This window comes from Apteryx mantelli, chromosome 27, assembly GCF_036417845.1.
Source record: "Apteryx mantelli isolate bAptMan1 chromosome 27, bAptMan1.hap1, whole genome shotgun sequence".
In the NCBI taxonomy this organism is placed as follows: Eukaryota; Metazoa; Chordata; class Aves; order Apterygiformes; family Apterygidae; genus Apteryx; species Apteryx mantelli.
The window spans coordinates 8,395,490-8,462,582 of record NC_090004.1 but is presented as its reverse complement, the minus strand read 5'-3'; the positions used below and the strand labels follow the sequence as shown (position 1 = coordinate 8,462,582).

Genomic DNA, 67,093 nt, shown 5'->3' with positions numbered 1-67,093 from the left:
GGAGGAGAGGCAGGGTGGGAGGAAGGCAGGCGGGGCGGGTGCGGGGGGAGCCTGCACCCAGCGAGGGTGAGCGCTGAGCGACCCGGCAGCGCTGGCCGAGCCGGGAGCCTTTCTCCTTCCCCGGAGAAGGCTGCTCTGACGAGGCCACGCTCTGTTACAAATTTTAGCAATTTCCCATGGGGAAATAATTTGCAAAAGGGGAAAAAAACCCTCTCATTTTGGAGACTTTCTCATTTCAGCATTTCATATCTCCTTTCATGTTGACATTATGTTTTTCTTACGTATGATGAGCCAGCTGTAATTCTGCACAGTGTACCATGACCTGGCATGATATGACATAATGCGAGAGCTGAGACAGCCTCTTATTTCTGTTTCAGTTTGGAGGATATTTTAAACTTTATGTTATCCAGGAAATTGCTAAAATACTTGTCTCCATTCCAAGCCAGAATGAAAACAATTTTTGAAGTGTCAAAAGTTCCCGTGAAACAAGTAGCGAGCTGCTCCAGCTCCGCCACCGAGTGTGGCCGTCAGGGAGCCCCGGCGCAGCGGGAGGGCGGCAGCCGGCTGCGCTCCGCTCCGCTCCGCTCCGCTCCCTGTGCCCGCAGCAGCCGGACACACGCTGCTTTGCAGCAGCAGGGCCGCAAGAGTGTCGTTAGTGTGCAGGTTGGCACAGCGTGGTGGTGCACTGCGATGCATGGGGCGAGAGCACCGCGCGGGGTGGTGCACTGCGATGCATGAGGTGAGAGCCCCATGCAGGGTGGCACATTGCAATGCACAGGGTGATAGCACTGCGCAGGATGGCACATTGCGATGCACGGGGTGAGAGCCCCATGCAGGGTGGCACATTGCGATGCATGGGGTGATAGCACTGCGCAGGGTGGCACATTGAGACGCACGGGGCGAGCGTGCCGCGCCGGGTAGGGCACTGAAATGCATGGGGTGAGAGCGCCATGTGCATCCCGTGCTGAGCAGGCGGCAGAGGCGGGTGGCGGAAGTTCCCCTAGCATCGTCCGTGCTAGGTGCACTCCTGGGCCTATCTGAAGGTTTTGGCAGGGATTTCCCTCTAACTCCAGCCCACGGGGACACTGGAGTATTGCTGGCGCCTTTCGGGGCTCTCGGGGCTGCGAGCAGTGATCTGTGCAGGTCGGCAGCACAGACTTTATTTGGAGACTGAACCAAAAACTGTGGTGCAGGATGGACCTGCTCTCTGCAAGAAGTGAGGGTCCTGGTGGCTGTACGTCCTGGTGGCAAACACTGTAGTTTCCCCAAAGTGTCTGTTGTTGCCTCTGTGCTGAGACTCTCGGCGCCTCCGAGCTTCGCTTTGCTGCTCTGCGACCTGGCAATGTGTAAAGACAGGCTGCGGGGATGATCCTGCACCGCTCCCGGAGCCCCGGCCAGCCGGATCCGGCAGCTCCTTCCCGCCTGCCCTCCGGGTCTGCACGGCGGCGAGCGTCCCCGCGTGCCTCCAGCTCGCAGGGTTGCGCCGAAGCTCGACGGCGCCGCGCTCCCACGGGCAGGGGGCCCCGGGGCAATAAAGCAATAAAATTAGGCTGTGGAAAGAGAGACAGGAAATCGCGTTCTCTGCACAGAGCGTTTATTGGGGACCGGCGCTGGGGTCGCCTGTGCCGCTGCTGCTGCGAGGCCTCGCGGCACGGTTGCAGCGGGCTCCGGCCGCGGGAGGCTGCACAGCGTCGCGTCGGGGAGCCTGGGACGCCCCGGCACCTTGGGCGCCTCCTTGCTGAACCCGCTTCGTGCACAAAGGGTCTGCGGGTTTTAACAAAACCCATTTTGAAGCTGACTGGGGTCTGTTGGAGCAAATGAGTTGCAGTTTCCGATAGCCACTCGTTTCTGGTTTAACCCTGGGAAAGCAACTGGGCTGCAAATGTTTACCTTATGAGGTAAACCATCAATATCCTTGGAGCTTTGATTAAAAAAAATACTGGACTAGAGCATCTTGTGTTTTCTGTCTTTTTTCCCCCCCTGATTTGTTTCACAATATGCCAGAAGCATGGCTTGAGTTAGGGCTTTGGCAGGGGCTTTTATCGTGATGGATATAGTGGAGGATAGAAAAGAAATTTGGTTATCAGAGGATGCCAGAACTCAGCTTCCTGACACATACATTTAATAATGCAAAAGTTCGCCTTTAAAGGTCTCCTTAGAACAAATCCTAGTCATCACAAAATCCATGGAGATAAATTAAATTGCATTTTAATAGTGGAGAACTCATTCCTGGGCCGGGCACAACAGTGAAAGCATGTTCTCTCTGAGACAAAAGTAGCCTCATCTCCCATCGAAACGCTGAACGCTACCATATGAAAAACTTAATTGGAAACGAAGCCTGGAGCTGCACGGGCAGAGGCGCCGCGCGAGGCTGTCGTGTTTGTGGTAGCGCTCTCGCCGGCGTTACGATCACTGCAGCGTCGTCCTCCCTCCTCGTAAGAGAAAAGGCGTCTCCGAGGAGCAGCGCCCGACGCCTTCGCTGGATCGGTCCCCGGCAGCCGCCGACCACCGAGGGTTTTTTTCGGCACAGCCCGCGCGCTCCGGCTCGGCCCTTCCGCCGGGAGCTGCCGTGCCCCCGAGCGGAGCCGGTGCCCTTCCCGCCCCGGCCCCATGCGTTGCGGGATCCGGCGGCACGTGCTGGCAAGCTGCGCTTCTCCTGAAGTACCGCAGGAAATCGTAAAAGCTGCAGAATAGCAAATAGCTATTCATTTCCTATCGACTTTCCGTAGGATCCGGCTCCGACCTGCCCTTCGCCCCTCTGGCAATGCCCGGCCCAGAGCGGACACCCTCCCGCCCCGCCGGCGGCTCGGCCCCGACAGGCTCCCCGGGCTCCTCCGAGCGCCAAAGCTCGGCGCTGCGCTCGCACGCGGCCCAGGGTTACTTCAATCCTATTTTTCGCACTCCGCTTCTTTTGAATCTTGCGGAGTTCTCGCAGCGGGAGGAAACGGAGGGACGCCGGAGCGGAGCTGTGCCGGGCGGGCGCCGGCGGGGAGGGTGGCGGGAGGCTTCGCCTTGTGGCGTGTTCCACTCGGGATAAGAAGAATCGCTCCGTTGTTCCCTGCGCGCCCTGGAGGCTGCGCTGCTTTTTCCCAGAGAACGCCGAATCCGAGCTTGCGCTGACGGTCCGGGGGCGCCGAGCCTGCGCCGGCCTTCCCCAGCATCTGCGTGCCGCCCGCCTGGCTGCCGGCGCAGGCTTGGCCGCGGCGCTGCTCTTTCCCGGCCCCGGATCATTGTTTGCTCCCTGCCATCTTCCAGAGCCGCGCGCGGCTCCGTTCTCTTGTTCGCACTGTCAGCCTGAAGATATTTAAAATATGCTCAAATACTTTCCGTACAGACGCAGAGACTTAAAGCGGACGGCGTGTGCAGTAAGCGGCGCGGCGCGAGGAGCGAGGTGCAGCCCCGGCCGCGCCGGCTCCTCTGCTCCGGGACGGGCTCAGCGCGCGGCCACCGGCACGGCCTGCCCGGGAGCCCCCGGCTGCGCCTCGACCTTGAGCGCCTGCGGCAACGGAGAGAGGAAGGGAGAAGAAGCGGCGCGCAAAGGGAGCGAGCGGGACCGGCTCAGCTCCGGACCCCGCGCGAGGGGAGCCGCGGCCGAACCCCCCGCCCGCCCCTTCCTCATCCTCCCCTGCGCGCGCAGCCCGGACCGCGTGCCCTCGGCACATTCCCAGCGCACGGTCCTTAATCGCACATCTCCGTCCCGGGCACGGTCCCGCTGCCGACGCGAGAGGCCGGGACGCCCGGCCGAGGTCCCGGCAGCGGGTCCCACGCGGGGACGGGGGCTGCGGCCCCCACGGGGCTCCGGCGTGTCCGTCCTCCGGCGGCTTGTCACACGACGCCTCACATCTGGGATCGACCGGCTGGCGGGGAGGGCAGTGCTGTTCCCATGCCAGGCTGCAGCTTTTTTACCCCCAGCCATTTCAGGGTTTACAGCTATTGTGTTTTTTTCTTTTTTTTTTATGTTGCAAGAATTTATATTGGGAAAAAAGTACTTTTTTTTTTCTTTTTTTCCTTTTCTCAATGCCCTGGGAAATGTCATCCAGAAGGAATGTTCCCAAGAGCTGTTCGTGGCGGAGAGGAGAATGGGCTGGAGCGGCGGCCTTGGCCCCGGCCCTCCGCGGGAGCCGGCTCTTGGCGGGCCACAGCTCCGGAGGCGCCCGGCCCCCCGGCCTGCGTGGCGGGGACACGCGCCGCCCGCCCCAGCCCGGCAGCACGGCGGCACGGTGGTGGCCCGCGGCTCCCGCCTGGCTGCGGCGGGATGCAGGAGAGCGGCGGGCGCGCGGAGCCCTGCTGCTCCATGCCCTCGCGGCTGTGCCGTCGGCTTCTCCGGCTTCCAGCTCCGGGCAGCGTTAGCAGAACCGTGGGCAGTCCCAGCCCCGTGGCCCGTCATCACTTGAACTTGTCTTTTGTAGCGTCCCAGAGTGATTCACTCCCCAGAGCATCAAGCCCCCGGAGCGAGCGGGGCCGGCGGGGTTCCGGCCTCCTGATGGGGAGCAAGGTGCCCCTCTGGCCGTGGGCTGCATTTGGGGCTGGTTTTCTGGCCTGTAGACCAGACCCTGCTCCGTCCTGAGTGAAAAGACTTGGCAGTGGGTGAATACTGCACAGGACGTGTGGGCTTCTGCTTGGTTTGTTGGACAGCTTAAACTTGACCTTGGAGAGCCCAGCACATCCCAAACAGGGTCGTGGGAGCAGGGTGGGAGACAGCCAGCAGAGGGCAATGTGCAGGGAGATGCACAGAGCGATGCACAGGGCAAGCGCAGGGCAATGCAGAGGGCAATGCACAGTGATGCAGAGGGCAATGCGCAGGGTAATGTGCAGGGCAATGCTCAGGGCAAGCATGGGGACACGGGGCAGGCGCCTGGCTGTGGCTGTCGCCAGCAGTGGTGGCAACAACACCCTGTAAAAATCCAGCTCCAGGAACAGGTACAGTGTGAGAAAAATAACACGGAGAAGGTGTCACCGCCAGTCTGTGCCTCCGTCGCCTCTGCGGGCACCTGGAGTGTCCCCGTCCCCAGGGGATGCTGGCGAGGCACAGGTGAAACAGTCCCTGGCTTCGGCCGCTCGCCCTCCCTCCTCCCCAGCGTCCCAAATTCTGTAGAAAAAAGTCTGCAGGGAGAATCGCAGAGGCTCCCGCCTGCACGAGGACGCCGCGCTGCCGCCCTGCCAGGCTCGCTGCCGGCTCGCCTCGAGGAGCCTGTGAGATCCGTCCCGCTGTGATCTGCAACAATATTGGGATTAAATTAGCTCCCCCGAGTTGCAGAGGGGTCAGTGTGTGAGGCCCCCTGGTTAATCCAGCTGGCCAAAGAGCACAGAAGCCTCCCTGCTCCGGGAAAGGAAAACAACGGGGTCTGTTTGCAATCCGCGGAGCTAATTCAAACAGCATTCCTCAAACAACGGGGAAGAGGGGTCGGAGCCGGCGAGCGGGAGAGGAGCGCTTCCCGACGTGCGGAGCATCCTTCCTTGGGAAGAGGCACAGGCCCAGCCTGCGCGGCACGTGGCGCCGGGAAGCCCAGGGGCGCAGCGGCGGGGTCGAGCCGTGGCACCGGTGCCATCGCACCCGAGGCTTCGGGCGGATGGAGCCAGCTCTGCCTTCTCCCCAGAACAGCTTTATGCGGGAGCAGTTTTTGCTGCTGTGCAACTCGCTGCCCCAGCAGCGTTACTGCACCGGGAGAGGGAAACTCCCTCGCCAGCCCACGAGCCAAACGCTCCCCGACGGCCGCCCGAGTGCCGCGGATGCGCTGCAGCGCGCAGCCCGTCCCATGAGGAATGCCATCCGGCACGAGAGCCAGCCTTACCTCCCCGGCACCGAGCGCCACGCGCCGGGAAGGCCTCCTTCGCCCTTCCCGGTGCTGGCTGGAGACGGGAACGCCGGCTCCGCGCCGTGCCGGGTGCGAGACTGGCTGCGGGTCCGGTGCGGAAGCTTTTTATCTTGCTTTATTAAAGCGAGCAAAGGTAGTTACGGTGCAAAACGGATCATTAATCCTCGTGACGGCTGCAGCCGGCGCTTGACTCCCGCTGCGGCCGGCGGGGAGACAACCTGGTGCTTTGCTGCGGCCGGTCCACTTGCTGCTGCAAGCGTAAATCTTGCGAGTGCTTCCTCAAGCGACCCAGTTTAGCATTTTAGCGGCTGGAAAACAAGAGGAAAAGCTGCCGGGGCGACGCACCCCATGGCTGCGGCCCGCCGCGGCGGGAGGGAGCCGGGAAAGTCGAGGTCCCCGGGACCCCGCGCAGGCTTGGCCCTGGCCCCGGCACCTGCCCGGCCGCGGCGGCACGGGCTGCAGCGGGAGGCTCCTGTCGGCAGCTCTGCTTCCGATGCGGAGCTGCCTGGCGCTTGCACCCTGCGGAAACCGTGGAATTCCTTGTCCTCTCGTACGAGAGGGAAACAGGCTGTTTAGGATTAATTTAGGATCAGCCTCGACAGCCATTAGCCGGAGGAAAACAAAACGGTAAATTAGCTGCCTGTCAGAAGGGGAAGAAATGTGGGGTTTGATGCTGGATTTATTGCGGAGGGTGTTAAGGCAGGATTTAGCGTGATTTACTGTCCTCTGCAGCGGCACCTTCCAGCCGCAGGGAGCTGGCTGGCCCCTCTCCCTCGCTCGCCGCCGATGTGCCGGCAGCCCCGTTCGCGCGGCGGCGGCCGGCAGCCTCTCCGGGCTGCAGGGGCTTATTGCTCCCTCATAAACATTCGCTCCAGACTGAAACTCGAGCTACAGCTGTCAGCTGGCACTGCAGTGCTCCGAGCAAGACTAGGGAGAAGAAGGTCTGGCTAGTCAGTGCGAGCATAAAGGCATAAGGTCTTCGTGTTTGTGAGATTTACAGTGTTACAATCAATTAAGGGATTTTGTCCCAGAGCAACGTTTGATGAATTCCCTGTAACAGAAAGTAAAAAATCCCAAATACAAATGGAAAGGATCTTTGATATGGAGAAGAACAACAGCGACCGCTTAGCATCTGTCTGATATTCCAAACATATTCACTAATGCTCTTGCGAGATAGCAGTGATCTCAGAAGGTATCATTTACAAGTAGGAAACTGGGGACATTTAACAAGGTGCCAAAGAAAACGCAGGATGAATAAAACTTGTGTGGACATGTGCATTAACACCAGTACAGCGCAAAGGAAAAGTTGCATAAAGTGTGAGTTTTCCTTCTGGTCTGTTTTGGGTTATTTTGCATGTTTGCGTTCGCACCTGCCCGCACAGGAGCGCCGTGCGAGGCGGCGACGGCTGCGGCGGCGAGGGGAGCAGCGACGTGCAGGACCGTCCCCGAGCCCCGCGTGCGGCGCCGGATGCTCAAACGTTTCTGGCCGAAACGGGGCGCGTTTTTGGCCGGGACGTGAGGCCCCGGCAGGCAGAGGGCTGCGTCTGCCGCGGGGCGGCGTTTGCGGGGGGCGACGCTCCGCACGTCGGAGATGCCCCCATCCCGGGCTCCCGCCGGGGGGAATCTGCGCTGGCCGCCGTGCGGGAGCCTGGGAGGGTCCAGGAGCCCGAGCATCCCCCACCCCTGCCCATGGGCGTCCGGCTGGAGGCTGCCGGCAGCCTGGGCACGGGCGGGCGGAGGCGGCGCTGCTCAGTGCTGCACCGGGAGTCACCCCAGCCGGCGACGGCGGCATGTCCGCACGCTGTCCCGCTGCGTCCCGGGAAAACCGGGAAGCGAGGACGGAGCCTGACGCGTTGCAGAGGAATGGTGGCATCTGCTCGAGGGGATCTCGCACCTCTAATAATCGCTGCAGCGTGTTCGGATGCTTGGAGGAGCTGACGGCTTCCCGGGAGGAGCGGAGCCATCCGGAAGCAGCCAGCAGCGCAGCTGGCAGCGGAGGCCCCGCTCGTGCGAGGGCTGCGCGGGCGGCTCGGAGCGCGGAGCCCGAGCGCCGGCGGCACCGGGGACACCCGGGACGCCCGGGACGGCGGCGGCCCCAGCGCCGAGCCCCTCTCCTCGCCCGGCCGCGCGGGCGCAGGGCCGACGGCGCAGGCGGCGCAGCAAAGCGGGGTCGGGGTGGTCGGGGATGGCCGCGCCGAGGCCCCTTGCGGGTACTTCTCCTGCCCCATCCCCACGCAGCCAGCGAGCAGGTACCAGCCCGCGGCCTCGCCACCGCGGTCCCGTCTTCCTTAGCGTGAGCGTTTCCTCCTGCTGCACAGCCAGAGGCTGAAAAACAACCAGGCTTTAGGGCTCGTCGCCTTAGTGTCTTCCCCCCTCCAGAGGATAATGAGCTGCTTTTAATATCTGACATGTTTATTAGCAGATGCAGTTGTGACAGCTGATGACTTCATATGCCAGTTACCGCTGAAATGTTACTAATAACTTGGAATTAACAGCCATAAATAAAAGAGACTGCAAAGAAAACTAGATGTTGTGTCACTCTGCAGTAATTTACTGAGACCCTGTTGGCTCTGGATGCAACAGTGGAAGGTCCTTTGTGGAGCTCCAGTCCGGGTTTTGCAACAGCCACAATATTTTGGCTGGATATTGTCTTAGGAGGTGGTACTAGTGGGGTGGAATTCCCTCATGCAGGAGTTTGCACTGGATGCCTTTACAAAGCTGTATACTCTGGTAATAATAATAATGAAAACCCCTACTCGCTGAATGGGGATGGAGTCTACGGCATTGAAACCAGGATTTATTAATGTGCAAATTGCTCTGATATGATCACATACTTTCTGCTTTGCATACACAGGGAGCAGCGTGGGCTGATGGAGCGTGAACTAGCCCGGGCGATCTTTACGAGCTGAAACCCTGCACATCGCAGAAGGGTTCGTTTCTCTGCGCGAAGCCCGGGGAGCTCTTAGAAACCTGCCTTAGGAGACAAGTGAACGAAATCTCCAGACCCAAATGCGCCAGACTTCTCCATGAACTCGCCATGAATGTGGTTTTTATTTTTTTTGACAGAAACGCGCACGTAACTTTCTCTGGAGGAACCGCGGATTTTTGTAGTTGGTCTTGTAGTATTTTAAAACCGAGAAACCCGTAGAGTCTTTTCCGCAGGGATGCGCGAGTGACGAGGCAGAGGTAAGGGTTTCCGAACGCGCGCTCGTTCGGATGGGGCGCTTGCACCGCGGGCTGCCAGCGAGGCGGGCGAGCGGCGGCTCGGCGCGCGGCGTGGGGCCGGTGTTCGGAGCGGGAGCGCCGCGCGCGTCTGCCCCGTCCCGTGCCCAGGGCGGCGCCGGCAGCTGCTCCGCGGCAGGTTTCCCCCGTGGGAGCCGGTTCCCGGCGCGGGACACCGAGCCCGGCGCAGCCCCGGTGGCACCGTGCCGCCTTCCCCCGCGCCCGGAGCCAGGGCAGGGCGCCCGGCCGGGCCGGCGGGCAGAGCCGGCGGCTGCAGCCGATGCGCCGCGGTGCAGCCTGCTCCGGACGAGGGCACCGCGGGGGAGCGCGGCGAGCGCGTGCCCCGGCAGGGTCCGGGGGGGACGGCGAGCGGCGGTCGCGGCCGCAGCCAGACCTCCTCGGCGCGTGGGGCAGCGCTGCCGCGGCTCACGCGGGGGCTCGGGGGCCGCTCCGGGGAGGCACGGGGCTCCGGGGAGGTCTGGAGCGTGGCGAAGGTTCGGATTAGCTCCTGCGGGAGCCCGAACCGCCCTCCCCGTCCTCCGCGCTGGCCGGGCTGGGGCTGCAGCCTGACCCAAAACGCGGGCATTTGGGGAATTCTCTTCCCTGGATTCCCATGGTTTCGCACGGGCTCAGGCTCCTGCGTGCCTTTGCGCTGACTCTGGAGAGGAGTGATGGGTGTTCAGGTGATGCAGCCCCGGCTGGAAGCAGTGTCTTACGATAGGGTAATGCTGGCAGAAGCACACGTTGCGTGGCATGGCAGCGTGGAGCCGTGACTGTCCTGTGCACAGCCAGCGGACACCAGCGCAAGAAGTCCTCCAGCCTGAAGGTCCGCGCGCTAGGGACACTGCTGGGCAGCGCTCTTTGTGGTGGCCCGGTTCGTGCTGGGCTCTCCGGGGTTCGGTGCTGGGTCCCTCTCTACCATCCTGCCTCAGCAGCATCCTCTGTGCTGGCGGCAGGAGCTGCTGCGAGCCCCCTCCAAGAGGCAGGACACAAATTCGCATGCAGCTCGACTCGCACCCATGCCTGCTCTGGAGAGGACTCAGCCCGTCCCTGCCCACCGCTTTCCACTGAGCAGCCTCCCTGTCCTGCCCAAAGCTGAGGTTTATTTTTCCCAGTTGTGTTTTTCCTTCTGCTCCTGAAAACAGCACTGTTCTCTGGCGCTCCACAAGGCTGGGGTTTCTGAGGCGGTGGCATTTCGGGGGGAGAACCAGCGCACCGGGAATCCCTGTAGGAAGCTCGCACTTGGCAGATGCTTCCTTTGCACGTGACCACGATGCTGTGCGGAAAGTCCTAGGTGCTGTTTGGGGTCTAGCCCCAGGCTTCGTCTCTGCTTTTGGCTGGGGAAGCTGGTTAGCACAGTGGCTTGTGGCTCGCAGGGCTCCTGTGAGCCCTGGCGATTTGCTTTTAAAAAGCATGCATTCAAAGCCAATGGTATGACATTGCTGTAGGCCCTTGTTTGGACGCATTTATGCCGAAATGAGAGGGGAACCGCGTATTGCACAGAGCAGGTGCATGCCCGTGTGGGGAGATGAGCACTGCAGCAGCGCGCTCTGGTTTTGCTTCCGATTGCGCGCTTGACCGCTGCGGTCCCCGTGCTCTCAGGCGCCAGCGAGTGGGGCCTGCACCCCTGCACGGCGCGCATCAGCTCTGCATCTCTCCCCCGAAGTCTGCTGGGCACCTCGCTGCGTGGCAATGCGGCTTTTAAGGGTGGTTTAGAAGCTCTTTTGATGAAGAGCTACGTTCTCCGTCCCACCTGCTCCTGCTTTGGTCTGAAACTTGGTCTGGTGTGAAATTCCTGGTCTGAAATCTGACTTGCTTGCTGCTGTTGTAGCGCATTTCCTCGCTGGCTGGCATTCGGTAAGTGTGCTACTGAACTTCAGGAAGGTTTAAAACGACGCAAAGCTGCATCTAGTAAGAACAGGCTTGATTGCTCAGTGAGCCTGGCTAAACCTGGCTGCGCAGCCTCGGTGCTCCCGCTTCCATCCGGACCAACGGCACCGCCTGTGCTAGAGGAACCAACGGCTAATGAAAATCTCCCGGTACAAGTCCCCCTGATGCTTTACAAGGCGGAAGCACGAACACTCCTGGGGAGATGGCGGCGACGCTGCCGGCCCCGGGCGCACTGCATTTGGGAGCAGCGTGGCGGGCGCCCGGCCAGGACGCGCTCCCCGCTAGCAGGATCGCGGCAGACCCAGGGAGCAGCCGCGCAGAAGCCAGTGGAAGGAGTCAGACCTCAACAACGCTGCGGAGAGCTCTGCTGCCAGATTGCTTTTTATTATTTTATTTTTTCAGTGAAGTTTATGGGTTAGGGATTTTGCAGAACTTGGCACTTGGATATCATATCAAATGAAGACCTTCTGGTTCGGAAATTTGACTTAATGCAGCCTTCTTTTATTGCTTCAAGGATTAAGCAGAACAAAGTGGCTCTGCGTGTGCGTGCCGGGAGATGCTTGCTGGCCGGCGGCGCGAGACACCCCGTGGCAGCGGCGACGACCAAGCCGTGCACGCGCGGGACGTTCTTCCGCGAGGGCGTTCGACGTGCTCCTCACGTGACACGGCGGCGCTCTCTCTGCTTTGCCGGCAGAGGAAACACCCCTCAGAAAGAGAGGAAGAGGGAGACGTTCCCAACGAGCGCTGGAAACTCGGCAGCAGCTTCTGCCCAGGACCGGGGCCACCTCGTGCCTCCCCGGTCTCTCCCTCCCCGTCCCAACCTGAAGCACGATGGACCCGTGCGTGGGCTCCTGCTTTTCCGAAAGGTCCCTCCTCCATCCGAAAGGATGCTGAGCCATGCTGGGGGAGCCGCTCGGGCCCTGTCCGGGGCAGGGCCGCCCGGGAGGTATAAAATGAGATGCCGAAAGCGACCCCTGCCCGGGAATGCAGGGCTGGAGGCGCGTCCCGTCTAGGTGCTACGCGGGGAGCGACACGGCATGGGATGGGCATCGGGCTCTGGCAGAGAGCGGTGCGGGAGACCTCCTGCCTGGAGATTTTCCCCAAGAATAAGGAACTACTGGCCCTTGCCGCTATGCTGTTTTTATGTTGCTGCAGCTCCAGCAGCATCCATACGTGCACCACGCTCGGGGCTCCGAAACCGCTGCTGTGACCCGACGTCCGCCCGAGACACCCTGTGCTCACGGCTGGCCACTTCTCATTAGTGACCCTTCCCCGTTGCCTCCTCCTCCTCCTCCTCCTCCTCCTGCCCCCTCCAGCCGCCTCGGATCACCGGAGCGCCGCTGCCCTTAAGTGGTGGGCTCGAGGGAAGGGTATACCAAGCTTGGGGAATCTGAAAAACCTTGTCTTGTCTTCGTTCCTGCCTGCAAACATCTTCACGGATATCAGTGGGAGTTCTCACTAGACTCGTAAATTTTAAACAAACATTGCAAAAATTAATGGCAAGCAAATTCTGACTGTGGTGTTGTGGGAGCTGACGCTGTGCAGCCACTCTAAATGCTGTGCTTGCACCGGCAGCGATGTGGGACTGTGCAGCAAATCATCTGCATGCCAAGATCAGAGCAGCCTAAGCTTGAAATATGCTGTAGCAAGGAGACGTGAGAAATTGAAAACAAAATTGGAAAAATGAATAAATTTATGGAATCTGTTCTCCTTGCATAAAAACAGGCTGCCAAGGTGAAATTCATCAGATGGAGGGATGCAACTCAACTTATTTCTCTAGCCCTAGGTCCTGGAGATTCACATTCCCCAACATTCACAGCTGATGGCTATGGGCAGCCAACCTGGATTGCCAAGTGCCCTTCACGGGGTTCGCTATTGCTGCTGCTGCGGTCGGACTTTGTCCTGCCTCCAGTCCTCACCCAAGCATCTGTTCCTTCTCTCCTGGCTTCAGTAAACCTTTGGAGAGCCCGTTTACATTACTGATAGGCCGATACATTGGGCAAGAGGCAATATATCAGCAATTTAGTTATTGTGGATTAGGTCTCAAATATCCCAGAGATATTATGTTGGTCTGTCTCACCTTGTGTGTAGGAGGACTAATGGTAAATTATCTGGATGGTTTACATTTTCTGGTTTGCATTGGAGCTCCCAAGGACCAATTTATCCTGATTGAATTGCAAACAAGGCTTACTGTCATCTTGGATGCAGGGGCCAGGTCTCTCTATAAATGAATTCAGAGCAATTTGGGTTACCCCAAATTCTTCCTGTCGATGGGATAATGGCATAAATCCTGCTAATGTTTAGACTGGAAATTGTTTGCAGCAACCTGAGCTTGACTGATGGCCCCAATAGCATAAAGAACCATAATCTGTGTCCGAGGTGAGGGTAGGAAGAGCTGGAAACCCGACTCCCGCTGCAGCCTCTGCCGTGGGCACGGCGTGGACACAGGCGCTGCGCGGGCGAGCTGCAGGGGAGGTTTTGAAACACGGGAAATTTGCTAGTGACCAATCTTGGCACCAGCTTTTCATCGCCCAGGATGCCGGTAGCTTTGCTGTGCGAGCGGGCAGCTGTTGCTGGAGGACCAGGCTCTCTTTGGGCTGGGATGCAAGGAAATGATGGGGGAAAAGTATTTGTTCACATGGTCTGTGTTCGTGGGATCTGGTTTTCCCAGCGCACTCCCCTGCCCCTTGCACTGAACAAGCCCTAAGGGACGGGGATACGTAGCCGAGGCACAAGCTTCATGCTGGCTCTTGGCACGCCGGGGAAGTGTTTGCTCCCTCAGACGATTCCTGCTGCTGTCCCTACAAAAACAAAGTTTGCCTCAACTGTGAGTGTTGTGTAAATACCGAAGAACCGGAGCAGGTTCAGCGTGTACTTCCTGAGAGCGCGCGCTTTACCGGGAAGCCTGCTGCAATTAAAGCACGAAGCTCCCTCCAGCTCAGCTAGCTCTAAGCACTAATTTGGGGGGAAATGGGCCATGCCGCGCCGCACCGCTGTGGGCAGAGGCTGCGGCTGCCCAGGTCCCATCTTGAGCACTTGGCCGCATTTACGGAGCAGCTTGCAGCAAACAGGCTTGGAAGTGCAGGGCACGTTGGTGTTTGCACAAGCGACTGGTTATTTGTTTGAAAACCCTGCGGATGATGCTGCGGGACGTAACGGCAAGCACGTGGGGGCTCTCAGGGGAGCTGCAGAGGGGACGCAGTGAAACGCGCAAAGCTGCCGGGTGGGAGGGGGACGGCGGCGCGTGGCCGAGCCTCGCCGGCGTGCCCAGACCCCGGCACCCACGGGAGGCTCAACCTCGGAGCCACGTGCCGTTGCAAAGCGCCGGCAACACGCGGGCCACATCTTCCTCCAGCAGCGGCTTCGAGGAGCCACCAACCTGCCGCTGCTGTTAGGAATTGCCCTTTCCCTGAGGGTATTTTGCTGCTGGTTGCAACCTCCCCGCAGCCTCTGCTGGGGCAGAGACAGCTTCTCCTGGCCCCTCGCCGGACGCCCTCGTGCCCGTGGTGCCCTGATGCCTCTGTGGGAGATGATGGCCCCCTGCAAGGGACTTGTATCATATTGTGGGCTCCTTGCAGCCTCAGGGAACAGCTGGTTTGCAACAAGCAGCTGCATTTAAAGAGCTTTTTTAATGCACGCATGGCTGCAACGGCTCTCGGAGCTGCAGGAGGTGCCGCAGCCGGCGGCAGAGGTGCAGCCCCGGGCTGCATTAGTGCAAGCACAGCTGGGACCATCACACCCCAAGGCAGGCGGCTGCATGGGGCTGTGGTGCGTTACACCTCCTGCAGGAGCCGGGCGCTTTCCCCTTGGCGGGCATGAGAACCCTCGTGGGAGCAGGGTCTGTGCACCCGCCCTGCGGGAGCACCCGACTCCTCGCGCCCTGCAGCCGGGCACGGGGCCGCCAGCATCGTTCCAGCACCGTCTGCACCGACCATTTGGGGCATCGGCGACTGCGTAGTTGTTATAAAGGGATTAAAACCATTTTCTGTTTCATTTGACCTCCCAGAGTGAATGTTGTCACCTTTATTCCTGCACCACGGCAGCAGTTGGCCGGGCTTTGCTTCGCCAGCTGCATAAAGAAGCGCCTGCCCCCGGCTCGCTGTGTCAGAGCTTTCTGCTTCGCCTGGAAGTCTCGCTTCCTCCGCTCCCCGCCGCACAACACGCAGAAAAATCACCTCCGCAGTCATTTCCCAAAGGGAAGCAGGACGCTGCTCCTGCGGCTGCGCCGGCTGCAGTCGAGCGCGTGCCCGGATTCGAGCGAGGCGGCCGGCTCCGCAGCCTCCTCCTCGCGGGAGCCGCACTGGCTCTGCCCGGGACCCAGCCGGGTCCGAGTGCATTTTATAACGGGCAACACGTTCTCCTTTTGCAGCGCTTTTTCCCCGTGGAACTCGCTGCTGCAGGATCAGATAGAGACAGAAAACTTGGGGGAACCGCAGGGAAATGGCCATTCCCATGGGCGACGGCAATGCTCGGGGTCACCCTAACTCACTCTGCGCCGGAAGGGCTGCGAAGCCTCCCGCTCCCCGGCTCGAGCCGCCCCGTAGCGAGGGTCTGCCGCGGGCACGGGAGGGGAGTCGCACCGTCCCAGGCAGCACTCAAGCAGAGGGGGAGGACAGGGCTCCGCAGGGAGCTTTGACCCTTCCCAGCCGTTTCGAGGGAACGGGAGTTCAGCAGCTTGGAATTTCCCTCGGAGCAGCAAGGCGGCGTTTCAGCCAGCTCCCAGGACGAGCCCGCCCCGGCCCCGGGCGGCTCCGTGTCCCGCTGGGGACGGCAGGATCACTTTGTGCCCAGCCTGGCCGCGGCCCCAGAGCTGCCCCACGATGGGAAACGGCTCGTGGGCTTGGCAGTCCGCAGAGGCCATCTGCTAGTCGACGAGCGGTGGCCGAGGAGGACTGCCGCTATTTTAAGCAAGTTACAGCTATAACTGTACGCAGCATCGGCAGATGGCAAAACTGCATTACACATTTCTACAGGAAAATCGTGTGCTAATTGCTGTTGAGCGGAGCAGTGACTTGCAGACGAGCGTGGTGGGCGACCTCCTCCACGCGGCTCCGTGTGCTGCTGCTCCAGATTCGTTCTAGGGCTCCTGCGCTCCCTCGCTGCAGCGCCCAGCCAAGCGCTTGCAGGAATGATGCAAAGCAGCGTTTATTATCTGGTAAAGTTAATCTGTTCTCCTTTTCCTTTCCAGTTCCTGCGCGCGCCCGTGGATGCTACCCGCAGCTAACGCTTGCAGCCCGAGCCCCCAGATGGGACTAGACCCACGCTCCTGCGCTCCTTATGGGGTTGACGGCAGAATCATGTTACCCGCTACCTAAGCTGTCTGCGGCCGATGCTACCGTTTGTGGATATGGTCCTGCACCAGGCTTCACGCACAAACACTCAATCCTGATCCAGCCCAAGACTTACTAGCAGAAGCAGACCGAGATCCCCAGCTGCGGACCAGACCCCCACCACCCTGCAACATAGGGGCTGCAGCGCTGGGGAGTTACTATGCGGCTTGGACTCTTTGTGGCGGTGGTTTTTCTAAGCTCCATGGATCTAACAGGCAGCAGCAAAGTGCTGAAGGGCAAGAGACAAAGACGAAGTATGTATGAAACGCTTTTCTCCTCTATTTCCTGCTGTACTATTGATGCAGATTGTGAATTTACCTAATGCACAGAGCTGGCCAGAGCCACGCGGGGCCCGGCAAGGCCAGTGTCCTCCCTTTCCCTGCTCCCACGTTAATGACATGCACTAACTTATCCCACAGGCAATAACCCCATGGGCACCTCCAGGCATGGATGGGAAGGAGCCATGCCAAAGGCTGGGGTGCTCAGCTGGGAATAGCCAGCACTCCCTGGCGCTCGGGGCGAGCTGGGAATTGCAGCCGAGCAGTTCACTCCTCGAGCAGAGCCGGGGTCGGCTTCTCCCCTTCCCGCAGGGCTGGGGCTCACCCTGACCCTCCCTCCGTCCCACCGCCCTGCGGACACGGGTCTGGCCGTGCATGTGGCTGCCCAGCCTTCCCCGCCGCTGCAGCAGGGAGCCCGAGCAGCGAGAGCCCGGCTGCTCCTCGGCCCTGTTGCAGCACTGCTCAGCGCTGGCTCGCACAGCACAACCATCATCACTCGTGCACCCCCAAAAAGAGAGAAAGAAAGAGATAGATAGAAAGAGAGAAAGCAAGCTTGCAAGCAGGAGCACGCACATGTCTCTGGGCACTGCTCGCTGGGGAGCAGGCAGCCGCCCAGCAGCACTCCCAGCCCTTCCTCCCGCGCTCATCATCAGCCAGCCCTGCACCCCCGCTGCTGCTTTTATAGCCTCAGTGGGGCCAGCTGGGCGCCCGCCCCGGGCTCTCGCTCCGGCTTCGGCTCTCGCCCCGGCCTCGTGCTGGAGCCACTCCAGGGACAGCGCTTGCCCTGCGGCCACCCGAGGGTGAGACCAGCCCCAGCTCAGCTGCTGGGGCGGGAGGCAGTGCCGAGGCCATCAGATGCAGCGCAGCTAAAGGCGCCTGCTTTTAGGGGGGCTGAGGGTGCAGAAAGGGCAGTTTTCAATCCTCCCCGGCAGCTGGGGTGTTCCCTGGCCACTTGCACTCGGTGACTAACGCGGGCAACCTGTGCTAATTGGCTCAAGTGCCGCCACATGGGTTTGCCTTCATTTATGCAAGCTGGTTTGAACCCTGGTTTACATTAAAGCCCGTTTAAACTAAGTTTTATAAAAATCATCTTATATTAAAACTGTGAGTGTTGAGCTCGGTGAGAAGAGGGGAAACTTGGTGTCGTGGCCCCGAGGTGTCAGCGGCGTGCGATGAGGGTGCACCGTGCACGGGGATGCGCCAGGGCTCCCGGCTCCGGGATGCCGGCACGCCGCGGGGGCCACAGTCCGGATGTGGCAAACGGCCCCCCAGCCAACACGGAGCAACTGCTCCATGCGGGCAGGGACCAGCTCCGCTTTCTGTTTCATTTTCTGAGGCTGGAGCCGCCCCCGTGCCCCCAGCAGGACCCCGCGGAGCCCCAGCCACGTCACCGCCGAGCGAGCGTGGGTCCTGCTGGGATTTTGGATCGCCGCGGGAGGGAGAGGGAAGTTTTCTTAGCTCTCAGTCTGGCACGTGAATGCTCTGGTGCTCCATGCTTGCTTTTGAAGGCTAGTAAACACAGCATTTAAACTAATACCTTTGTAAATACACAACCCTTCTATAAACAAGGATGCTGCTTGCATAATAAACTAATAAAAATAACCTGCATTCTAGCCTGCAAAGAATGCTATTGCTTTCAAAACAAGCAGCGTTTTGCATGATAATTAAAAGCAGAAAATTCTCAAGACACGGGATCAAGTATTTTTCTTGGACTGAACCTAGATGCTAAGAACACATCTCTATTTTGGGAGCAGTGAAATCTCTGATGTTGCCAGGCTCAGTTATTGTAAGAGGGGAGGCAGCGCAATCCATCTCGGGGCTCTCGCTCCAGTCTCGCGTGGGTCCCTGCTCGGGAGCCTGGTGCAGCGCCGTCCCGGCGTGTCCCGGCGCACGCCTGCAGCTCGGCCGGTTGCAGGACCCGCCGCGTGGGACACGGCGCTTTGGGATCCCGGCGCTCATCGCCGCCGTGGTCCCGCTGCCGGTGCAGGCGCCGGGAGGCCGCAGGGCGCGCGGCGGCTTGTCGTCCTGCCGGGGAGCCTGGCGCCTGGCACGGCAGCGCTCCGGCCCCGCGCGGCGCTGACCGCCCGGGCTCTCTCTTGCCGTTCCAGTTAGCACCGAGCTCAGTCAGGGCTGCGCGAGAGGCTGCGACCTGTGCTCCGAGTTCAACGGGTGCCTGAGATGCTCCCCCAAGCTCTTCATCCTTCTGGAGAGGAACGACATCCGACAGATCGGGATTTGCCTGCCGTCTTGTCCGCTGGGATACTTTGGCCTTCGCAATACAGACATGAACAAGTGCATCAGTGAGTACCGGGGCCGGGAGGGAAGGGACAAGGCTTGCGGGGGTGTAACGCCTTGCAGCAGACCATGTCGCCCCGGGTCAGGCAGGGAGAAATGCCGTCACGGTGTCCAAGGGGAGGAGATGGCGCTGAGCGAGACGGGGATCTACCCAGGGAATAATCCCCATAAAACGACTCCTTTACAGGGAAGTTTCCTAAGGCACCCTGGTAGGCGGCGTTCCCGCTCACGCTGCAGTCGGCATGGCTGTGCCGGGGCTGGGATGAGCCTCTCCGCACGGCCGCTCTGCCGGAGGCACGGGCCGCTTCCCAGGGCACCGCCTGGGAGACGGAGAAGGAGGATGCTCCAAGGAGCCTCCATCTCCCCCATCTCCCGCTGATAGCTCCTGCCAAGCCAGGGTCAAGAAAAGCAGTAAAATTAATTCATCTGGGCTTGGAAAAGCCCATATAAATTGCCAACAGGGAGGGACAGATTGCAGGATATTGGCCTATCAATGACATGAAAAGCCTATTGAGCACCCACCACCTGTACATCAGCCCTTCCGGGCAGCTTCTGCCTTGAATGTTGGCCTCTCCATCTTTCTCGGTCTCGGAGAGCCTCTGCGGATGCCTGTGCTGTTGGCACGGCCGGTCATCCCGCAGAGCGGTGCCAACGGCAGAGTCTCCAGGGCTGGGTTTCCCTCCAGCAACACGCTCCGCACCATGCAGGTCCACTGTGCACGTGACCGTCTTGCAGGACATTTGGGTAGCTCTGTTACCAGACTGCCAGGGCGGCATCCTCTTTCTTCGGGAGGAAGCAGAAGGAGGGAAATCTTTTCAGCATTTAAGGAATTACTCGCACGAGTACCTTTCTTCTGTCTTCTGCCCGTTCCCCATAAATAAGCAGCTGTCTGAAAGAGATCCTCGGCCTGGAGCTGCCTCTTTCAGCCAGAGCACTGGAAAGGAAGCCAGACGTGGAAAAATGCGCTCATTTCCCTGGCAGCTTCCTGCAAACCACCTCATGGCCAGCTTTCCGTCTAACTCAGTTTCTTTGCAGCCTATACTGAAGCTGCAGCTGGAGCAGCTGATACCGGACTTTATTCTTTGCGCTTTTCCACGTTGGCCGACTGATGCTCAGGCTGAACAGCAGCCCCAGCCTTTTCCACGCTGTCTGATTTCGATCTGGCGGTGGCTGCTGTTGGCTCTGAGAGCTGTAGCACAGTGGCTCTGTCCCACACCAAGGAGCAGTGCAAAGAAAACCGGCTTCCAGGTGGCACAAGGCAGAGCCGGCAGGACGTTCGGAGACTCGCCCGGCTGTTTGCAGACCCCTTGGAGCCAGGAACGAGCTCGAGCTGGCTGTCGAGTCCAGTACGCCCTGAGCCTTTCGGGGTGCGCTATGCTGTGGCCCAAGCCTGCTCCTCGTCTGCCGGACGCGGGCTGCTGGCCCCGCTGACACGGCTGCATTGCGCCGTCGCTCCCGGCAGCTGCCCGGCACGTGGTGCCCGGTCTCGGCTCGGCGCACCGGCCGTACCCGGGTGCCGGGCGCAGCTCCCCTATGCCGCACGCAGTCGCCTGGCCACCAGCTGGTTCGCTCACATCAGACTACATGATGGCTTTGTGTTTTCTCCCCAGAATGCAAAATTGAGAACTGTGAGTCCTGTTTCAGTCGAAACTTTTGCACAAAATGTAAGGAAGGTTTGTATTTGCACAAAGGGAGATGCTACGTCACGTGCCCCGAAGGCTACTCTGCTGCCAACGGGACCATGGAGTGCAGCAGTCCTGGTAAGCAACGCCTGGGCAGCTTTCGCTCACCTTCCTATGCATTTATCAGGCCCCGCAGCATCTATAGGCCCCCACCTGTTTCGTCCGTAAGGAGGCGATCACTTGTTTGCGTTTTTCTGCTTTCGCTCGTAGTCTTTTCCCCTGGCAAGCGTGGAGCGTACACATGACCTCTGCGGTGTGAGCTCCAGCCTGGCCCAACAGCAACATGTCTGAACCCCTTGTCCAGCCCCTGCTGTGCAAAGCAGTGGAAAAAGGAAGCGAGCGTTAGTTTGCTTTTCAGTGGCTGAATATTCGCACATACAAAACCCTTCAGAAACTCTCCACCACGTGGCACTTACATTTACAGTTGCGGTGTAAGAGGTAGTTTCCCTGTTGCTGTTTTAAAGGCCAGTTGTGGTTTGGAGGACACCAACATACCCTTCAGAGACCACGTCTCTCTGGTGGGTGATGGCACGGGCAGACCCAGGCCTCCGGAGCGCAGAGCCCTCCGGAAAACCACCCTGCTCGAGGAGCAGCATCGCACCGTTACCGCTGCTTACTTGCAAAGTGCGACTCAGAGTCTTTGCTATATGTTAAGAAAGAGGGTGTCCTGGGAACTTAAGAAGCCGCTGGGGAAAGGCACATACCCTTTAAACCTGACCCGGGGAGGGATGTGGGAGAGGTGTGATGGTGCGGAAGGGCTCCTGGAAGCACTGAGGCGGCAGCGGAGAAGCGGGAATGACGCCCGGCCTCTCTTGTGATCCGGCAGCACAATGTGAAATGAGCGAGTGGGGTCCCTGGGGCCCCTGCTCCAAGAAGAGGAAGCTGTGCGGCTTCAAGAAGGGCAACGAGGACCGGACGCGGAGGATCCTGCAGGCTCCCTCCGGGGACGCGTCCCTGTGCCCCGCCACCACGGAGGTGCGCAGATGCACCGTGCAGAAGAGCCAGTGCCCCGAAGGTGAGCGAGCCTCCGAAGCGCGCGCGGGCGCGTGCCGCTGCTCCTGGGCGGCGCGGTGGCCGTCGGGGCCCAGGCGAAGCTCCGCGGGAGCCCGGCGCGAGGCAGCAGCTAGGGAGCCCCCGGGGAAGCGGCACAGACCTCTGCGGGGGGCATCCTCAGCACGGCTCACGCGCTTGCTGTGCGCTTTCAGATACTTTAGCTTCTTCACTGGACGAAGAGCAAATAAGGCAGGTGAGGCAGGCAGCTGAGGGTGTGAGCCCACGGGTGATGTGGCGATGGGAGTCACCTGCTCCAGCCCCTTTCAGGAACGCTAAGGCCTGCGCTTCTCCCGGGAATTACAGCGTCCTGAGGATGAGCGGTGGTTCGGTCATCCTCTTACGAGATGGACAAGGGTTGCAGTCGGGGTGACTGTTCTGAGGGAAATTGGTTCTGAGCAGCGACTAACAGCACAGAGATAAAACACTGGGAAAGGGGAGGTGCGTTTCGGTAACTCCGATGCGCATGGTCACGCGCGTGTTATGCTGCGGGGCTTGCTATGTAACAGCAGAGAAACGCAGGTCTTAAAAGTCCTGCCCGAGGCTGAAAATTATACAGCTAACTCCAGATTAGAGCTTTCTCCCCTGTTTAAATTGAGGCAACAGCTCTAAATATAAACAGCAGTTTGGCAGATAAGCCTGTTCTTCCACCAGCTCTCTGTCCTTGCGGAGGAGATGTGCATGCCTGTAGCATGCCTTTCGAGCGAAGGCAGGGAGCCCCCACGCCAGCCGGGTCGGTGCGCCAGCTAGCTGGGCAAACACATTCCTTCTGCTGGAGAGCCTCACTGCTGCCCTTTGCTTTGCTGCAGGGAAAAGAAAGAAGAAAGAAGAGCAAGGAAAGCAAGATAATATGAATGGAAACAGAAATCGGAAAGACACCAAAGATGCCAAGTCTGGCACCAAGAAGAGGAAGAGCAAACAGAGAGGGGCTGTGGTCCCCGTGACATCTGCTAGCCCTACCCAATAGCTGCCCCTTTACGTCACCTGATGGCAAGACTTCATTGCTGCTATGTATATGAAAGCTTTATTGAACCAGAGCACTGCTACACAACACGTACACATGTTCAGAAAGACAGACATATACTCCTAGCCTCACTCACAGACCCGACAGAAACCACCTACATACGTACTTACGGAGGCTGCACACACAACCCAGGACTGCAAAAGGCACACTTGTGCAGAGAGGAGGGCGAGCGGACACGAAAGGAAGCCCGAGTCCCACGAGCGCCGCAGCGGGAAGCCGGGGGAGGAGAGGTGGAGTATGAATCAGAGCGAAGAACATAGATGCGAGTATTCGTGACAAAATGCCTCGGCTCAAAATCAGCTGTGTAGCCCCAGTACAATATGGCTCCAGCCAGACGGACAAGACTGGAATTGAATTTCTGCTCTTCCAAATCATGGAACCTGAAATCATGCAAAGCCGGTGGCCTCTTTCTCTTCCCCCCACCCTTTATTTTGTGTTTTAAGCTGTATGACTTTATCATTGAGAATACATGTTAAGCGTTTGTGATAAGAGGTCAGTGGTAACTGCCCTGAATCTGCTTCAAAGAGTTATTTCAAATTAAAAAAAAACAAAATAACAACCAGCTTCCTGAGTGTGTGGTTCATGCCTTGGCCCCTATGGAGGCTGGTGTCCCACAGGACAGAGACTCGCTTGTGGAAGGGAAACTCTCAAAAGCTTTAAGAAAATCCCAGAAAATGTTGCCAGCTGCATTGCAGCCACAAATCGGTCATAATTCACTCTCAGAATCCCAGCTGTGTTCCAATAAGCCCCCTGAGGAATTTCCCATTAAAGGATCCAGTTAACATGCAGCAAATTGAGAAAATGAGAGGTTACAACAAACCACAGGTTGCTTAAACATTGCGACTTTGCTTGTACAGTTACAGCTCAAGCCTCTGTTCCTGGGCTAGGGACACACTTGTCCATTTGTCCAGACACCACTCAAATGCATGGTAGGAGGGAATGAAGGCGGGAGGGGGAAGGCACGGTTCAGGCTCTGCAGAAGAAACACAAACTTCTATGTTTGATAGAAACTACTGGTCTCCGTGTCACCAACTGGAATTTCCTGGATCCAGCACAAACACTCCTTCTTTGCAAGAACTGACAACTGGGCAGAGGAACCAGGATGAAGACTGTGCTGGAGAGAGACTTAGTGAACCTGGAGTCTGGTACACACTTCACACTGCCTTTTTTCACATTTACCCTTGACAGTGTAATGAGGTGTCATATTGCTCAGTTTCCCTTATATTTCAAAATATGCTTCCTTGATATAAATATCTGCATACATTTTATTCCTTTAAAGTTCAGCAAAACATCTCTGATGCTGAGGGATGGAGCCAGGTGAGCTGCTGTGGTTCCCAGAGATGTGTGTCCTGGGGAGGATCAGTGGTGAGCTGCTGGAGTTCTTGGCTCCCCGGGAAGGCAATGACTCCAAAGCTAAACTTGGTGAATGAAATTACCGCTGTGCTTGCTTTTGTGCCACCTTCTCTGCTTCATGGCTGTGGCAGAGGGCAGAAACAGCCAGTGAGTACGCTGAATACCTGTGGGAGAAAGCTCCCCGGGCACGTGGCGCGCACGACCCCTTGGTCTGACAAGTTCCTTCTCCTGCTAGGCCAATCCTGGTGCTCTTCTATGAAGAGTGTGCGTTATAGCGCACTTACTGAGAATTCAGACCGTTACAGTTCTAGCAAAAGACAGCAAAACTCTCTCTTTGCCCTATTCACTTTGCTGCTATTTTGGCTTAGTTCAGAATGTGGGAGCTGCATAGTTGTTTCAGCTCCAGAGCTGTACCAAGCTCTCCATGACTGCTTTGCTGGCAGCAAAGCCTTTCAGCCCATCATCCACTTTGTGTTTAAGTAAACAAGAAGCCGTTATATCTTTTAAAGGGGATTCCATTTCAGCACAATGATAAACGACCAGCATACCAAGCAGAGAGAGAAAGAGGTTCTTAAAGTCATCCTTCGAATTGTTTATGGATCATGTTCAGACGATTCCTGAAGGCCTCCCAGTTGAAAGATCAGATCTCACTTTATTTTCTAGCCTCAGCTAGCCTGTGAGATAAGTATTTTGTTTGTGCCATGGCATTGCATGTAACCAGAATCTTTTTTTCCCTTCTGCTATTCAGCAGCAATAATCAGTAACCCTTTCGTGAACCTCAGCTTGCTAATTCATACGCTACTACTTCTTCCCTCCTGCTTCAGTATCTCAATCCAGTTCTCAACAAGGATTAAAGAGAAGAGAGAGTGCATTAGTAAGGTTTTCTGCTACTAAGGTTCTGCCAACTGACTGGATTCCCTACAGTAACTCATGTCAATATTAGCATAAATATTTCAAAACTAAACTACCTATAATAAATCAACACAACATATTTTAAAGAATTTGCTAGAGTTTTTAGAAAAACTGAATTTCTCCTTTCTGTTGTATTCTTTTCCCTTCTTTCTTCCTTTTCATAGCACAACAGGGAAAAAAAGGGAAAAAGGCAAAGGAAACTTTAAAATGTATATTAAGAAAACCCAAGATTTTTAAGTAAGGTTGATTTTAAAATGAAATTGTTTTAGAAAAATTAGGAGGAAAATATTTTTAAAAAATCAAATTTCTTCCTCTTCTTTTAATCAGCTTGAGAATTGTGTTTATTTCCACTCCCAGAGAGCTGGTTTGTTTACAAATTTAGAAGCATTTTGTCTTTGATCAACTTGATTTGCATGCTGGGCTCAACAGACCAAACTTGAGACTTCCTTACATGGGTTAATGTCATCTCAACTCACATGCACATGAATGCTCTCTTTCAGCCCACCAAATAAAATCTGTTGTGGTGTTCTCTCCATGGCATCACTGTAAAATATACTTCTTTAAATAAATAAATGGGTTTGCTGAACAAGCTTTGTTTGCTTTATTAACCAAAACTGGGGCCAAATCCCAACAGATGAAAAACTACCTAGAGAGTAGGAAAGTCTCTCCTAACATAATTTGTTTACCCACTGCCATCCAGAAGCTAAATGTACCTGTACAGATCTCGGCATGGAAATATTACTGCTGCTGGATTCTGCAAGGGTTCATGTTCTATAATTTGACTACCTATTTGTGGAACTGGACAAATAGTTGCTAGATACATAGACAGCTAGATAGATAAATCTATCATCAGAAACTCATTTGCACAGAATATGCCTTTATTTATACTGTTGAACAAATTGATGTTTACCCACTGGACAGATTTCTACCCCAAATTTGTAGGACAGTTTCTAGGTAGTTTACTTAGCTTTTGGTAATTCTTCCTGCATAATGGGTAGCAAAGGGCAAGAAATATTAACAGCTTACAATTGTGGGTTTGGAACTGTTTAATTTCTATCTCGTTTGCTGAGATTTAGGAGCTGAGGCAGACAAATTTCACCAAACACATTGGTTGTATTATGTTCTTACCCTCTCTGTATAATATAAATCCATATTTTTCATCAGCTACAGTCAAGTTAAATGTGTGCACACATACTCCTCAAACAATAATTTACTAGCCTTCTACTTCCATGGAGATGGAAGTAATGTATATACTTTTTAGTGTATGTTTATGTTAAAATGACTTCTCACTCAGAAGAAATCTTTGCTTTGATTACAGGAAACATAGTAGGATAGTGAAACAGGTTATCCTTAATATTATTATTTGGATTATATTGTATGAAAACATTAGAGGGGATATTTTATATTAAGTCAATAGTCTTCAGAGAAAGAAGTGTTAGGCCTGACACTTAAAAAAAACTGTATTAGAATTACAAAAATACCAGGTTTATATAACAATTCACTATAAATAAATCACTCCAGTGGCATTTATACACATGATAATACATTATATCCAACTGAATGCCAAACTATAGTTTAGATGGAGCAGCTTGCCAGAATCTCCACAATTTTTGAAGAGTAACAATTTTTGTTACTTACAGCAAAAGCAAAAATGGCTGGTTAGACTCTTGTCTGCCATTCATCATTGACACGGCCTGCAAAAGGCCACAGGAAATCTAAGGACACATAAGCCTAAAATATATGGTGCAGCATATATTGTGTACAGCTTTCTAGAAAAGAAGTCACCTTTCATGACTATTAAAATCATATCACAAAGGTAAAATATTTATACATAAATGCTTTAACTTACAGATTCCTAATGACCATTTAATTCCTGCGAGGGAGATCTGCAGCACTGGTGCAACTTGACGGAGTAATGCAGGAGGCTCTATAACTGTGAGGGAACCGTGCTGGATTGAGTGTGACCAGCTCCTTTCTCTGAGGGCTCGATTTGGATATGCACCGAGCAGCCTGGCTGGTCAAAGTCTTTTTTTACCTTTTTGCCTTTTTTACTTGACTGCAGTGTTCTCCTCCTTCCTCCCTATAGCTTTCCCCTGTTGCTTTTAGTTGCAGCTTTGGGAAATCTAAATCCAAGGCAATGAGATCTGGGAATGCTCTTTTTTCTTCTGTTAAGGAGTCACCAAACCTCACCGAGTCTTTTGCCAGGGAGCCCTGCCTCCCACTCTTGTAAGCTATATCCCTGAAAACCAATTCCTGAGGAACTGAGTTGCCAAAACGATTGTGGTGATAAATGATCTAAGGTATCTTCTGCCAGTGCTTTGGAAGATTTTGAAGGCTAGCTATGAAACCCAGTTCCATCTTTGTACTCTACAGGGAACCACTGCAACAGGGAGAGTAAGATGGCTGATGTTGCCTATTAAAATAAAACAAAGTAGCTCAATACCACACTGAAAAATTGCTCCGAGTACAAGTCCAGTCTTGTTCTGAAGTCTTGGAAATCTATTTTTCCTTCATTTAATTGACACAATCTGTAGATCATACAAGGAAGATGGTCCCTGCCAAAAATCAAACATCACTAGTTTTTAATAATACAATGGGAATAACCCCTTAGAACATATGTAATTATGGCAATGAGTCATTCTGATGGCATCACATAACCACATTCACTGGGATTTTGACAAGGAAGAGGCCACATAAAATTCAAAATGATTACAGTTCAACAACGGTCGGGCTGGTCTTGTCAATGAAACTAAGGCAGTTTGGCAGATCTGATGGGCCTGGCATGTATCGCTAAGCCCCCTGTCCTGTCTGGTACGCAATGTGGACAACATACCACTGTAGCCAATTTAAAAAGAAAAGAAAAAGTAAGTTAAAAATTGAAATGGAAGTATGCATCTATAGCAGAACACAAAGTCTGTGAATTGTGCATCAATGCGCAATTAGTTCAGTAAAGTATCTGATTTGCATGTTATCAGATGTACAAGTCCAACAACCACAGCTACAGAGATACTGCAAGTTAAATAGTAACAGTTAGCCTCAGTAATGTCATTTTGGTTAGGAAAAACTTGAGAGTGCAGCTGAATGAATTTATTCCAATTTGAATACAACTCCCATATGTGTATACCAGTATATATCTTTTCTTATAGTAGAAAATACAGGATTGTAGCCCACTCTGATTTGTATGACAGGGCCGTATGCAAGTCTGGAGAAAGTGGTGCTGACACGTCAGTGCCAAAGCTTTCAAACTGGAAATTCAACATATCAGCTCAGAGGCAATTCCAATAAAAGTTCTCTACAACATAACCTAATGTCTAAAGCTAGCTATTTCTATTCTTTCAAAGAAAGAGGCAGTAATTTTCTGGATGCATTCCAAGATATTTTGTTAACAATAAAGAGTGTTTTCTTAAGGAAAAGGGAAAAAAAGAGTGGGGGAGAATAGGGCAAGTATTACTCAACTATTTAGTCTAAAATTTGAAAATCAAAAGGATCTTCTGACAGATTGATATCAACTCTAATAGAAAACACACTTGTCCTGGGAAAACTCTTCTACATAAGCCTCAAGTCTGATAGCTTAAACAATTATCTACAATTTGGAATTAATTTTTTATGCCCACATCAATGTGTATTTTTGAAATGCCCAAGGCATAGATAATTCTATTAAGAGAAAAAACAGAAATCCTAGGCTTAACAAAAACAGACTGAAAATTCAAGACTGCCATCTTGCAAAACATCTCATAAGTCCTACCTAATTAGGACTACTTTGTATGACAGGGACTATGAACTATCTAAAAGCAAAATGCTGAAAACCATTCAAAGAACAAAATCTCTGAAGTTCTGTTATTGTTCTGGGCTTAAAAGAGCTTTGGCAGAACTGAAGGGAAATGGAACTAGCAGTGACTACTCCAGTGCTAATAAGTATTTAGAAATGATGGGCCAGACCTTCATTTTGGGGAATGATTCCCCAGTGTGCTGGGCAGTCTGGCCTCAGCCCAGTCTCTGGTATAAATTATCACAGTTTCAGAGGAGCTTTGTTCATTTCCCCTAGGTGAGGATCCTTCCAACATCTACTATAATCTGGCAGTAACATGAATGTAGACTTGGACTTTAGATGCACAGTTTGCCTAAATCTGATGTAAGTTATTGCCCTGTCCATGCAATTCTTTACATGCACGTAGAAAGAGCCAGTGTTGTTATTCCTGATTTTAAAGGATCGTTGCCAGTAGCCCAGGAAGAACAGCCCCGTGGGCCTGCAAACGCCCCACCAGCGCGGCCCTGCTGCGGGAGGGATGCCGCGCTCCCGTCCGCATCCCGGGACCGGCAAACCCCTTGCGACTGGAAATAGCATTAACGCCGCGCTCCCAAACGATTCCCATTATCCCTCCGCGAACAAACAACAGCGCAGAGACAATAGGAATCCCTCTGCCAGCGCCCTCGTTCCCGCGGCCCGCCCTGCCTTCCCAGCGCCGCGGCCCCCCGGGCCGGGCCGGCAACCAGAGCCCGCGCCGGGGCCCGCGCTGCCCGCGCCCGCCCCTCCCGAGGCCTCCCGCGGGGCCCCGGGCAGGCGGCGGCGCCCGGGCCTCGGGCAGGGCGTCCCGGGCCTCGCCCCGAGGCTGCGGCCGGGAAAGGCCCCCGCCTCGGCCCCGGCCCCGGGCCCGCCGCCGCCGCCGCCACCGGGCCCGGCCGCGCCGCGGGGCGTGGGAGGGGGGCGTTGCTATGGCGACGCCCATCCCGGTGCGCCGCGCGTTGCCATGGCGCCCGCCCATGCCGGGGCGGGGCAACCGGGGTTTGGGGGGGGGGGCCGCGCGGCCGGAAGTCAGGGGCCGTCGGAACTGCGTAAGGCCCCCGACCCCGGAAGTTCTTGTGCGCCGCCGCTGTCTCCTCCCGGTGCGGCGCGTGTGGTCGCGCGGTCCCGTCCGGTTTCCAGCCCCGCCGCGAGGGCGGCCTCGGGCGCCACGATGGTGAAGCCACGCTACAAGGGCCGCAGCACGGTCAACCCGTCCCGCGCCAGCACCAACCCCGGTAGGTGCGGGGTTGGGGGGCCGCGCCGGGCCTGGTCGCGCCGGGCCGCGCCAGGCCGCACCGGGCCGGGCCTGACGCCGCCTTGTCTCCGCAGATCGCGTGGCGGGCGCGGGCGGACACAACATGCGGGACCGAGCCACCATCCGGCGCCTCAACATGTACCGGGAGAAGGAGCGGAGGTGAGCGCGGCGGGGCAGGGCCCCCTGCGGCGCCGCCCGGCGCCAGCTCCGAGCCGGTAGGAGGCCGTTTGTCCGCGACGCGGCTGACCGGCCCCGCGGTGTGACCGCGCGGCCCGCGCGCAACCGCTCCGCTCCGAGGCGCAGCGCGGCCGTCGGTGCCGCCACGTCTAGCCCGCGTTGCAGAGCGGACCCGCGTTGCCGACAGCTGTTCTGGCTTGACGAAGCGCTGTATTCCCGGTGATACCGTGAGCTAGGGAGCTCTATCTTGGACCCCGAACACACCAGCGATGTGTATCAGGGAATACAGCTGGGAAACACATGAAACAACAGCTGATATTATCTCACTGGAATGTCATGAAACCAAAAATGCCCAGTATTCGTTTGTTTAAAACTGCAACATAACTCAAAAATGCTAAGCTCTGAAATGTCTGAAAAACCTGAGTTCCATCTGGTTCTTTTAGTGAGAGACACCGGTTCAGTCCGCTTGAGAGTCTTTGGCTCTGGAGCAATTACCAGCTTATAAACATGCATCTCTGCCATGTTGTAGGTGCCGTGGGGTTTCTGAGGATGCTGGTTTAGATTAAGAGTTTCATTTTGTTTTGCCAGATTTCACTTTGTTTTGATAGAAGACTGGGAAGTACATATTTATTTAAAAAAAAAATCATAAATTTAAGCCAGGTCTCAACCTGGGAATTTATCTTATGATTCTTGTTATGCGCAAGCAGATGGGTACAGCTAATTTAAAGAGTTCCATATGAGTGCATGAGGAGTTTACTAGGAAATACTACTTTTTTACTCTTTGCACCCCAGTAAGCCATTCACGGAGAAAAAATAAAGTCTTCATGATTTATACTTTGGTCAAGCTGGAGTGGGACTTAGAGGTTTTATTGAATTTGGCTGCAAGTGCCATCTGATTTCCGAGATGGTTTGTAGGGAAATTAGAATAGTGTTTTTCTTTGTCCATCACATGGTAACTTTTATCCTTTGTCTTTCAGTGCTTTACATGCACTTTTGTGTCTCTAAGTAGATCTTATAAATATGCACAGTTGCTTGTACTTAATGTTTTGGGGTTGGGGGGCGGGGAGAACAGGGTTCAAAATATGAAAACTTCTAATGAGGTGCTTTTCAGAGGCATTGCTCCATGGTTTGGCACAGGGGAAAGGGAAAAAAAAAAAAAAAGAAAAAAAGAAGTGTCAGCCTAGGATAATTCATGGTCTTCTAACTGAAGTGACAATGATAGGATACCTTCCAGTCTGACCTTGAGCCAATGAAGAGTGATTTCTTCCCATTGTAGTAATCAGTTCTTGTGGGAAGAAAGACTCACTGAGGCAGTATGTGTCAGTAGGTAATGCTCTTCTCGTCGGTATGGCTGTACTGCCAAACTTGCCACCTTAGTGCAAACACAAAGGCTTGGATGGACCTGGAGTGTATGGAAGCCGTGTTTTTACTCTTGGAAAGTGCCTTTTCCACCATCTAAGCCCGGACAGTGGTTGAAGTGGCAGACTGGGGTACTGGTTGCTAAGGGGGCTGTGGCACACTGGGTGAGAATAGTTCTGGCATGGTGACCTCATTCCAATGTAAGGACATATGCACTGGTTCACTCCATTTCTCCTGTTCCAGTGTTTACATTATTCCAGTTTGCAGGCAGTACTATTGCTGGTAACAATTGCAGGGGTACGTTTCTAGATTAATGGGGCTTTATGAATTTTTCTGGAGGGACTTCTGGTCTAGTGAACAAAATTTGCTAAAGGGATGGGTGCTGCCCTTGAGCGTTTACATGTGTTCTCATTTGTCACTTAGAAACAAACGTGGTAAAGTGATTAAGCCTCTACAGTATCAGTCAACAGTGGCACCAGGCACCGTTGCAAGAGTGGAACCAAATATTAAGTGGTTTGGTGAGTTTTTCGACTTTCAGACTTGACAAGCTTAAAGACTGTTGAACTCTGTGTGTTCTGAGGGTACATTTATATCAACATCTTGGTCTCAATGCTGTGTAGGACAGATACTGAAGGTGAGGGAGCCTCACTGTAGGCTGGGATATAGGATAATATAAGATGATGGGATACATAGTACATTTTGCATGTACTTATACTTTTGGTATTTGATTTCTGCATGCTGCTTTAAAGTGTGTTTGTTTTGTCCACTTTGGTTGTTCTTGTGAGTTTGGGTTTGCCCATATATTTGTATGTTGTGGCTTATGTCGCGTACAGTATGTATCCTCTATTTTTTTGTCACTGGTATTTTTGATTCCAGATGGAGCACTAACATTTTATTAGTGTACCCTTGATCTCTGAAGCAGTTACCACAGGGAGTAGTGCTGTGCAATATATATATTTTTTTACATGCAGGAAATACTCGTGTGATCAAGCAATCATCCCTACAGAAATTTCAAGAAGAGATGGAAACTGTCATGAAAGATCCTTACAGAGTGGTGATGAAGCAAAGCAAATTGCCAATGTCCCTCTTCCATGATCGGATCAAACCTCATGTGTGTGTTGCTCATCTATGTAGGGTGAAGGCTGGGTTATGAGCATGAGCTGTCGTGAATATTATTTATCTATGGAGATTATGCTGCATGTATTCAGTCTGGTGAAGCGCTCTTTGATATGCCTTACAAGCAGGGGGATGATTTAGGGCAAATCACTACCTTTTCTGGATGGGGAAGGATGTTCCTGAGCCTATCAGTTGGACAGCAAATGTAAAGGCAAAGAAACAGTGTATTACTTCCCTGTAGTTTGTGAGAAGATCTGCATTATTTATTAGGAATTCTCATTTTCTGTTAGGAAATTTACCTTCCAAAATTTTAAGGTTAGAGTGCCAGCTTAGGATGACTGCAGCAGCTTGCCACTTCATGTTCTAATGTTTCTAATAGCTCATGTCATACATAGGCCTTTTTTTGAGCTAGCTTCACCCTGCTAATGCTCTTGCGTGATGAATTTGAACTCCAGTATGTACTTTTTATCTTGAGTCAAAAATTCTTCTGCATGTGAACTTCATTGCAAGTAGATCAAGTTTAATACTAGGTTTCTTTTGTGATGTCTGAACTATTATTTTGGACTCTTGCTAGATGTTTTTCATATGGAAAATTTCCAGGTTTATGTAATAACATTTTTCCTTAATTTGGGTAACCTTTTTATCAGAGACTAAAATGTGCATTACAAAAACAAACAACTTCTTTTAGCTCAAATTATATGCACTTCCAAGAAAAGTTGGCATTCATTGCAGGCATTAAAACCTACAGTTTTGACTGTAATTATCCTTGACAAAAAATCTGTGAATTTGGCGAGATTTGTGCCTTGTTAGAAAAACAAGAAATGATCAAAGATAGCAGCTAAATTTTCATCATTGTAGCCTTAATTACATTTGATGATATTAACAGTGAAGGAACTGAAGCATGGTTCTTTGGCAAGCATGATGTGTTTTGTTGCTTATTAAATATCCACTTAGTTTCTCAGAGATTAAGTTGGAAAATTCAAACATTGTTACGAAAGTGCCTATAACTCTTGTCAGAGGTTGCGGAGTAGCACTGTACTAAGGTCTTGTACACTGCATGTCGTGAGAGATGGGGGAAAAAACAGTTTATTTGTGTTTTTTACCAACTTGTCTTTTGTTAGACCTCCAGAGTTCACATTCTTGACACAGAAACATTTGAAACAACATTTGGCCCGAAATCACAGAGGAAGAAACCAACTCTTTCTGCAAGTGATGTGCAGTCTCTGCTGGAGAATGCAGAAGCCTCGTCAGAATCTTATGATCAGGACAAGGACCGAGACCTCGTGATAGAAGACACTGGTGTAAGGTAAATAACTTCTCTTTGCTATTTATTGTTTACGTTTCTGAACAGCCTGCTTTATCTTTATTCAAAAAATGGGGGGAGGGGGGGAAGGCTTCTAGTACATCCATCAATGCTGTTAGCATATGAGGAGTAAGCAAGCAAAATTAGTTAAATTTGACTGGTATTTTATAATCTTGTTTTGTCCCTATATATTTAAGCAAATGGTTGTTTCTATGGGAACCTTCTGTCTTCATTAGTAATTCATCTACTCTTGCATGTCTGAATATCCCCAAACTCAGATTTTGCATCAGACAGGAAACCAGCTAATGTGTAGATATGACCCTCTAAAACAGTGTATGTTTGTAGAATCTTTCTGCAGATGGGTAGGTTTAAAAAAAAAAAAAAAAAACTCAAAAGCCAAATCTCAGCTCTCTATTATTTGGGCCTCATTTCCTGTGTCTGCAAATGGCTTTGGAGAAGATGACACTGTAACTCTGTTACTGTGGTTGCTGATGTCTCTGGTAATCCACTTCCAGGAATGAAGCGCAAGAAGAAATATTTAAGAAGGGACAGTCCAAAAGAATCTGGGGTGAGCTCTACAAGGTAAGCAACACTTATGATTTACAGCAGACATGCATCTACTTTTGTGCTTAAGTCACATGCTTCAGCACCATGCTGGAAACTTCACACAGCAATAATCAGAAAAGATCTGAAAACCCTTTACTGATAGGCCTTGCCTGTGTTAGGGAACCTTTGATACAACTGAATTTGTTGTTTTCAAAGTTGGCTAGAAGCATTAAGATTTTCTTCATGCAGAAATGTCCCAAGTATGTAACTTGCTTGCTGTTTTCCTATCAGTCTAACTGAACTGGCAAACTTGAAATAATACTTTTTTTTTTTTTTAATATTGGTCCTGTACTAAGATGGTACTACAACTAGAACAGAAAAAAAGAACAGCTGTAGAAGGGGATAGAGATTCTGCCTGACTGACTTCATTCTGGAGCTCTTGTCCCAATGTGATAAACATCCCCCAAAATATATAATCTAGAGAGAGACTGGCATAAGCCTCTCTAGGATTCTTGGGGCTTTACCACAAATAAACCAATCGGATGTCCTTAAGTTTCTTTAGGCTAAAAACATCTGGCAAGTTGACAGGGTTTTCTCTGGAAGACTCTGACCCTCGGTTCCCCTTGTGTCACCCCAACTACCAGAGGAGTGGAGACAGAGAATGAATTAGGGTCTTAAGAGCACAGTTCGCATGCAGTCAGTAACTGTTAGATGTGAAATTGCTTGACTTTTTGCTCTGGATTTCTGAATGTAGCTTAAAACCTTCCCATTTAGATCTTGGAAGTGCTAGGAATGATGGAACAAAACAGATTTCAGTAAGACGCTGCCAAAAATGCAGGAAATAGCTGTGAAACAAATTCACTTGGCTTGAAGCAAGTCATAAAATGACAGCTCCCTGCTGTAGATGCTTAGTGGACTAACAGCAGGTTCCTACTTGTTTGTGCGTTTCATATTGATCCAGAAAACACTTTTTATATCGTGATCCTTTATGAAATGGCAGAAGTGAACTGCTGTAAAATGAATGGAAAACACTTTTTTGTCCACTAAAGTAATTAACTTACCCCTCTTGGTGCAGTTTTTACTTTCCCAAGTGCTACGAGCGTCCTCCTAGTGCATAAGAACAAGTAAACGCTGTTAGCTGTCCAGTCTGGATTTGGGGGAGTGTAGCAGAAGAGAAAATGGGGGATCAGTGGATATTAGTCTGAGCTTCACTGGTCTGTGGATGAGTAACGGTTGTTCATCATGGATACAAGGTTTTTAGCTTAATGATGTCTTTTAGCAAATCACTAGTTTTCTTTCTGGAGGTGCAGATGCCTTACTCTCTGTAATGTCCTTTCCTTCTGTGTTATTTTTCAGGTGATAGACTCATCAGATGTTGTCGTGCAAGTTCTTGATGCCAGGGATCCCATGGGTACTCGCTCCCCACATGTGGAATCCTACCTTAAAAAGGAAAAACACTGGAAACATCTCATTTTTGTCCTGAACAAATGTGATCTTATTCCTACTTGGGCTACAGTAAGTTCTGTCCTGCCTGTTATGCCTTGGACTTCTTGTTCCTTCTGTAGCCTCTGTTCTAATTCTGTTGCCAGTCTCAGAGCATAATGTAACAGTGGGTCAATGCGAACTCTCCGCTTGCCTGCTATAAAAGTAACAATTACAATGTAAATCTGCCCAAGTTTGGCTCAGTCAAGCAGCAGTTGCCAGCCACAAATTCTCTACTTCCTCTGTCTGGATTTAACCATTCAGCTGATGTCTCCAGAGTATGCAAAATGTTAGTCCTTTTAAGATCCATATCCACCACAGCTGGTCTGTTTTATGTTGTTAAGCTAATTAGTTTTAGCTAGCAGTGAAGGCGTTTGGGGGAAATTTTGTCTTTTATAAAAACAATAAGTGCCTTTAGCTGTTAGGTTGGTGAAATGCTTCAAAGGTTCTTACATAGTAATTTTCATAGGCAGTTGCATTTAGGATCCATGTGATGATCAGAATCCCTAACTCGGCTATGTTTTCCTCTTCAGAAGCGCTGGGTTGCTGTCCTCTCTCAGGAGTATCCAACACTTGCTTTTCATGCCAGTCTCACAAACCCTTTTGGCAAAGGAGCCTTCATACAGCTTTTAAGGCAGTTTGGAAAGGTACAGAACTTTGTGGTGTTGGTGGTGTGTGGCAGTTGTGGTTTTGTTTTTTTGGTTTTTTTCTTCTCCCCCCCCCAGTGTTTTCTGTTAGTGAATGATTCCCTCTACAATGCTGCCTTCATTGGAGAGCAACTGGAAAATGTTCCTTGCTGAGAGATGTTCAAAATGTTTGTCAAACTGAGCAGATCTAGTAAGAGTTACTTTGACTACGAATCTCTGGTCTAGGTTTCTTATAGAAAGAGTATCCTGTTGGTGCCCCTAAGTAACGCTCAAATGTCTAAAACTGGTCTGAAATATGTCTCTTTCTTCATGTCTTGCATGTATTCTGTTAAGATATTTTTCCTTTTAAGTGTCTTCATTTTCTTGAGAGAGACACTTTGTTGCCTTGGTTAGATTTGCTGTCTTCAGCTTCTGTTTGTATTTTCTTGCTTTCTCAACCTAAATGGCTTCTAGCTTGAGGCACCCACAAGTGATTTTACAGCAACAAAGAATGCAAGGGGTTCGCTTTTCCCTTTTGAAATAGGGGTCAGCAAATATTTTCTTAAACACTTGGAGTTCTTCAATGACCTGTTAGTTATACCCTTACACATTTCTCCTAATAGAAGGGAGTTGATCTAATTTTTTTGATCTGGTATACTTTGAAGCTGCCTTTGTTTTCATTATAATGAGGACAATAACTGCTCAGTTGTAAGTTTTAGAACTTTAAGAGTAACTCTGCCTTTCTCTGAGTTATTAAAAAGATGTGTTATTTCTTAACAGTTGCACTCTGACAAGAAACAGATCAGTGTGGGTTTCATTGGTTATCCCAATGTTGGCAAAAGCTCAGTGATCAATACATTGCGGTCTAAGAAGGTCTGCAGTGTGGCCCCCATTGCAGGTGAAACAAAGGTAGGAAAAAATCCCTATATTTGAGATAAAAAATTAATTCTGGAAGTGCATTGCAGGAGGCAGAATTTATGTAAAAGTAGTTGATGTTGCTCAATGACGTTTTTAAGGCCAACACTTGAACTATACAGGCTATGAGACCCTGGATCTGAGGAATGGCTGACCATTGGGTGTTGCTCTGGAGCACTGCTACTGGAAACCTCCCTATGTCTGCCAATTTCCTGGTATCGTAGTGCTGCGATCTGAATGCTCAGCTCCCCTGAATCAGTGTCTATGCTTCTTAGAATCAAATGATTGGGTGTGTTTGTGCTGTCAGGCTCTGTTAGTGCTAGTTTTCCAACTGTGTTCTTCAAGAATGTGACAGTAAATAAGAAGGAAAAAGTTACAGAAACATTCTTTTATAGCCTGTTCCCTTTTCTTGTAAATGCAACTGAAGTTAAAGATCAGGGAAGAAGAAAAACTCTGAATATCAGAGTTTGTCAGGAATGTAATTTCCTCATCTTGGTCTTGTGAGCTAATATTTTGATACATTAGGTATAGCATTAGCTGATACAGAAGCACTAAGGTGCAATATATGTTGGTTAGCTAACAAATATGCTAAGGTTTATTATGTTTCTGAGTGTAATACCAAGTTCCTAAGATGACTCCTGTATGTTGTTAGCTCATGTTTAAAAAGCAGAACCAATGGCTATGAATGGAAGGAGGTAGCATGGAGACTATCGATCTTTCAGGTGTGGCAATACATTACCTTGATGCGGCGGATTTTTCTCATTGACTGCCCGGGTGTAGTTTATCCATCTGGAGACACAGAAACCGACATTGTACTGAAGGGAGTGGTATGTATCTGCGCTAAATGATGGGAAATCTTTATGGTTGTCAGTATGATGAGTTCAGAGAAACTAATACACACTTTTACCTTCAGAAGTAACAACTTTGGAATTATTATTTATTGCAAACTTTAGAAAGGGGATGTCTACTAGAGCAGAAATTGTCTTTATATAGCTCTCCAAGAGCCTGAGCAGTCTGTACAATTGTTCCTTTTTACACAGAGGGAAAGTTTAAGATTCATCATTAAGATGAATCAGGTTAACTGTCAGTATGAAGGAGAATGGCAGCACCTGAGCCTTATGTCATCTCCCTGAATTGCTTTCTGGTGCAGACACTGTCCTGCATTTGTGTAAAAAAGCATCTTCCCTTCCTAAACTTAAGTTATCTGAAAGAATGGTGGCAGTGATGAAAAAACCGAAACTGAACTTTCATCAGAGGCTTGCTTAAAGCATTTGAGCTTTTGTACAAAGATCCATGTTGATGTTTCAAAGGGTTAACTCTCTGCCATTCGTTTCTAGGTTCAAGTTGAAAAGATTAAGAGCCCTGAAGATCATATTAGTGCAGTGCTGGAAAGAGCGAAACCAGAGTACATCAGAAAGACATACAAAATTGATTTCTGGAAGGATACAGAAGACTTCCTTGAGAAGCTTGCTTCTAGGACTGGAAAACTGCTAAAGGTGAGACAACTTTCTGTATTTGCAGGTTGGAAGAGTATGTGGGCCATGTTCCACCACTGAACATGGGAACTATGAGGAAATACAGAGATGGTATGTTTGGCCCTGCAAATGTGGACAGAAATTATTATTAGGTTCTTTCAGGGTGGCGAGCCTGACATGCAAACGGTGAGCAAGATGGTTCTCAATGACTGGCAGAGGGGCAGAATTCCATTCTTTGTGAAGCCACCTGATGCAGAAGCAGGTCCCCAGGTGAGAATGTGATGCTAATGCCGATCCCTGTTCCTGAAATTATGGAGATCTGTCTTTCTCTTGCATATTATTCAGTTTTCCTAATAGTATTTGCTGTTGTAACTTGGGCAGTGTACATCTCAAGCTCTGCTTTAATCTGGTGATTCAGGTGACGCTCGCTTGAATTTGGTAAATACATAGAGAGGACCAGGTAGCTGTGTTCTGCTTTACACTGAGCTGTCTTACAGTCATCTGACTAGCAGAAATGTGAGCAATTATCACAGCCTTCAGTGTGTTAGGCTTTTTCCAGAGAGATAAAATAGAAATTGTTCTCGTGAGGCTCTGTTGCTAGAGAATACTCTGTTTTGCAGTAATATCAGACCCAAGTTTGCTATTGCATTTCATTCCATACAGCCTGATGTGCTGTGCAGTGACTGAATGGGAATTACTTTTATGATTATTCTGGAGTCATTAAAACTTCTTGATTTGTTTCTAACACTTGAGGGGGAAAAAAGAGTCCAGTTTTTTTAAATTCCCTTTTTTACCATTGGCTGTCTTCCAGGGATGGTTTATATGTGCAGTCATACCCATATCCCTCTGACCCTTAATGTATTTTCTGGAATTATTTATAATGCTTTCATACCTTCTGTGCCTTCTTCCCCCCACCAAGGAATGAAGTTGAATAAGAACAGCTAGGATAGATAAAGGCTAGTACCATTTTGTAAGATTCTGCATTTGAAGGCACTGCTTGCTTACAAATCAACTTTCTGCCCTTTCTTCTTCCCATTCCCGGAGGCTGCTGCCATAAAAAATATGGCAGATCAAAGATAAAGGAGGGGTGATACAAAGTGTATATTTATGTAATAGAGAGATGGTGGGTCAGAATTTTTGTGGATAATATATCCATTACACTCTTTCTTGTAGCCTCCTGCGTTGGGAGTAGCAATGGCATCAAGCCAAGATAACAATGAGGAGGAAATCTCTGAGCCGGTAGCATCAAATGTGGAGCCAGCAGAAGAGAAAAACAATACAGACACTGAAATTAAGCAACTTATGTCACACGTCCGGCAGAACTTTGGGAGGATTAATGTAGCGCCTCAGTTCTCAGAAGAAGACCTGGTTCCTGTAGATGTGTCAGGCTTTGATGAAACAGACAGTGATTCTTCTGCAGAGGAGGAGCAGGAAGAGGAGGAGGAGGAAAATGAGCAACATCAAGACTCTGCATTAGAGGAGGAATCACACTCAGCTGTACAAGATGCCCGGGAGAGCTCTAAGGCAGTTATTAAGGCTTTGGAGGAAAAGATTGCAAAATGCAAAAAATTCCTGGATAAAGCCAAAGCCAAGAGATTCTCAGCAATAAGGTATCTGATTCTGCTCAGTGACTCAAGTATTCCACAGGAAAAAATGGTTAATGTGGTTCTGCTGTAGTTGCACTCCATTCGTGACTTGCTAGACTGGTTTCTCTGTTAGGATTGCCACAACATCTCTAGTTTAGCTATTAATATTGGAAATTTGGCTAAGCAGCAGGGTTTTTTGTTTTTTTGAAATATTATTTAAGTAAGTTTTCTATTTGCCATCCTAACCAAAAATGTTCTTGCCTTTGGAAAGCTGCCTCTTAGGCTATGGTTTAGAAACCTGTTGGTACTCTGGGTAGCAATAGTATTTCCTTGGATCTTTCTGATATTGAGTTCATTCTTGATTAATATCAAGGCTGGTGTTCTACTTGGAAATGCCACTTTGGTCTCCACGCATGTACGTGCGTATCCTAGCTGATACAGCAGGCTCAGTTTTGGCAAAGCTCACTCCTCGGCTTTGAGGACAAAGCTATCGAAGCTAAGTGTTATTTTGTCCCTTTGTGCACTGCACAAGTCCACTAACTACAGAGACAAGATGACTAGATTGTGTTTCCTAGGTGCAAAGGCGGTGGCTTTCCTGACAGGCTATTAGGGTGTGTTGGAGGCTGACCATTTCTAAGAGAGAGCTGCATTTTGGACTGTGACATTATTTCATTGCTTATTTTATCTCTTGTAGAATCCCTAAACAGCTGAGCGAAAAAGTATTTGCGAAATCTGAGCAGAAGTCTGAAGACCCCAAAGAAAATAAAGACAGAGGTAAACCAAAAAACCGTGATATATTCCAAATCTACATTTGGAAATCCCAAGAGCAAGAGAAGAGAGGGAGTTGAAGAGAGAGTTCATCAGTTCCTGACTCAAAGTTCTTTCCCTAAAGCTGTTTAAATCTGCCCATCAGCTAACCTAAGGGCTTCCTGGTGATCTTCCAGTAGCCTTTTCAGGAACACCTGTCTGTATAGTAAGATGATATGTTGCTCTGCCAGTGAATGAAGGTAAAGTGAAGGCAAACATTGAATTCCCAGCAGAATGGTGTTACTAGCAGATTGCAGTCTGAGCAGCTTCCGTTCCACATGGTGTAATGTTCCACAGAAGGCGGGGTGGAAGGGTTTTACAATGTTATAAAAGCATGGAGATACTTCAGGTGATGGATTTTACTGTGATGACTTTCAAGAGTCTGTGGTTTCAGTTTTCAAGTCTGATTAAAGGCAAAGTAATGTGGGAGAACCTTATTCTGACAGTACAAGAGTAAGAAACTTTTCTAGACTTGCACAGGGCTTTAAACAGCCTGCTGCTGAAGAGCAGCTTTCATAGTAATAAATAGTTGAGTGATTCTCCAGTAAGGAACATGCATGCTATTTTGGTAGCAGCTATTATAACGTGACCAAAGCAATGCTTTGCTGAAATAGACAGGATGGTGACACAGCCTCCAGTCTTAAGTTCTGCAAACAGAAGGGCGTTTTGGAAGATGCTAGAGTATGTGATCTGTGCTGTTTGTAGGCTGCACAGAGAAGAGAAGAAAAAGGAAAGCAGAAGAGGAGGAGGGTGAAGATGACCATTTGGGTAAACAGCCCTGCAAGAAACTTACATCCAAAGAAGTAAGTGTGATCTCTTGTAGTACAAAAAAAACAAGAGGAGGAGTAGAGCTAGCTTTCTTCTACATGAATTGCCTAATATCATTTAAGAGCTTTGAGACTTAGCACTGGTAGGAGGGAGAGAGGACAGGGCCTGTAGGTGAGGTAGGGCAAATGGGAAGACAGGATGGCCTGCTACTGACATGAGAGATGTGACAATAGTGTGTTCCAGCTGAGCATGTTTCCAAGGTAAATACAAGGGTCCAGCGGGTATCTATTACAGCGGGAGTGTTGAAATGGAGAATTCTTTCTACATAACTGTTCTTTCAGTCTTAGCTTGTCCACTGATGCTGGTAAGAAATAAGGGTGTAAATGCTGGGAGATTGGAGGATTTGGATCTAGATAGGCAAGAGTCAGTGGCTGTTCAAATCTGGCTACAAAGAAACCTGCTACTATTTCCTGTTCGTGTTAGTCAAGTCTGAACAATTCTCTTTGGTGCAACTTAAACACTAAGCCAGATAGTGTGCTTGTAGGACTCTGAAAGTAATTTGTAAGCATGCCTTGTACAGCAAGTTTCTCTTAGAGAATTGCTATGAACTGCTAAAACTGTCAAAGGGGAGGGGAAGACTGGAGTCTGTTCATGGTGTACACTCTGAAGACTCCTATGTGACTGGACATCAGTTTGCGTCCTATATTTTGTTTATTACTTTTGAAAAGATGAAAGCGTATCCTCCTTTTTAACAATTTATTAGCTGGGGGGGAGATTCCATACAGATGCCCATATATTCACATGAATAATGTTTGGTATGAAATTATATCTTATTTCACTTAAAGTACTCAGAATGTACACTGAATGCCCATTGAAAGAATGCAAACAAATTCAGGCTATGGATAATGTGGATTTGCTAATGAGTTCTGTGTGTATTTGCAGAGGAGACGAGCTGAGAGGCAGCAGCGCTCCAAGAAAGTTGGAGTCCGGTATTACGAAACTCACAACGTGAAAAATAAGAATAAGAACAAGAAAAAAAGTGGCTTGGAGGGACAAAGATCAAAGCACAAGAAATACAAACATAAGCAATAACTGCTGGTTCTATTAAATTTTACATAAAACAGCTCTAGTATGCAGTGACTTTTTTTTTTAACATAAAACTTGTAGTTCCCATTCAAAGCCTGGTTTGATTTGTCTGTCTTGTTCCCAGGAGTAGCATCACCCTCTTGGTTTCTGAATCATCTGAAGTTCTTTATGCAAATAGAGATCATGGTATTTTCACATCACTATCTAAGGTCAACATACATTGCATTGCCAAAACAACCTGAGATATTCTTCAACAGACAGGGTAATGAGGCTGTCCAGATCTTCTTTTTCCTTCCCTGAAAAGTAGCTTTTATTGAATTGTTCATATGACTACAGAGAATCATCTTCCCAAGGTCTGCTTTGTATGTATATAACCAGCTAGTTATACAGGTACCTCAAGGAAAAATTAAATCTGTTTCAGTTGAGAAATGATGCTTTGTTTCAGTCCTAATTATTAAGCACATAAAGGACTCTTAGTATTGCTCATCCTAGCTTACTACTATCTATTTTGACAAAGGCTTTTGATGTACAATCAACACCAACTTACACGTACTCACAGGAAACATTCTCCAAGCACCTTCTTTCCAAAAGTTACCTGTAATTTGATTCTTAATAGTGAATATGACAACTATATAATATTAATCCTAAAAAATATCCTATTTTACTTAATTTTGAAGTGTTGAACAGTGTTCTTATTACCAGGTACCTGAGCTTCAGGCATACTGATACTAAAAGAAAGTTTCACAGCAGCCTACTATCCTCTACTAGCATGTGTACTTGCAACTTCAGTTTGATAGTATGTAAGCCCATGCCTGCTTACTGCAATGTGGAGCCAAAAGTATCTCGCTTGCAAGTTCCATCTCTAATTTATATATCCTTAGCAGTGACAAGGGCAGCAGGATTGCAATGAGAGGTGAAGATTATGGTCAGCTTTTGCCTTTGTTAAGTAGTATGTGAAGAACATAGCAGGATAAAGGGCCCAAGTGAGAAAAAGCAACTAATAAAAGGACAGCAATTTTATGTTATGGTATTTTATGTTCTGCAACAAAAGTCAGTTTTATCCTCCTGTCTCCTCTCAAACATACTTGACTCAGATAAAAATAAAGCGAACTGATTCTTGAATTGTTTGTATACAGTATAACTAGATGTGCTTCTTAATGACATCTTAATGAATTCAGACCTACCTTTTTGCTATCTGAATACTTGGTGCTAAAATGAATATATAAAGGATACTTGTTCTCACTCTTGTATTAATTATAGACATCTGATAATTGCTTTTGAAATTTATACAACATTTTCAAATTAAGAATTTTACACAAAGGTTTGCATGTGAAAAAAAAAAAGTTTATTAGTATATTGCTTTGAAGGTCATATAGCATATTATCAGCAGGTACGTCCCAGATAGGTTCACCATTTAAGAGGCTGAATGCTGAGACAGCATTGAAAGGGAGAATTAATCCAATTACACTGCCTTCAGTTTCCGGTAAGTGAAAATTCAGGTTTGTTTTATGAAGACAAATCTTTTTCACTAATTGCAAACTTCTTGCTTTGACAGCTCTTTTGAGTGCTGCCGGGAGGACAAGAAGAAATCTACTTATCTGGTGCAATGATGGCTTCAAGTTGGGCCTGAAAACAAATGAAACAGTAAGTTAAATTAGCCTCAATCTAAAAAATAAACCCACATTGCTGAAAAGCGATAAATTCTGTTATATATTCAAAGCGAGGAGCTGAGGGATGCTGCAATACTTCAAGAGAAGCAGGCCAGGGTTTTTTTCCTCTGGTTATTTCATTTCTTACTACATGTTTTATAAATTAACTTTTCGTTCTTGGCATGCACACTTGTTGCATTCTGAGAAGAAAAGAGCTGGCCTTGGTTCCATACAATGAAAGACTCGTTTTATAATGTAAAGCATGGAAAAGGAAATTAAATAAAAGCTGTTGAAACAGTGGTCTGAGTTCTCTGATTTCAGGCTGGACTATGTTCGCTAAATTAAATATTTGGCTCTTTAGGGCTTGGAACACAAGCTCTGACTCCAGGACAAAAGGAACTGGAAACAGCAAGTTTTTTCAGTTACTGAGACAACTTGACGCCCAATTAGTAGATTGATCAGCGAGCTACCAATGCTTAGGGAGCTTTTCGTGTATGAAGCTTCCAGAACTCGCAGATCGTCCTCCTTCTATAGATGCCATCAAAATAAACTGCAACAGTGGTGTATATACAGCTGTTAAAATATTTTAGTTCAAAGAAGAAACATTTTTAATATAACAGTTACTCCACTTTATGACCTAAAACAGTTCAAGATGGCCTGAAGATGTTAATGGTTTAGGCAAGAAAAACTGTAAGAATGTTAAGGAAAGCAGGTGCGTGTAAAGTAAATTTCTAGACAGAAAAATTTAAGGTTGTTTCTGATTATGTTTTTTCTTTACTCAAAAGCTGATTTTTTTTCCCCCCCCAACAGGAAAGAAATCTTTTTGTCAAACTGAAGGTGTCTTAGCTGCTGAAGAAATAGTAGCATGCACAAAGTTACTCCTGTCCTATGCAAATCAGTTTCAGTGATCCAGTCAAGCACCGTAGGACAAATTGCTTCACCATTCTCCATGACAGCACATTAGCAACCAACAGGTGAATAGGACAAATACTTTTACCTGCAATATAGTAATCACACTTTAAACGTTTAGAAGCTTAGAAAACCAGTCAATAGTGTGTGCTTGCCCTTAGGTTTTACTATTGTCTGTAGCTCTGTTATGAGATGGAGCTTGGAAGTTTCGAGAAAATATGACGACGGTGCCACCAAGTTTCCCTGGGGGAGTTGACCCTACGGCTAAATAGTTTTATTAGAAGAATATATAATAAATTAAATCCATACTACAACTGCACACCTGCTTCTCTTTTAATGATTCTGGACTGTACAAGAAGTTCACATTGTTTTTAGATTTGTAACAAGTACATCTATTCAAGAGCTCCTCAAACACATTGCAGGGGTGCCTCTCATCCATAAATACAAAGAGCAATTGATAATTCAACATTTGCTGATCAAGGCCAAATAGCACAGTTAAAATCTGCTACAGTAGAGTCTGCCCACTGTACATCAAATAACTGATGCCTTATGATGAGGACTAGCATCCATAAGGGAAGAAAGAGAATGCTACTTCTCCCACAGAGATGAGAATAAAATAACCAAATATATGTTTTAAGGATGTAAGCCATAGACTAATCTTGTGCATTTTTTTTAGTTGACCTCTCTATCTGGGGTTGGAAAAGTGGTAACATACCTTGTTTATAAATCAAGGAAAGTGGAATGTTAAATTACAGTATATAAATACACAAGAGTATAATCTTTTAAGACTTATTTTTCTGGTGTAGTGTGTAACCACAGGAACCCTCCAAAGTACAGGGCTTAGGCACCCTCTCAGTGATGCCTGAGGTTTAGTTAGCACAGTCTATCTCATGTAAGCTCTGAGGAAAGAATAGAAGAAAAAAGTCTCTATTGGATTAATACATAATTGCTCTTATTAGGCAATATTTAATTTTAAATAGTGTCTCTTCTTATCAAGGAGTAAACTTAGCTGTTCTGGCCAATAGCAAAGAAACAAAACATTTTCTTTTCTTCATTTGCCTTTATCGGCTTTTCTTTTTTGTAGCTGAAAAGGGGTGCCAACTACAACAACCTTAAAATCAAGTTATGTATAAATGGATTCCTGGGGTATCAGTCAAGTTTGAAGTCTCTGTATTTGGGGTTCATCTGCATGCATCTGCTCTGACCCAGCTAACTGACCATAATGATTTAGCATTACCTGAACAAATTGTGATCTCCCTGTGGCAAAACTGTATTTGACTAGAACCCAATGAATCTGACCTGCTGCTTGGATCATCAGTTTTACTTGTGATGACTAATTACTGACAGAGAAAGGCAGTAAAGCATACAGAATCACATTTTTCCCATTTCATTGAGAATTTAAAGAAGGTGGAATATTAATATAAATGCATCATAAATGCAACTACTGAAAAAAAACTAAGGAGAAAGTTATTTTTACATCTTACTATTCACAAAATTAGAAGCTTTCCCACCAATGTTTGGAATCAATCTTTACTAACCTTCAGCTGCTGATTTGTTCGTTTCAGGAACTGGACCTCTTCAGTGTGTTTCTTTTCTTCTGTTTGTCGCCTTTCATTTTCACGTTTTTCAATAGCTTCACATTTAGCTTTCTGTTCATTCACTTGCTTTTCCAACTCCTGCTTTTCTTCTTCTAACTCTGCAATCTTGGAAAAGAGTATAGATCTCTCAGATTTTCTTTGTTAATAAACAATTTCCAGTTAAGGCAGGATCAAATTATATGTTGTACAGCACTAGAGGTATTAACAGATAAATGTATGGACTACAATTAAGCCCTAGGGAAACAGTAAGGTAAGTAGTTTAATGATCTTTACTGCCATCCAGTGGAAATAGAAATAACTGATTTTATATAAAATTTTGTATGTAAAATCCTTATGCTGTAGCATATGCAGAAAGCTACCTTACGAGGTTAACAACCCAGCTTACTCTTTTCTCCATGTCAGATTTGCCTTGCTCAGCTTGTAGTGCTTTCCGCATGCCAAAGGCAACGCTGCTCTCATACAGAGTCTGATAAGCAGCAATTGTCATTTGGATTTCATCTCGGACTCGAAGCAGCAACAGCCCTCGCTCTGCGCAGTTAATCGTCGTTTCGCGGATCAATTCATCTTTAAACAACAGGTACAAAAACACAGTTAAGGCAGTCGCTGCGTTTGTTTGGGAAGGTTGGATTCCTGCAGGGTCCACAGCTTGCTGCCTTTTACCCATTCTCTGCAGCACAAGAGCCCTATGGATTTACTAGAGATAGTCGTGATTTCTTTTTAATTGTTATGTTGTGGGTAGAGCATCGAGTGCTAGCAAAAAAAAGGAGGGGCACGAAGCAGCTTGCGGTTAATCACGGTCAGCGCAGCGATAGTGGCCGGCGAAGGGCGTAGGAGCAGCCCCAGCACCTGCCGCGGGTTCCCGCAGGCTCGCTGGCCGGGCCGGGTTGGCAGCCCGGCGGGGCGGTGCCCGGAGCGCGGCCGGGGCCGGGGCCGGGGCCGGGGCCGTGCGGCAGGCCCGGCGGGGAGGGGGGGGGGCGCGTACCGAAGCACTGCGAGTAGAGCTCGCGGCGCACGGGGCAGATGCCGGTCTCCCGCGCCTGCCGCTGCTGCAGCCGCAGGTCCAGCCGCTCCTGCAGGCGCACCACGTCGGCGCGGGTGCTGGGGGCGACCGACACCTCCTGCACCCAGAGCCGGCCGTCCTCCGCCCACTCCCTGCACCGAAAGCACGGCCGTCAGCGGCGGCGCCGAGCCCGCGGCCCGCCCGCCCGCCGCCGCCCGCCGCCCCTCACCGCGGCGGCAGGATGGCGTTCAGCACCTCCCGCGCCGGCTGCGCGGGCTCGGCGGCCCTGCCGGGCCGCGGCGGCGGCAGGCCCCCCTTCGGCGGGCGCGGCGGCGGCGGGGCGGAGGAGCTGCCGCCGCCGCCGCTGCCCGCCCGGGGCCTGCGCTGCTCCGCGAGGCGGCTGACCAGCACCGGCGGGTCGTAGCGCAGCAGCGAGTCCGGCGGCGGGATCATGGCGGCCGCTCGCCGCGCCCGCCGCGGTCGCCATGGCGACGGCGCCTCGCGGGCGCCGGAGCCCGCCCCGCTGCGCGCACGCGCAGGAGCGGGCGGCGCGGCGCCGGCTTGCCCCCCCTCGCCCCCGGCAGAAGTACTTCCGGGTGGCGGCGCGCGAGCCGGAAGCGGCGCGCACTTCCCTTCGCGCGGCGGCGGCGCCATGGAGGCGGCGGGGGCCGAGCGGCGGCGGGAGAGGCGGCGGCGGGCGGGAGTGAAGGCCGAGAAGCGGAGCCCGCGGCGCTCCGGCTCCCGCTCCGCGCGGGGCAGCCAGTCGCCGCCGGCCGAGGAGCGGCGGGGCCCGGCCGGGCCGCACCGGGGCGGCCGTGGCAGGAGCAGCAGGTAGGGCCGCCCCGGCGGCGCCGCGCCTGGGCCTCAGTCTCCCGCCTTGCTCCCGTTCTCTCACCCCCCTCTCCCTGTCTTTAAAGATCGCCCAAAAGGAAGGAGAAGACGTCGGGCGGGAGAAGCAAGTCCCCTCGGAGCAGGAGGAGCCGGAGCCCCCATCACGTCGTAGTCAAAGTCAAGCAGGTAAATCGCCTCGGTGTTACCGTGAGGGCCTGGTCCCGCCCGCGGGTCCGTGTGGCCGGCGCTCCCGGGGAAGCGCTGCTAGGGCCCCGTGCACTGCACTGCTTCACAGAGAGACTGCTCCTGCAAAATTCGCCCGTGGAAGGTACGATAAATAACTCCTGACTTACTTTTCTCTTAGTTGTTGTAATGTGTAATTTTAAGAAAAAAAAAGTTTTAGTGGTTAATATCTATCACTATCTGGCCTAAGCAATTGAGTGTTTGCATGGGTTTGTTGTGAATCCAGTCTTTGTCACTTGTGTAGGCTGTTCCTGCAAGCTGCTTCCTGTGCTCAGACTACTCTTGATATCTGGAAGTCAAGTACAAGCCTTGTTAGCTTTCAACTGTCTCTTTTAGCATCTTATTTTGTGGAAGAATGACATGTCTCTCTATTTTCTCAATTTCTGTAACTCATTGTAATAGTAGGAATCCAAATAGTTCAGCAAGGAAACAGTTTTCTGCTACTTTGTGTTAGATCAATACACAAGGTATCTGAGTCCTTGTTTTTCACATGTTAGACTGTGATTTTGTTTTTCTTTAAAGTAGATTCCCTGCTCTTTCATTCTAATTCTAAGTAGATTACTATAAGATGTTATTCATTACAGGAACGAGATGATCATCCTCATAGAGGAAATGAGGAACGAAAGCAGAGAAACCCATCAGAACAAGAACACAGGCGAGACAGAAGTGGTGAGAGAGATAGACACAGAGATCACTCAGACAGAAGGAAAAATCCTAATGAAAGGCCTGGAGGCCGAGGCCATGAGCGAGAAAGGGATGTTCAGAACATCCGTGAGCAGCAAGCAGAGAGGGAATTTTATAACGAGAGAAGACGAGAGCATCGGCAAAGGAATGAAGTGAGTGGTATTAACCAGAATCCAGAACTCGGGCAATCTGATAATAAACCTAAAGATCCTGTAAAAAAAGAAAAGCCAAGTTTTGAACTGTCTGGTGCACTTCTGGAGGATGCCAACACTTTCCGAGGTGTCGTGATTAAGTACAGCGAGCCCCCAGAAGCTCGGATTCCAAAGAAACGATGGCGCCTCTATCCTTTTAAAAACGATGAGTTTCTCCCAGTCATGTACATTCACAGACAGAGCGCTTATCTCCTGGGCAGGCATCGCAGAATAGCAGATATTCCTATCGACCATCCCTCCTGCTCAAAGCAACATGCTGTCTTTCAGTATCGGTAAGTATTCTCTGTGCCTGCTGGTGAAACATGATTATTCAGAGATTTGTAGTTTGTTTGTGTTTTTTGTTTTTGTTTTTTTTAAAGCAGGGTTTAGAAGTACTAGTTTGCTATAAGCATCTTATGTCAGAGATAGCTGGAATTTACATATGGCTGCTGTACATTCTCTTAGCAGTAATCAAAAATACCTGTAACTTCTCCCATTTAACCACAAGCAGTCTTGTTGTAAGACAAATAACGTAGTAGGGTTAAATCCAGAATTGGATATATATATCTGAATTGGAATAAACACTTGCAGGTGTAATTGGCAGTAAAAATATTTCAAGCAGTGTGTGTGTGGTTTTTTTTTTGTTTGTTTGTTTTTTTGCAACAAAAATTGCTGCTATCCTTTTGAAGCAGCAGGGGTTGTATGCTGCTGAAGACAGAGTTGATCTCTTAAGGAACAGCCATCTGTTCTGTTTTATACATTACTGTATTATATCACCATAAGTTTTAGAAGGTGTTGCAGTCTATCAGAATCTCAGTTTCAGAGATTACCAGAATCTCATCCAGAGTCTCTCCTTACTCTCATCATGCTTGCTTAAATTTCTGAAAATACAGAATGTGTTGAAAACTCCATCTGCTTTTGGAGTGGCTGCATAAATGGGAATTTTATGTCTTTCTCTGCTATGATTGAAATAGTGCTTTTTGTTTTACCAGGCTTGTGGAGTACACCCGTGCTGATGGTACAGTTGGCCGCAGAGTAAGGCCTTATATAATTGACCTTGGTTCTGGCAACGGTACTTTTCTAAATAACCAGCGGATTGAACCTCAACGTTACTATGAACTGAAAGAAAAGGATGTGTTGAAATTTGGGTTCAGTAGCAGGGAATATGTTCTTCTCCATGAATCTTCAGATAAATCTGAGGCAAACACAAAGGACGATGACGAGGAGGAGGAGGAGAAGGAGGAAGAGTCTGACAGTTAACAGATCAGGAGGAAATTGGGGGGTAAAAAAAATCTTTCCAGTAGAACGTGCATTGGGATGTAAACATTGGAGCATTGAAGCACCGATGCCTCTTATTGCCTTAAAGTCCTTTTTCTGTTGCTGGTCTGTTCTTGTAGCTTATTTTGGGGACTTACTCATCTTTGATAGTTCTGCTTATCAGGAAATCCAGCTTTTTCTAAGCTAATTTCCCCTGACAAAGAAAAAAGAGCAGCTGGATGTGAAAGCTATGGTGCTGGAAATATTCAGCAGATGTTGAAAGACTATCCTCTTCTAGTAAATGATGTAAAACACAGTGGGCATATTTAAAGTTATTTTTATGAACTGTTTTGTCATAACCCTTTGAAAATGCTACTTAACTGAAAAATTAGGTAGAAACTAGCCTGATATATTTTCTCTTATTTGGTAGGATTTGCCAAATTTGTATGCCTGTTAAGAAATCTAGACAGGAGAATTTACCAAGTTTCACTACTAAAGAGGCAGAAATGTTGCAAAGCCCCTCTTGTATTTGTATGTTTTGGATAGTTAGTTTGCATTGTAATAACTTTTCAGGGATGGGTATTTTACCAGAATACCTTGTAATTTACAGGTATTATAGTTTTAAATGAAAGGAAATGCTTTTGGGGACTTTAGGTTATGATACTATGGTTTTGGGGGTTGAGGTCTGAGTCAGTATATGCCCAGTATATGTTGAAACTGGATACTGAAATTGTTATTGGATGTTGAGTATCTAGTTCTAAAGCTGAGTCCTTTATTTTTTTGATAACACCGCAGCCCCATAAATAATTTCTCCTTGTTTCTATTACATGTAGATACCTGTTATGTGATGACATGTTTTCAACAGAGTTTGCACTATTTAAGTTTTCTTTATATAAAAGTTATACTGTCATTTGTTTGAAGTATTCTTGTTTTCTCCTGTAAAAGAAAACACACTTTAGGAGGGGAAAAAAAAATTCTACTTACATTTTTGCATATTTTTGGATGTCTCCTTCCTGCACTTTGCTTTATGATAAAAGAAATGTAACGTTTTTCACTTCGTTTACTAACTTTGCCTGGATGTTTGTTCTGTGGTCACGTATGCTATTCATACATGCTGTGTATATACTTTGTGTATACATATGTTACATATTGTATACACAGACTGAAATGTTTATGGTGTAAATATGGGACATTAATGTAGGGTTTTCAAACAGTAGGTAGAAGAATGTTTTGAATAGGAGGGTCTCATTTATATATACTCTAGGGATTTTTAAATAAAGAATTTGTAAATTTAGCCCTAATTAATTTTAGTTGTAATATTTTTCTAGTGTCCCTCTCTTTTCCCTTTATATTACCTGACAGATGCAATATATTTTTTTGAAAAACTCACAAAGATGAGGGAGAGATGCTGATATTGAAGGTATAAATTATTGCAGTTCTTATGCTCAGCAAAGAGAGGCTCAGCAGTTGAAATGAAGAATTCTTGTTAAATATATCTACAGTAACTCATGGAACTTGTTACTGAAGCATTATCCTTTAGCAAAAGCAGAACAAGGTAGACAGTGACATTTGTTACCTTACAAATGGTTTTACTGTAACTGCCTCAGTGGCAGATCCTGTGTCTATACACTTGAAAATTGTGTTGCATGTGTTTGCACCATGCGTAATCCAGCACTGAGCACCCCTTCACCCCTCGGACTAGGCAACACCTCTCACTTCTTCCCTGCAGCACCCAAAGGCATCAGTTTCTGGTGCTCCTGTGTCTCTTGTACTATAGTGCATGTTATCAAAGTACTTGTATTTGGGTTTTAAGGACACCAAAGAAATTCAGAAAAAGATTGTGTGATTTGTACGCTTCAGATGCTGTGAGTTTGGAGGGGTGGGTGGAGCAGGCTTGTACCACACCTCTTTGCTCAGACCTCTGTGAACCCGAGTCTGCCCTCGGTTGCTCAGTGCGGTGTTTGGGTCACATGCTCTTGAATGCAGACACGTTCACCTGAGAAGTAAGAAATACCTGTGTGGTTTAAGCCAAATCTGATCAGTATCACAAAAGGGGCAAACTAGCGCCAAGAGTCCCATTTATTTCACAGCATGTAAGCAACACAATTTAGACTAACCTAACTAACAGAGGCTTGAACCTAGCTTAAAAAAAAAAAGTTTGATCAAATTAGACAAAAAAGCATGTTAAGTGTGTGGAGCTATTCCAGTAAATGTTAAAATGACCTGTTTTCAATGGGTTATTTTTTCACAAAGGGGAGGCACAGAGCTGAAATGTGTATAGCTGTGATGTAAAGGGGTGACAAAACACTGTCTTACCCAAATGAGACTTTCAGATTTGTTCAATTTTTGTACACTTCCTAGCAGTGTTGCTGAACTGTGACTCTCTTAGGAAATGGTCTTAGCTAGTTTCAAGCTGTTTCCTGTTCAGTCCTTGAGCTGGAAAAAATGGAAGTGACTACTACAATGTACTGTACCTATGTTGTGAATTAATCATTTCAAACCTGGTTATGTATAATAGCACAATTATGATCTTGATTTTGCTGTACCATTTTTATTATTTGTCTGATACTAGGGAAAACAGACTGCTTCTGGTGGAATTCAAAGACCTGTGGTATGCCAGCACCGAGTGGGGATGAAGACCAAAGTACCCTCTTCTAGAAATGATGCAACACACAAACTAAGGGCCTCACGGTTTATTGCCCCACTTTCAGTGTAACGTCTCCTGGTATTAGGTCCTGAAGATGCTCGAGTTCTCGCCCTGCCTGCGCTTCAGCATGCGTGCGCAGTAACGGTTATCGAGGAACGCGCGGGCACCAGGCTGGGGCCTCCTCGTAGACCAAGCGGGAAGATTTGAGAGTCACTTCTGCGCTTCCTCTCGGCCCTGCTTTGACCTGTGAACTAGCCTCGTCCTAGCCGGGGCCTTTGTAACTGCCGATGCCATTGATGTCCTGCTTCAAACGAGTCTCCAGTTGCTGTAGTTAAAGTATCGGTTCATGTATTATATGTCTAATTTTCACTGAATGAATCAACTCTTTTCTCTTTGGGACCTGCCTCGAGGTTGTTCACGCCGCTTTGCTCGGCAGTACCGCTGTTTCTGTTCTGTGATTTTCCTTTCCCCGGGATCCGCGTTTTGCCGTGCGTCCCGCGCGGGGCGGCACCCCCGGCAGCGGGGGGGAAACGTGCGAACCCGCTTTGACAGGATTTTACAGCGGGGGCCGGGGGGGGGGGGGGGGGAACGGGGCCGGGGCCGGGCAGGGCGGCGGGGCGGTGTTGTGGGCCGGCCCCGTCCGCTGCGGGCCGCGCGGGCGCGGGGACGCTGTTCCGGGTCGCACCGGGCCGCGCGCGGGCGGGGGGGGCGGTGTTGAGGGCCGGCCCGGGCCGGTCCGTTCCCTTCCGGGCCGTTCCGGGCAGCGCGGGCGCGGGGGCGGCGTTCCGGGCCGTTCCGTTCCGGGCCGCGGGGGGCGGTGTTCCGGGACGTACCGGTCCGGGCCGTTCCGTGCAGTTCCGGTCCGGTCCGGGCGGCGCGGAGCGGGCGCGGGGGCCGCGTTCCGTTCAGTTCCGGGCCGTTCCGGGCCGCGCGGGCGGTGCCGCTGTCGGTGCCGGTGCCGGTGCCGGTGCCGGCGCCGCGGGCCGGGCCTCAGCGCTGCCCCCGGCGGCCCGGTCCGGCAGCGCAGCCGCCGCCCGCCCTGCGCAGGCCGCCGCCGCCATGGCCGCGCTGCACGCCAAGGCCGGCGGCCCCCCGCAGATCCCCGACACCCGCCGCGAGCTCGCCGAGCTGGTGAAGCGCAAGCAGGAGCTGGCGGTGAGCGGCGCCGCCGGGCTGGGCCGGGCCGGGCCGGGCCGGGCCGGGCCGGGCCGGGCCGGGCCGGGCCGGGGGGGGCGGCGGCGGCGGCGGGGGGAGGCGGCGGCAGGGCCGGGCCCGCTCCATGCTCCGTGCTTGTGCCCGCAGGAGACGCTGGCCAACCTGGAGCGGCAGATCTACGCCTTCGAGGGCAGCTACCTGGAGGACACGCAGATGTACGGGAACATCATCCGCGGCTGGGACCGCTACCTCACCAACCAGAAGTGAGTGCCCGGCCCGGCCCGGCCCAGCCGTCCGTCCGCCCGCCACGGCTGCCCACCTGCCGGGCCCTGCCATGCCGCTGCTGCACTCTCTCTTTCAGAAACTCCAACAGCAAAAACGACCGGAGGAACCGCAAGTTCAAGGAGGCTGAGCGGCTCTTCAGCAAGTCCTCGGTCACCTCGGCCGCGGTGAGTGCTGCGCTGCGGGTCCCTGTGCACCCACCACCTCCGGCAGCCTCAATGACCCAGAGGGAAATCGCCCTGCTGTGCTGCCCCGAGGGAACCTCCCCTGTCTCACCAGCCCCAGGGGAATCGCCCGGCCTTGCTGCCCTGAGGGAGCTCCCTAGTCTCACCAGCCCCAAGGCAGGAATCGCCCAGCCTCGCTGCCCCAAGCTGCCTGGCGTTTGCTCAGCTTGGCGGTGGCTCAACTGGGAGCAAAGCCCAGCGGGGCCGTTCCCGTCCCCACACTTAATACCAGGGTGATCTCTGTACTGTAGGAGGTATCGTGGTGGATGCTGCGGCTGCTGCAGGACCAGTTTCCCATTTAAGCTGCTGTGCACATTTTTATCTTCTCCCTTCCCTAGCATTTTAACTTCCATGTTGCAATCTTTTTCAGAAAACTCTTTCCTAGTGTCTGGAGAGGTGAAAGGTAACCGCAGCCAAGAAACACCCGCACCATATACTTCTGTCACTGCTGTCCACTTTGTCTCTTTCTTTTTGCTCCTAACTCCCATTTTTGTTGCGCCACGTTGGTGCTGGGTTGTAAGTTCTTTGAAGCAAAGGCCTAGTGTGTCTTCCTCTATGAGGTGATTCCCTTTTATTGGATGTTTGAAAACAAGTAAGTGAATTGCTGCTTTCATTAAATCCCTTTTGATTTTCTAGGCGGTCAGTGCATTAGCTGGAGTTCAAGACCAGCTCATTGAGAAGCGTAAGTCACTTCTTCATTCTGCTCTGAACACAACTAATTTGGAAAGAAATAAACTTTTGGATCCGCTGTGTACTTGCCATTCCATTAGCGCACTCACCTTTTGGGGACCAGCATCCGGTCCTCTTAGATGAGCTTCAGAGTACTCCCAACATATGCTCTAGCTATAAAAGTCAAGAAAGGGGTCTTGTGAGAAACATTACAAGTAAGATTGAGCTTCCTTTCTTGAGTAAGCTTTTATCTTTAGTATATATTTCAAGGATTTGAAGCAAGGATATAAAGCATATTTAAATGGATTTGATGCTCTTTGCTTCAACTTCTCTAGACTCTGTCTCCAATGCATTTTTTTGTTTGTATGTCTTTCAGTAAGTTGTGATTATGGGAGAACTTGAGTGCTCCACGTTCAGATACCCTGCAGTCTGTTGCGAGCTCTGTTTACCTCTCTCCTGAGTCAGTCTTGCTCTCACTGTGACTTTGAAACCATTATGTGCTGATCAGAGAGCAGTGCTGGGTTTCCAGTGCTTGGAGCTGAAAACTTTAGTTTTCATAGTTTTTTTTTTGTTTTTTTTTTTTTTTTCCCTAGAGCTTTGAGAATGTTAGCCATTAATGTTCGGATTTTTAAAAAAATATTTTTGTAATTGATATCAAATCAGATGCAATTCTGGTGTGCCTCGGTCACTGAGGAGGTAGCTTGCTATACTTCAGACATATTTTTCAGGTTGTCTTATTTACCTCTGGGTGTCGCATGGCTCAGCATGCCCTTGCTGCCCTATGCACCTTTGCTGGAGGTTGCTCCGTTTGCTCAGGCTCACGGTGGGTTCAGAGATTTGGCCAGGCCTGGGATGTGAGCTGCAGGGAAGTAACCACTATGCTCCTCCGTGTTTGTCGTGCTCTAGGGGAGCCAGGCAGTGGGACAGAAAGTGACACTTCTCCAGACTTCCACAATCAAGAGAATGAGCCTAACCAGGAGGATGCTGAAGAGCTGGATGGATCTGTGCAGGGGGTGAAACCCCAGAAAGCTGCTTCCTCTACTTCCTCTGGCAGCCACCACAGCAGCCACAAAAAAAGGAAGAACAAAAATCGACACAGGTTAGTGGCACCAGCAGCCTTCTTGTCATGCCTTCTGAATGGCTAGTTGTTGAATTGACCTTATTATGTGAAAGGAACTAGTAATTTGCTAGCGTAATGAGCAGCTCAGGCTACCTCTTTGTTGTGGTAATTTCTCTTGTTTTTAAGTTGTATGCATCCTGTAGTATTCATCAGGATCCCATTGCTCCCATTACATCAAGGAGGGGAAGGCATGCTAAAGTAGCTAAAACAAGCTGTCTGCACAGGTAGTAATTCTAGTTCTGATACAGCTAGACTTGTGACTGGGCCTTTTCAATTCTCCTGTCTATCAAGGAGAATAAAACTGTTTTCCCTCCTGTAGCGGAAGATAGTTGCCTAGCTTCCTGTGCTCACTTGTTGGTTTCTGCAGAACTCAGTAACAGAAATATCAGTACTTTCTGTGGTGAAAAAGCAAATCAGAATGTTTGGGGCATTATGGACACCCCCAATATTTTCACCGAGATTTCCACTCCAAACCCTTTCTGTTTGTTGTCCCAAACTGAGTCTCTTTCCCTTTAGCTTATGAGAGTTGCTTTGTGCGTCAGAAACCTTAAGGTAGGCCTGTAAGGCGTGGTGCAGCCTAGCGGGCTGATGGCTGGGGCATCAGAAATAATCTAACTGTTTTACAGTGGCATTTCCCCTGGGCTAGCATAACCTACTTCTTACCTTGTCTCAGCACCCTGCAATAAGAGCTAGCTCAAAAATTCCTAAAGAGTATGATAATGTGCTGTGGGGATGTGCCCTTAGAAACAGAAATACCTGGAAATGTGTGCTTTGGGAAAGAAGAGACAGAGACTTACTTTAGAACTGTGCCTCTCTGGAAATGATTGCTGTAACTGATACCTAAAGATTATTAGAAGTGAAGGAGATCAAAAAAACCAAACATTCCTTCTACCTGGCGCTTGTTGGCTCTGTGTAGGGACAGGGTTCCCTCTCTGAGGGAACTTTCCATACAATTGCAGGAGAGAGAAATGTTTTAAAGAGCAGTGGTAAAAATTCACTAAGATTGCTGGGGAAAAATTCATTTGGGAGATACAGAGGTAGGTAAAGTGCTTGCAAACTGTTTAACTGCCTTTTCTCCTTAATGAGGTTTTGAGTCATTAGCATGTCTTTAATACTTAGATCAGGATTTTCTTCCTACAGTCTTAATTGGGCAATCATCCTAAAATATTGGATGTCCTCTTTGATTCCTCATAAACTAGGAATCCTAAGCAGCTTAAAACTTTTTTTTTTTTTTTTTGCCTGTAGATAATTGGAAGGAAGTTCAGGGGTAACACAAAAAATTACCCCTGTAAGCAAGTTCAGAAAAACAAGCTGTAAAATTGAAGTACAGCAGAAGAAAATTGTTTTTTCAAACAAATTAGAAATTATTCTACTAAATGCTTATATGGACAACAAACAAACCAATCCACTGCAGCTGTGTTACAAATGTTGTAAATAATATACATTCTTTTGCTCCATTACGTAACCCAAACTTTGGCAACAGGAGTTAGGAAGAACCTACCCTACTGAAAGGTTATGTTGCTTTGGGGTTTCTTGTACATTCCTTCCACTGAAGCAGCTGATGCTGGCTACTGTTGGAGACAGAATATTGGACATGAGGAGCCCTGATCTGATCTGGTATGGCAATTATTATCATCATCCTAAGAGATGCATCAGACAAATCTAAATTATGGAAAGGCTTTTGCAATTAATAACTGACTATTCTGTAATGCTTAGCATGGCCAGATAATGAAGGTAACCAAGCTTGTATTTAATAAAAACACTGTTAAAATTGTGATTGCTCTTACTGACTATCCCCTAAATGTCAGCAAAAAAGACCATAGAATTTTTGAGTATATCTAGGTTTAAAAAAAACAGTCTTCATCTACTGAAAGTGTAACTAAAAGTGCTTTAAAATGCTTTGCAGCCTGGAGTGCTCTTTAGAAACAGACCTGTGTGTGTCTGTTCCTTGAATGTCATGTAATGGGGCGGGGGGAAGAAATCTTGGAGGTTCCCTTTATGGCAGTTCTTGTTCAGAAGCTCTTCCATTTGCTTGCATAAAGTTGGGTTCTGCTCACCGAGGCCTGAAGAACTGTAAAGTACTGGGAATGGACACCTTGAAGGTGCACCGACTCTACTTGTAAATAACTTAGGCTTTTCTGCTTGGTACATGACCAAGCAGCAGTGTTGAAACCTGGCTTCAGAGTGGGCAGAACTCTATCTGAATATGCAGTTTTGTTTCTAGTTAAAAGCAGGGAATCAGATGGAAGTTAAGTGTTCTTGTTGAAGTCATCCTCAGTTCCCTCTGGGACTGCAGAAGGGCCAAGATGATTATTTTCTATGTGTTCAGCTACTTTAATGGCCAAAAATTTCAGGAGGAAACACTACTGCTTCCTCTTAGAAATTCAGTGCTGAAAAGCTACTGAGTTACAGGCGTTTTGATGATGATAAGTCCTTTCCAACAAATACAGTGGTTAGCTTTCAGGAAGAACTCTTTCTAAAGACAGTGCTGTGGAATCAGTGTGAATGCTAAGACAACCTGTGGGAATGTAACCAAACTGTAATTAGATTCAGCCAATTCACCATGTTATCTTTTTCACTTTCTAAACGAAGCGAGTGAAAGAGAATGTGTGTGTGTGTGTGTGTGTGTGTGTGTGCGCACGTTATGAGAATATTTGAATGCATAGTTAGCCACATAGTTTTATGGTTGTCTCCACCTATCTGCCTGAACAAGCTTTGCTTTGCCATAATAATCTAGACAAAGCCACTACTTTCTGACCACCCATTTGTTTGTTTTTGCAAGCAAATCATTTTTTTTTCCTCTGCCTGTGAGCTAGTGTGCACTTTCAAGTACTTGATAACTTCCTTTTTCTGCACATAAAATTCCCTCCATAAAACCACTCTGCCTCTGTCTTAACACCTTTTTTTTTTTTTTTCTCGGAAATCAAATTGGGGAGGGGGACTCTGGATTGCCAAATCTGGAGTGCTTTTTGTGCCCAATTCTGGTTAAGATATTTTAAGAACTTTATGGCATTTGAACACTGGCTTTATTTTTATTTTTATTTTTTTTAGTAATCTCGCTAGGGTGGCTAATCAACTAATTTATTTAATTCATTAGTATATTAATTTCTATTGCTTTCTTCCTTTCAAATGCTGCCCCTCAGCCCGTCTGGCATGTTTGATTATGACTTTGAGTAAGTTTGACTTGAATTAGTACTTGTGCTGTGTTGTTAGTGTGTAGACACCAATGTGCCTTTTGAGACCTTTCTAACCCATAGTTTATCTGTTTAATTGTAGGTATGTATATTAGGTTAGGCTGGGAAGTTTTTTTTAAAAACAGAAAAGCGTGATGGAGGTAACATTTTATTTAATAACTTTAGCAAAATTAAATTAACTTCACTCTTCTTTACCTCTCTATTCCATTTTTAAATAGATAAACTTTTTAACTTAAAAACTTAGTTAAATTTTGATTCTTCTGGCTTTGCTTCATAAGGAGATTAGTGTAGATTTGGATATTTCCTTCTGGAAAAATGTAATAAACTCAGTACACTTGACTTCTATAATCCCTGTCAGCTCAAACTCCTATCTCTATTCCAAGTAAATAACCGTTACCACTATGTCTGAATAACTACCTATGGCATAGTTACACATCTAATAAATTAACATAGAGCATGCATATTTAACCTCATTTCTTTATGCTGCGTAACTTCCCTGTGATTTTATTATGAACCTTTGTTAACTCTTTTTTTTTGAGTGGGCGGAATATGCATTTTGGCAAAGAATAAAGAAAAGAATCCACTCTCTTTCTCCTTGCTGCTCCTTGTCCAGTAATACTGGGACAGTGATTTGGCTCAGCTGAATTGAGAATGTGGATTGAATTAACCAAATAGTCTTTGTTGTAGCCTGTGCCATATGCAGTAGCTGGTTCTTTGAACTCCGGTGTTGGTTTAATGTATTGAAATGGACATTTCTCTTATCTTTCCAACCACAGGATTGATCTCAAGTTAAACAAAAAGCCAAGAGCCGTAAGTATCAGTGCTCTGTCATTGTTTTCATTGCTCATCCATACACTTGAGTGGCTGACTGACTCCTAATCTTAAAAAGCCTGCTTCTGCTGTAATTTAAGTTCTTATTTTTCATGTTTGAGGAATATCTTGGTATGAAATAAGCATTGGCTTGCGGATTTAACAATAAATAAGCCCAGGTAGGCTTGTTCTGAAGCTAGGTCACAGTTAGAAGACCCCTGCACTTTCTATGAAAAAAGCTGTTTTGTGTTCTTCTGTCTTGTCATGATCTGGAATATTAGAAGTACCTGGTTTTGGATGATGCATTCCTGAGCTAAGGTTTTGAAGGGTCCTTTCTTTAAAATGTTAAGCTACAAGAAAAAAAAAATCTCTTTTCTTTTTTGTCTGCAACTAATGGTATGTAGAAATGAGAGAAGACTGAGAATCCCAGCTCTGCAAGCAGAGTTGGAAGTAGAAGGGTGTTAATGTGTCTGTTCTTTCCTTTCTCTGCAGGACTACTAGACTCATCAGTGCTGAAGCTTCCGGGATTTAGGTCTACGTGAATCCCTACTGAGAAAAATGCCAGTCGACTGAATGAGCGTGATGGCAGCTCTCTGGCCGAGCGTCTGCAGATGGGAGTGGCTCACTCTAAAGAACTCAGTCTTGGACCATGTACTTTGCATCACTTTCAAATCACCTGAGTTGCAGGAAGACTAAGGTGTTGTAGTAGTAGTAGTCTTGGGTTCCTGAGTATTCTGTGCTTCCAGCTCAGTCGGGAATTTCCTACAGTTGGCTGATCTTGCTGCTGACACCCCTGTCATCTGTAATAACCATGGAGAGCTATTTCCTTTTCCACTGGAATTGGGGTATGATTCAGTATGTCCCATCCACGTTGTAAGACTGTTAGTTTACTTTTGATACTGCTATTTAGCTGTGTGGTTTTTGTTTCGTTTTTCTTTTATCCGAAGTGTATAGTTAATAAATTGGCTTTTGGTTTGTTTGTTTTAATCCGTATAGAGAGGAAGGTTCTTCATTTTGTGGAACAACCCATTTGAATTCTTATTCAAGCAGAGAAGAAGGTGGTTAACCCTTTTCTCTAATTTTATTTTAAACAGGAACCCTTTAAAGTTTGTGTAGTGCTTTTAGATACAGGGAAGGCTGAGCTCAAAGCCATCTTGCTCTTTGCTGTCTTTGAGGTTGGGTGGATTCTCTTTTTAATACAAACCTCTGTCATTTGTACATAAACAATAAAAGTTACATCTTTGTCTCTCTTCTCACATTTTGTTCAGTCCAAAAATTTGACTGTTAGTGCTTTTAATTCATCATCTGCTCTGTGAGGGCTTCTGTGGAATTCTTCCACTTTCACATAGTAGCTGCTCCTAGTCTGGCTTGTGATTCTTTGCACCTTTGTTCCTCTGGTAGACGTAACACTGAGTACTTGGAAGGATTGCTAGGCACTAATATCCAACTGTGTTCAGCTAATCCTGCTTCAAGGTAGAACTTGGATGTAAGTCAGTTCTTGCTGATACTGGCAGAATGCCTACAGATAAGAGACAAGCAGTCTCGATTGCCACTGGAAAAGTGCACAGAGAGATGAGTGTTGGGTGTTTTTCACAGTAGCCAGGTCAAGATTTCAATGCTGATGTTGAAATAGGCTGCACTTTTCTCAAGGTGGTATCTTATCTATGTTATTTATTTGGGCTATAATGGCTTTGTGTTTGCTTAACCCTTGCTGATGGAGAGAGCACTATGGGAAAAGGTGTATCACTTGCCTTACACCCCCACCAAGCACTTGCACGTGCACTTGGTATAGCTGAGTGCTAACTCTGGTCTGTTATACCTCTGCTCTCCTGGTCTCTGTCTTTTTCTTTGGCTCCTTGCAGCTCAGTAAGAGCCGTGTTTGCCTTTGGTAGTAGGGTCTTGACCCCCTCCCCCGCCCCCCCCGGTCCCTTCATGCAAGCACCTACTCAGTGTAGAATAGTTCCTGACAATGGAAGTAAAGTCATGCGGGAGAAAAGTCTATGAGAGCAAAGTTCTCCCTTGTTCTGTTTTCCGGTTCAGGGATCGAGGCAGCTCTGTATTCTTGCCAGTCGAATACTCATGGCTGGAGCTGGCTTAGCCTTCAGTAAACTCCTGGCTGGCACTCTTGTCATGGGCTGATGGCTGCTTATCTGCGGGGGAGTGTAGGGATGTAATGACTTAAGAGGAAAGCAGCAAAGCTGTCCTAGTTTTTTTTTGTTTTAAGTCACTCCTCTTGAAAGGTTAAATGAGGGGGATGAAAGAACTAGGCTACTGTATACTTCTAAAAGGACTTGCTTTTCCATAGTTTTGGAAAAAAAGAAGTCTTAGCTGATGGCTTGTGACTGCATGGCCTTGGTACAAAAGCAGTTTTTCTTGCACTACTTCCACTTCTGTTCCAAAGCAAGGATTGCAATAGAGCCTGAACTTCCGAGGGTAAAAGTCTTTGCTGTACCTCTTTGCCCTGGAGGAAGGCTGCTGTACCTTTTCAGCCAAAAAAAAAAAAAAAGAAAAAAGAAAAAGCTTACCTGCAGAGCAGCAGCAAAAGGCTCATCTAGCGTGGAGTCCTATGTGTGCAACCAGTTTTTTCCAGCAGATGTGTCAGTCTGCTCTGCTTTCCCTGGGCTACTCATTGGGGGTTGCTGCAAGGACAAGGGGAAAATGCAACCTTTCCTGCCTCACAGCAGCTTCTGTCACTAAACGACGAGAACAGCCTGTTCTGATTAGAACAGTGTCTAATGCTACCAGTCCTGGGGAGCTAGCGCATTGATCGGGGAGAAATCTAAGTGGCAAATGCTTTGTTCATAGTTAAAGGAACCCAGTTCTATTAATAGAAAGCCTAGCAGCAGCCCGTTGGCTGCCAAGAGACAAGTGAAACGGAAAGACCAAGTCCTAGCGGCTCCTGTGGGGCCTCCTCGAGCAGAGGGAATAGATCTGTGTGTCCAAGAACAAGAACTGCACCCAATTGCTTTGTGGCACCAACTTCCTCATGGTGCTATTGTAATTAGTGGGGAAGGGCAGTGTGCTGTGCTTGCTGTGCAGCTCGAGGACATAAGCACCATCACCTAAAAAAGTTTCATGAGACAGATTCTGGGAGTCTCATTCTGGCAGTTGTCTCCTAAAATTGTTTGTTTTTTGTTTTTTGTTTTTTCCTTTTCCTCTCTTCCTCAACAATCTGAGTGACTATAGTTCCCCAGGATATTCAGTGACTGGCTCTGGACACTGGAGGCCTAGAGAGCTGCACAGGCATTTTAATAAAAACTAAGACTAGGAGCTAAACTAAATCACAAGCTTGCAGAAGATACATCCAAAGCCGAGCAAATGCGGCGTGGCAGAATAGCAACTGTCTTTGCAGTCCTTAAAGGTAGAGCAGGAGAAATGCACTAATCCCCTTTGCAGCCTCTTCACCAAGAGGCTTAGGCAGGGGTTTATCGGTCCCACCCAAGCGGCCTCGCAGCAGCCAAGAGCTTGTCAATGCGCAAGCGGCCTGTGCTGCAGGGGCAGCAGCCTTCCCAGGCACATCCAGCTCGCTGCGCGGCCCTGCCGAGCGCGTGGCAGCCTCCTGCCTGCCGCGCACCCGCTCGCCCGCAGCTCTGCAGCGTGACGAAAGCAGGGGACCGTGCCGGGGCAGGGGCAGCCCTGCACACAGTGCGCCGGTAAGTGGGCAGAGCTGCGGGGGGGGAGCAGGAGTCCCCCCCCCCCCCGCACACGGAGCAGGGGCTCTGTGCTGGGGTGCAGCCCCCCTCCAACCCTCCTCCCTTTCAGCAGCGAGGCACCGAGCGAGCGAGGCAGGGTGACGCTGTTTGACCCCGCTCTGCTCGCGTGCAGTGGTGCAGCCTGCGGCCGTGGCGCTGCCTGTGCACAGCCGCGTGGCGGCCAAGCTGTGGCGGAGCAAGGTGACGGCTCCCGGGGCGCCCGAGCTGGAACTTCCAGCGCTCCTGTAGGATCCTCGCTCCGCCACTCGGTCTCCTGTGCTCCGGGGCCGCATGGGGCAGCCGCGCGCCCCACCAGTGCCGTGGTGGGGACGGCGTCTGCGTGCCTGGTGCTGGTGGCTCCTGTCCCTCACGAGGACGGTGCTCTCTGGGCTGCTGGCGCTCTGGAGACTGGCATGGGTTAGTAGCGTGGGGCCAGCTGTGAGCTGCCTCTTTTGCTGTTCTTCCTCTTACCGGCTGTAGGCATACATGTGCCAAATCCAAAGTGTGACGTGTGATCCTCAAGCCAGAATTAGAGGCTGGGGCACAGGCGGGATCGGGAGCACTGCGGGGGGCTCTGTGTTCAGTCCTGCAATATAAAAACACTCATTTGCAGTGAGGGATGCTCTCACATCACTGTCAGGGTAGCTTCAGCAGCTGGCCAGATGTGAACAGGTCACTGCCCCATCTAGCAGCATCGTTAGCACTGCTATAGGACTGGGGGCCCTGGACCTTGGGGCAGGAGCTCTTGGCTCTAAGCATGATGCAGTGCAAGTTATGCCAGTGAAGAGCAGCTGGGGACCTTGCCCCTGCTCTCCATGCTCTGCCCTCCCCAGGGGCTCTGGCATTTGAGCCCAGGATCGCTGCAAAGTGCATTCCTGGCCAGAGCAGGGTCCCATCCTCTTTGGGATGCTCTCGGGCACAGCGTGTAGGACTGGGCCTCTGGTCCTCAGGCACTTTCTGCCTCTGTCCTTTCCTCTCCAGTACCTGCTCATCTGCTACAAGATTTGTTGGGACATCATCTTCCAGTTCATGCAAGAGGTAAAAAGTCCCTGCTCACCCAGCCCCTCCATCAGCCTGACCCCTCTTGCAGGCTGCAATTTGTGCTTCCCGCGCCTGGTCACAACCGTGGCCAGGTGACCGCGGAGTCCAGGAACACCCAGGGAAACATTTGAGGTCAGGCAATGCATGTGCACCTACGGCACCGGTGCAAGGCGCTCCTTGCCCCTGGGGGACACGGCCCCAAGGACTCACGAGGCACCTACCTGAGCAAAGGACACCTGGGGGGTAACCCAGCCGCCAGGTCCTCGTCCCCAGCTCCCGCGGCGGTGCCACGCGCCCGTCCTGCGGCTGAGGCCAGCGTCTGCCCTGCCAGCCTGGCTTTGGCGCGGAGCCCCGCTGCCGGGGGTCTGCCCCGGCCGGGCCGGTGGTCGGCAGCCCGCGCTGCCCCGCGGACGTGTCGGTCGCCGCTGTCTGACGCGGCTTTCAGCTCGGCTCGGCGGTGCTGCTGAGGCTGGAGAGCGACAGCGAGGCGAGCGAGGAGGACGGCGCTGCCCCTTCCGCGTCTCACCCGGAGCAGGCAGGTCGGTCGCGGGGCCCCGGGCCGGGCCCGGCTGGGCATGCCGGGGGCCGGGACGTGCCGGGGGCGGCTGCTGAGGCGCCGCTGCCGCCAGGCCCCGGGGAGCTGCAGTGGCTGCGGGACACCAGCGCCGCCGTGCTGAGGAGGCTCGAGGCACTGGAGGCCGACATCAGCTTCTTCAGCACGGAGCTGGGCGCCGAGAAGCTGCTGTGGAGCAGCCGGTTC

The 67,093-nt window shown here is 49.7% G+C and overlaps 5 protein-coding genes and 1 long non-coding RNA gene across 10 annotated transcripts; 5 read left to right on the top strand and 1 right to left on the bottom strand.

Annotated features, from left to right (window-relative positions):
- Nucleotides 1–8,962: 8,962 nt before the first annotated feature.
- Nucleotides 8,963–23,076, top strand: RSPO1 (R-spondin 1). The gene is made up of 6 exons (XM_067311456.1): nt 8,963–9,002; nt 16,117–16,512; nt 18,645–18,836; nt 20,442–20,591; nt 21,340–21,528; nt 22,373–23,076. Exons 2-6 carry the CDS (start codon nt 16,419–16,421, stop codon nt 22,528–22,530), a joined length of 783 nt encoding a protein of 260 aa, XP_067167557.1. The 5' UTR covers nt 8,963–9,002; nt 16,117–16,418; the 3' UTR covers nt 22,531–23,076.
- Nucleotides 23,077–29,707: 6,631 nt separating this feature from the next.
- On the top strand, nt 29,708–43,174 carry GNL2 (G protein nucleolar 2). 2 transcript variants are annotated; one of them, XM_067311548.1, is made up of 16 exons: nt 29,708–29,871; nt 29,966–30,050; nt 31,851–31,945; nt 32,399–32,538; nt 33,665–33,849; nt 34,362–34,428; nt 35,749–35,907; nt 36,408–36,521; nt 37,281–37,409; nt 38,138–38,242; nt 38,753–38,911; nt 39,053–39,160; nt 40,064–40,500; nt 41,171–41,250; nt 41,989–42,086; nt 42,994–43,174. In XM_067311548.1, exons 1-16 carry the CDS (start codon nt 29,808–29,810, stop codon nt 43,141–43,143), a joined length of 2,175 nt encoding a protein of 724 aa, XP_067167649.1. In that variant the 5' UTR covers nt 29,708–29,807; the 3' UTR covers nt 43,144–43,174. The 2 variants fall into 2 exon arrangements, with proteins under 2 accessions (XP_067167649.1, XP_067167650.1); XM_067311549.1 differs by lacking the exon at nt 29,708–29,871 and having other exon boundaries at nt 30,039–30,106.
- An 84-nt stretch (nt 43,175–43,258) lies between these two features.
- DNALI1 (dynein axonemal light intermediate chain 1) lies at nt 43,259–48,746 on the bottom strand. Its single transcript, XM_067311551.1, has 5 exons — nt 48,523–48,746; nt 48,276–48,445; nt 47,679–47,857; nt 47,234–47,398; nt 43,259–44,763 (listed from the first exon to the last, which is right to left on the bottom strand). Exons 1-5 carry the CDS (start codon nt 48,744–48,746, stop codon nt 44,728–44,730), a joined length of 774 nt encoding a protein of 257 aa, XP_067167652.1. The 3' UTR covers nt 43,259–44,727.
- LOC136994302 (uncharacterized) lies at nt 44,713–46,009 on the top strand. The gene is made up of 2 exons (XR_010886453.1): nt 44,713–44,781; nt 45,597–46,009. It is a non-coding gene; the product is annotated as an uncharacterized lncRNA (long non-coding RNA).
- A 180-nt stretch (nt 48,747–48,926) lies between the features above and the next one.
- On the top strand, nt 48,927–54,543 carry SNIP1 (Smad nuclear interacting protein 1). 2 transcript variants are annotated; one of them, XR_010886452.1, is made up of 5 exons: nt 48,927–49,124; nt 49,211–49,310; nt 49,952–50,535; nt 51,235–52,919; nt 54,072–54,543. XR_010886452.1 is itself a non-coding variant. In XM_067311550.1 (5 exons), exons 1-4 carry the CDS (start codon nt 48,946–48,948, stop codon nt 51,500–51,502), a joined length of 1,131 nt encoding a protein of 376 aa, XP_067167651.1. In that variant the 5' UTR covers nt 48,927–48,945; the 3' UTR covers nt 51,503–51,524; nt 54,072–54,543. The 2 variants fall into 2 exon arrangements, 1 of the variants encoding a protein (XP_067167651.1); XM_067311550.1 differs by having other exon boundaries at nt 51,235–51,524.
- Nucleotides 54,544–54,991: 448 nt separating this feature from the next.
- MEAF6 (MYST/Esa1 associated factor 6) lies at nt 54,992–62,856 on the top strand. 3 transcript variants are annotated; one of them, XR_010886440.1, is made up of 8 exons: nt 54,992–55,301; nt 55,449–55,564; nt 55,663–55,750; nt 56,444–56,489; nt 57,383–57,575; nt 60,873–60,930; nt 61,567–61,600; nt 62,093–62,143. XR_010886440.1 is itself a non-coding variant. In XM_067311445.1 (7 exons), the coding sequence occupies exons 1-7, from the start codon at nt 55,206–55,208 to the stop codon at nt 62,099–62,101; spliced, it is 582 nt and encodes a 193-aa protein (XP_067167546.1). In that variant the 5' UTR covers nt 54,995–55,205; the 3' UTR covers nt 62,102–62,856. The 3 variants fall into 3 exon arrangements, 2 of the variants coding, with proteins under 2 accessions (XP_067167547.1, XP_067167546.1); XM_067311445.1 differs by lacking the exon at nt 60,873–60,930 and having other exon boundaries at nt 54,995–55,301; nt 62,093–62,856; XM_067311446.1 differs by lacking the exons at nt 60,873–60,930; nt 61,567–61,600 and having other exon boundaries at nt 54,993–55,301; nt 62,093–62,856.
- The last annotated feature ends 4,237 nt before the right edge of the window (nt 62,857–67,093 follow it).

What these genes read in the sequence shown, in the direction of transcription:
- RSPO1 (XM_067311456.1), top strand. Translation starts at nt 16,419, where the DNA reads ATGCGGCTTGGACTCTTTGTGGCGGTGGTTTTTCTAAGCTCCATGGAT. An exon ending in GGGCAAGAGACAAAGACGAA is followed by an intron (nt 16,513 to 18,644) that starts GTATGTATGAAA and finishes TTGCCGTTCCAG; the next exon opens with TTAGCACCGAGCTCAGTCAG. An exon ending in GAAGAGCCAGTGCCCCGAAG is followed by an intron (nt 21,529 to 22,372) that starts GTGAGCGAGCCT and finishes GCTTTGCTGCAG; the next exon opens with GGAAAAGAAAGAAGAAAGAA.
- GNL2 (XM_067311548.1), top strand. Translation starts at nt 29,808, where the DNA reads ATGGTGAAGCCACGCTACAAGGGCCGCAGCACGGTCAACCCGTCCCGC. An exon ending in CCATTGCAGGTGAAACAAAG is followed by an intron (nt 37,410 to 38,137) that starts GTAGGAAAAAAT and finishes TCGATCTTTCAG; the next exon opens with GTGTGGCAATACATTACCTT. An exon ending in AGAAACTTACATCCAAAGAA is followed by an intron (nt 42,087 to 42,993) that starts GTAAGTGTGATC and finishes GTGTATTTGCAG; the next exon opens with AGGAGACGAGCTGAGAGGCA.
- DNALI1 (XM_067311551.1), bottom strand. Translation starts at nt 48,746, where the DNA reads ATGATCCCGCCGCCGGACTCGCTGCTGCGCTACGACCCGCCGGTGCTG. An exon ending in AACGCCATCCTGCCGCCGCG is followed by an intron (nt 48,446 to 48,522) that starts GTGAGGGGCGGC and finishes CTTTCGGTGCAG; the next exon opens with GGAGTGGGCGGAGGACGGCC. An exon ending in GCTCTACTCGCAGTGCTTCG is followed by an intron (nt 47,858 to 48,275) that starts GTACGCGCCCCC and finishes TGTTGTTTAAAG; the next exon opens with ATGAATTGATCCGCGAAACG.
- SNIP1 (XM_067311550.1), top strand. Translation starts at nt 48,946, where the DNA reads ATGGAGGCGGCGGGGGCCGAGCGGCGGCGGGAGAGGCGGCGGCGGGCG. An exon ending in TCGTAGTCAAAGTCAAGCAG is followed by an intron (nt 49,311 to 49,951) that starts GTAAATCGCCTC and finishes TATTCATTACAG; the next exon opens with GAACGAGATGATCATCCTCA. An exon ending in CATGCTGTCTTTCAGTATCG is followed by an intron (nt 50,536 to 51,234) that starts GTAAGTATTCTC and finishes TTGTTTTACCAG; the next exon opens with GCTTGTGGAGTACACCCGTG.
- MEAF6 (XM_067311445.1), top strand. Translation starts at nt 55,206, where the DNA reads ATGGCCGCGCTGCACGCCAAGGCCGGCGGCCCCCCGCAGATCCCCGAC. An exon ending in CGCTACCTCACCAACCAGAA is followed by an intron (nt 55,565 to 55,662) that starts GTGAGTGCCCGG and finishes TCTCTCTTTCAG; the next exon opens with AAACTCCAACAGCAAAAACG. An exon ending in CCTCGGTCACCTCGGCCGCG is followed by an intron (nt 55,751 to 56,443) that starts GTGAGTGCTGCG and finishes TTGATTTTCTAG; the next exon opens with GCGGTCAGTGCATTAGCTGG.